This window comes from Rousettus aegyptiacus, unplaced genomic scaffold (assembly GCF_014176215.1).
Source record: "Rousettus aegyptiacus isolate mRouAeg1 unplaced genomic scaffold, mRouAeg1.p scaffold_m13_p_2, whole genome shotgun sequence".
Classification (NCBI taxonomy): domain Eukaryota; kingdom Metazoa; phylum Chordata; class Mammalia; order Chiroptera; family Pteropodidae; genus Rousettus; species Rousettus aegyptiacus.
This window is the reverse complement of record NW_023416295.1, coordinates 154,523,100-154,592,017: the sequence shown is the minus strand read 5'-3', so window position 1 is coordinate 154,592,017 and position 68,918 is coordinate 154,523,100. Positions and strand designations below refer to the sequence as shown.

At 34.2% G+C, this 68,918-nt stretch overlaps 4 protein-coding genes across 10 annotated transcripts; 2 read left to right on the top strand and 2 right to left on the bottom strand.

Moving 5' to 3' along the window:
* The first annotated feature begins 11,539 nt into the window (after nucleotides 1-11,539).
* Nucleotides 11,540-19,443, top strand: CLEC1B (C-type lectin domain family 1 member B). Of its 2 annotated transcripts, XM_016128886.2 has the most exons (7): nucleotides 11,540-11,760; nucleotides 12,369-12,467; nucleotides 13,354-13,473; nucleotides 13,631-13,782; nucleotides 15,913-16,019; nucleotides 17,161-17,318; nucleotides 19,339-19,443. In XM_016128886.2, exons 1-6 carry the CDS (start codon nucleotides 11,697-11,699, stop codon nucleotides 17,303-17,305), a joined length of 687 nt encoding a protein of 228 aa, XP_015984372.2. In that variant the 5' UTR covers nucleotides 11,540-11,696; the 3' UTR covers nucleotides 17,306-17,318; nucleotides 19,339-19,443. The 2 variants fall into 2 exon arrangements, with proteins under 2 accessions (XP_015984372.2, XP_015984371.2); XM_016128885.2 differs by lacking the exon at nucleotides 19,339-19,443 and having other exon boundaries at nucleotides 17,161-17,325.
* A 165-nt stretch (nucleotides 19,444-19,608) lies between these two features.
* CLEC9A (C-type lectin domain containing 9A) lies at nucleotides 19,609-30,878 on the top strand. The gene is made up of 7 exons (XM_016128883.2): nucleotides 19,609-19,707; nucleotides 20,404-20,535; nucleotides 21,965-22,045; nucleotides 26,923-27,066; nucleotides 27,654-27,805; nucleotides 29,058-29,176; nucleotides 29,869-30,878. Exons 1-7 carry the CDS (start codon nucleotides 19,656-19,658, stop codon nucleotides 29,999-30,001), a joined length of 813 nt encoding a protein of 270 aa, XP_015984369.1. The 5' UTR covers nucleotides 19,609-19,655; the 3' UTR covers nucleotides 30,002-30,878.
* Nucleotides 30,879-32,115: 1,237 nt separating this feature from the next.
* Nucleotides 32,116-54,007, bottom strand: CLEC1A (C-type lectin domain family 1 member A). Of its 2 annotated transcripts, XM_016128882.2 has the most exons (6): nucleotides 53,662-54,007; nucleotides 42,806-42,904; nucleotides 41,283-41,459; nucleotides 38,269-38,420; nucleotides 36,882-37,000; nucleotides 32,116-35,682 (listed from the first exon to the last, which is right to left on the bottom strand). In XM_016128882.2, the coding sequence occupies exons 1-6, from the start codon at nucleotides 53,774-53,776 to the stop codon at nucleotides 35,523-35,525; spliced, it is 822 nt and encodes a 273-aa protein (XP_015984368.2). In that variant the 5' UTR covers nucleotides 53,777-54,007; the 3' UTR covers nucleotides 32,116-35,522. The 2 variants fall into 2 exon arrangements, with proteins under 2 accessions (XP_015984368.2, XP_015984367.2); XM_016128881.2 differs by lacking the exon at nucleotides 53,662-54,007 and having other exon boundaries at nucleotides 42,806-46,430.
* Nucleotides 54,008-57,312: 3,305 nt separating this feature from the next.
* On the bottom strand, nucleotides 57,313-68,329 carry LOC107502087 (C-type lectin domain containing 7A). 5 transcript variants are annotated; one of them, XM_016128918.2, is made up of 6 exons: nucleotides 68,071-68,319; nucleotides 66,415-66,513; nucleotides 65,194-65,337; nucleotides 63,965-64,116; nucleotides 62,516-62,634; nucleotides 57,313-58,046 (listed from the first exon to the last, which is right to left on the bottom strand). In XM_016128918.2, exons 1-6 carry the CDS (start codon nucleotides 68,171-68,173, stop codon nucleotides 57,914-57,916), a joined length of 750 nt encoding a protein of 249 aa, XP_015984404.2. In that variant the 5' UTR covers nucleotides 68,174-68,319; the 3' UTR covers nucleotides 57,313-57,913. The 5 variants fall into 5 exon arrangements, with proteins under 5 accessions (XP_015984404.2, XP_015984406.2, XP_015984408.2 ...); XM_016128920.2 differs by having other exon boundaries at nucleotides 65,200-65,337; nucleotides 68,071-68,317; XM_016128922.2 differs by lacking the exon at nucleotides 62,516-62,634 and having other exon boundaries at nucleotides 65,200-65,337; nucleotides 68,071-68,329.
* Between the last annotated feature and the right edge of the window lie 589 nt (nucleotides 68,330-68,918).

Genomic DNA, 68,918 nt, shown 5'->3' with positions numbered 1-68,918 from the left:
CTGGCTGCTATTCTGCTGTTATAAGAAATCCAACTCTGTGTGTGTGTGTGTGTGTGTGTGTGTGTGTGTGTGTGTGTGTGTGTGTGTGTACTGGGGCATGAAGAAGACATTGATAGCTTTTAAAACTATGTATGAATGGGAGTTCCCTCTGGCATGGCTAAATTTATAACAAATAATCCCCTCATAGATCAGGACATGATTTTTAAAATAATTGTTTGAAAGTTTCAAGAGAGCGAAAAAAGCAGGCAGATTCCCAGGAGAATGAGACTGGCACTTGGTAAGGTGTTTTTGTTTTGAATTCATTTGGCTGGTTGGTTTTTAGCCCAAGGGCAGCCCACACCCATTACTAATGGACAGCTAAGACTGCTATAGAAAACATTTAGTCTTTCGGGTCTGAAAAACCAGAGGATGGAGTCTGAGGCAATCATAGGCATCTGGAGTGCTGTTAATTTGTAGAGAACACTGGATATGAGGGAATTTCTTGTCTCTTTACACCTTGACACCTCATTAAGCTACAATTTATATTTCATTAAAAAATAACTTGATAAAATATCTACCTCTATCTTCTCTCTCTTAGGCCAAAAAATACCCTGAAAAGATGTTTCCCATAAAACCAAAGTAAACTCAAGGATTTATATTGCGATACTCTAAATTTCAACATCACGTGAGCCACAAAGAGTTGACAATTTTTATAGAAAGTGTTCTAGGTATTATTCGGAAGAACATAAGAAAATACAGAGTATTGCATGTGTGATTGTTCATTTAGTCACAATAAGCATCAGACCCACAGGGTTCTTGAAAGACTGAATCTACTAATTTCAAGTAATTTCCATAAAGTTTACTAATTTTTATAAGAAAGTAAATTGTCGTTAAGAACCTAGTGTAGGTGGAATAACAGCTCCCCAAAGATGTTCCTGTCATAATTCCAGAACCTCGGAGTAAGTTAGTTTACATGGCAAAAGTGACATTGCAGATGTGATTAAGATTACAGACCTTGAGATGAGGAAATTACCCTGCGTTGTCTGGGTGGGCCCAGTTTAATCACATGAGTCCTTAAAAGTGGAAAGCCTTTCCTACATGTGGTCAGAGAGAGATGTGAGACCAAGAAGAGTCAGAGAGATACAACGTTGCTGGCTGAAAATGGAGGAAGGGAGCTGGGAGCCAAGGAAGACAGAAAGATAAAGGAACTGATTCTCCCACTGAGCCTTCAGAAAGGAACGCAGTCCTCTCATAGCCTTCATTTTCCCCATTGAGACCCAGGTCAAACTCTAACCTACAGAGCTGTGAGGCAAATGTGTGTTGTTTAAGCTACTGATTTGTGTAATTTAGTACAGCAGCAACAGAAAACTAAAAGAGAACCCCCCAAAATACCTGAGGGCTATCCATGAGTAATGAAACTAAGGAATATTTTCTAAGAGTTTCCCTTGGGGCAAGAAGAAGAAAATTAGATAACCATCCTCAGGGGAGGACTTGGTGTGGAATTTCCATGCATATAGCTAGCTAAGTGATCCAGAACCTTCCAAGGTCCACCTCAGCACGAAGATCATTTTAGTGAAAGGTCTCCAGCACCAATTGCATCTACCTCAGGCATAGGAGCAAATATCCAATGGGCTGCAGAAAGAAAATATAATAATCATCATTCTTCAGTTATATTTGTGTATAATCTCTAAATACATAAGTGTACATATATTTCTTGCCCACATTCATTTTTTTTTTTCCCCCTCGAAACTAATGGAATGTTCAATTTAAAAAGGTTTGGAGGCTCTGGGTCATAACAACTAAACTTCATGACCAAAAACATGGAAATAAATAATAAATCTATGTTTATGTTTCCTATTCTAGGTAAATTAAGTAAAGATAGAGACCATTTATACCAGGAAAAGTTACATAAAATAGATGATTTAGAAAGGAGAACTTCAGATGTTTTGCTGTTTCTGCTCTGGTCTTCCACTTTCACCAAAGTTTGCAAAGACCGAGTTTTCATTTTTATTTTCCTGAGTCTTTCACATACCTTAAGGTCCCCTAAGAACAATAACAAAAAATCTCACCGGGTTCGTAATTATTTCTAAAAGGAAGATTGGTCACACTTCCTACACACTTTCTACTATTGTGATCCTGAAAGGCTGTATTACCCTCATTAGTTTGTAATTTTATTAAATTTAGAAATTACTGCCTGTACTTTTCTCCCTTAAAAACCTCTACCATCTCTTTAGCTTATTTTATCGGATTATACAATCAAATAACCCACCTCGTTGTGATCATCTATCACTTTTCTAGAATGTTTCTCATTTCTTTACCATTTTTTCAATTGTCTTAAATCTTTTTGTTCACCTCTACTCCTGTGATGATTATCAGTGATTTTAATATTCATGCAGGGGATAAATCCCATACCTGGGCCCTCAGTTCCTGGATTTAGCTTCCATAACCTTCACCACATCTATAAATCAGCCACCTAGTTATAGTGATCATACTTTAAAACTATGTTGCAAAATATTGTAGTTACTAGCCACATGTGGCGATTTAAACTTAATTAAAATTAATTAAAATTAAAAATTCATTTCCTTAGTCATACTAATCATACTTCAAGTGCTCTGTAGCAACAGGTGGTTCTTGGCTATGGATCTGCACAACACAGATATATACCATGTCCATTATCACAGAAAATTCTACTGGACAACATTGCACTAGAGTCTAAATAATTTTATTACCAATATAAGTACTTCTTCTGCTTTGGTTTCAGATATTCCTCTCTCTAACCTCAACTCTTATCTTTCCAGCCCACTCCTAATAGTGATGCTATGACCTGCAGTACTTTGATATCCACTAAGATATCAAATTTAGTGACCATTCCACCTTTCATTGTCATAAATCTCTCATGTCGCATTTTCTGTTTTACTTGGCTAAAACCATTTACGAGAGTCAATGACAATAATAATTTCCTTACATACAGCCACAACTTCATTGCTTATCCCTTTATCCATCATACACAACTGGAAAATGCAGCCTGGTTAAATTCAACTCTGCCTACTCAACACTTGCATACAAATAGCCAGATGTGATTGTATTAACTGATATTATTTTATATTTTTGAATTAACTCTCTGTCACTATTACTAATCAGTCTATTCTAGTAATCTCTTAGGAGATTATTCTCAGTTTCTCTTCTTTCCTCACATCTCAAATGTCTTTTTTCCTTCCTCAAACTCAATGAGCGTCCTGGTTTCCTATTTTCTTGAGAAAATAAAAAGAATCAGAAGAGAATTCCCTGTTTCACCAAACAAATATACAAAAACACATCTGTTTGTACGGTAATATTATTTTCAACCATTTTCCATGGTTAAATTGTATAAACTCTTACCTATGGCCAATCTCCACTTACACATTGAAACCATTCCATCCACCTACTCAAAGACTTTTACCTTGTAATTTTCTATCTCTTTCTGTCTCTGGAATCATGTTTTTTCCTTCTTCTTTTTTTTCCATCTCTACTGGTTCACTCACCTTAATTTATAAATATAGGATATAATATCTCCCATTTAAAAGTAAAGCAAAAAAAAAACCTTTTGTTCACTCACCCCAAAACACACACATACACACTATCATCCCATTTTTCTAATTCTATTAACAACAACAAGGTTCAAAAGTTATCTGTGCCTGCTGTTTCCTACTTTTCCTGGATCCACTCTAATCAGGCTTTTTACTCTTACTCTTTCTATACAACTGCTTCTGCCCAAGTTACCATTAACCTCCACACTAACACATCCAAAGGCTATTTTCTTGGGATTCATCTTTTTCAGCCTACAAGCAGCATTTGACATAGTGGTTTCCCCCTTTTCTTCTCCAAAATACTTTGTTTTGTTTTCCAGGACACTTCCTCTTATTTTGTTTGTTTGTTATTTGATTTTGTTTTTCTTCACTACTTAATCCTGATTTCTCTTTGTTTGATTTCAAATTGCTGCTGTCCCCCAGAGTTCAGTATTTGATCTTTTATCTTCTGTTTATATTCATCCCTGGATGAGCTTTTCTAGATTCATGTCTCAAAGTAACAGCCATATATCACTGAACTCCAAATGTACATCTCTGTTAATCTCTAGGCTCACATAGCTGACTGGAGACTTGGCATATTTATTTAGATATGTTATTGGATTTTCAAACTTAACACATAAAAAAAATGAACAATACTTTCCCAATGTATTTCACTTCATGCTTTCCCATTTCAGTAAATAAAACTGTCATACTTACAGTTTCTCACAAATGTTAAAAACATCAGAAAATACTGTTTGTTGCAAAATAAAAAAATAGAGGAAGATAAGAATTAAATATAGAAATATCGAATATAGGAATACTGAGTTTGCATGATAAGAAGTTACATTCTCGCTTGGTTTCTCAATGACCATTTCGTTCCTACGGATTATGTGTATTTCGGAGAACAGTTTAAAAGAAGGGCATATATTGGATAGTACCCAGAGAATGCCAGAAGGGGAATTAATTCAAAATGATTTGCAAAAAGGGATGAAGACAAGTGAAGGTTAAATTTGGAGACGTCAAAGACCTAAATAAAATAAAAGCAGAAAGAAAAAAAACTGGCCACAAGGAGGAGCCAGAGGATAAATGTAGCATGAAACCTATTTTGAAATGTATATTCATCCAATCAGGATAATAAAATATCCTGATTGAAATAAAGGGCTATAAAGACAGACTGATTGCTCAAATTTTGCATTTAACGTTTACTTGTCCTGTGACTTTTGACAAGTTTCTCAACCTCTGTGCTTTATTTTTCTTAGTAAAACTGGCATAAGGATAATACCCACCACAAAGGTGATTAATACAAGCATAGAGAAGCATTAATAGTGGTAGGTATCACTGTTAACATATCAGAATTAGGCTTAAATTATTTTGGATGATCTTAAAAATAGAAGAAACTTGTGCAATTCCCTAAGCACTTCTAGTAAAAGTTAAACAAACCAATTCAAATGAGCACAATCAGAGACTACCCTAAGACTGACCACAAGAGATCTAATATAGAATATTTTTTCCTTTAGAAATTACCTTGCTTTTTACTTTTTTTGCTTCTTTGCTATCTGTGTTCACCACCCTTCACTAGAATATAAGCTCAATAAGAGCACAATTCTTGTATATTTTATTTATCACTTGATCTCCAGAGTAGAGAATAGTGCTTGAAACATAAACAGTGACCAATAAAATGTATGTTCGAGTAATTGATTTATTAATTGTGCCTGCCATGTAAGCTTTAGAGTAGTTTTAATTGGACACCTTATATTCAAATATGCTATGACATGACTCTTCAGTTTAAACATGCTTGATCAATTCACTTGTCTTTGATCACATTACACTCAAACTCGCGGAGCTTCGTTCAGATGTTTGCCCTGCCTGATAAACATTCTTTTTTCTGTCTCTCTTCTTATGCAATTTTTGTCTTTCCTTTGAGTCTTATATATTCCCTTTGATTACTATTTAGCTGGTTTACTTACAGATGTTTGGTATGCATGTGCATGATAAATTTCTCAGTGTTGTGATTGAAATCAAACACGTATTTTTCCTTCATTTTTCTCTGCAATGTGAAATAAAATGCTCTGCCACAGTCACTGTCTGATAATTCTTCATTGTTTGGTTCACTAACTTTTAACAAAGCTTATTTTCCTTTTCAGTCCACATGTTTAAGCTTTCTGAAAATAAAAACAATAATTATGTCTTTTTCATAAAAGGCTAGGACAAGAAATCCTAGCTTTTTCCAAAAATAAACAGTATATAATGTGTGTAAGAGGTTAGTAAGTAAAATGTGAACCAACAAATTTCATGCTAAGGACTGAGAGAGAGAACAGGATATCACCGATGAAAAGGTGACATACATTAAAAAGTCTATAAAAAGATATTACAACTGTAAAATGCTCAATTCCCTTCTATATATTTTTTCAGTTTAGAGACATTTTTATAGCATTCAACATTATTTTATTTCTGTCTTACTTTTTTACAGATTCACTAGTCATCATTTATACATTGATCAATCTTATCCACAATGTTATACATTCCACTAATTTCTTTTCTCATTGTATCTACAACTTGTCATTGTGATCCTAATGTCTTTTCCTTATTCTTCAGCTATAAACATAGGAAATGGAGTCTGGACAATGCCCAAATTTAAAATTTACTAGGGTGGAAAGAACTTGGAAACTCGGTAGACGGTATTGCTTTTTACAAGAATAGAAGAATCCCAAGATTCCTTAAACTTCTCTTTTGCATGTGTAACATTAGATTGAAAACGCCCATTATACATGTATTTATTCATTCATTCATTCATTCACCAATATCTATTGGATGGTAACTGTATCTCAGTCGCTATTTTAGAGTCATCGAATATATTCTTGAGAGAATAAATAACAAAAATTTAAATGTTTAAGAAAACTCTATGTGTGTCAGACAGTTATAAATGCTACAGAAAAGAGTAAAGCAAGAAAGAGGTACGAGAATGTGACCTGCTGTGTGGTGGAGTCAGGGAAGGAAGTAAGTTGTCCTAGATATTAAAAATAAAGTTCAAGTAGCAAAAATCTGAAATTCCATTCTCCATAAAGACTAGTATCATAACTTTTTCCTTGAATACTCATCATCAATTTCAGTGTCTAGAACATAATAAACATTAATTAACTATCTGCTTTAAAATAAAAAAGGTAATTTATGTAAAAGTGTCTCTTAATCTCTAAAACAGTAAATAAATAAATAATGGTCTTTTATTCCAAATTTAAACTCATAGGCTCTTTGGAATAAAGAAGTTTTTTTCAGATTTTTTTTTTTTTTTTTTTTAGTTTCCTGAACCAGAAAAAGAGGGAACAATAAAATATGCAAGCTCAATTAAAATTAGTCAATAATATGCCTTGAAAAATTATAAAGAGATATTTAGCAAATCCTCTGTATTTTGGAAAAGAGAAAAGAAAAGCTTGTAATATCTATGTTTTTCCCCTACAGTTCTCTGCTTGTTGCTGAATTTGTATCTATTGGCTATGTAGAAGGAGAAAGCAGAATCAAGACCTGATGCTATCAGAAGTGCCTTTGATCCTGGGAATCTCTGTACTTACCTAGCATGTTTCTAACACCACAAAGCCATTCGTGGGGGAATGCAAATAAAGGGAAATATATATTTATGAAACATAGATCTAGATATCACACCATTAGTCTGTGGTTAGAATTATCAAACACCCCAAAACCAATATGAATTACAATCCAGAGACTAAGATACAGCAAGTTAATATCATCTGAAGCTTAGTGTCAGCCATTTCAGCTTTACCTGGTATAAAATGTACAGTTTTAACTATTTATGGATCAAGAAGTAAATGCAGTATATTCCTGGTGGTTTAGAAGAAAAGTAAATGGAGTATTTTTATAATTAAGCCAATTGCCCAAGACCTGGAGAATGGGAAAACTCTAACAAAGCAAGCAATCGTTACATTTCACACCTTCTTCAGGTTTGTGTTAATGGAACGAAAAAATGTTTATGATAATTATAAAGGCTTCCAAATGTCCATGGATCTTTCATTAATATATTTTATTTAATTTAATTGTAAATTTTCAGAAGTTACCTACTTGGCTATTAAGAGATCAGAGTCAAACTTTATTGAAGAGATGTCATTTGAATCACAGCCTTCACACTCTTCTCTCTGTTGCTTAGTCACAATTATTTTTCAGTGTTTTTGTATATTTTAAGAAAAAGAAAACACCACTAAAGTAAGGCAATGTCAGAAAGAACATAGAAAAAAAGGATTTATGTGAAGGAAAACCTCAGGGTTTGGTACATGATTAGGCATAGGCAATGAAAGAGAGGGAGGATGGAATTGATACTCAGCTGTTCTGGGAGAGCCAGGTAGTAAGTTACACACTGGTAGAGTGAAGAGTTCACTTTGACTGAAACAAGTTACTCGAATGGAAGCAGCGGTGGATGAATAGTAGAATCACAATCTAAAATTACACTACTTATGATTGGGAATCACTAAATATTGTAACTAAGATAAGAAACTCAGTGACAACAATGCGTTTCGGGGTTTAAAAAATTCAATTACTTAACTTTTAGAACATTATCAAATTCAATTTTTATTTAAAGTAAGTGACATTTTTCATTAAGGACTTTTTCGGTGAAACTATCTGAATCATGCTGTTTTTATTTTTTAATCAGGCAATGTTTTTCATGTGTGTTTTGTTTATTCTTTACCTCCTTCTCAAAATAATTCATAAAACGATCCCTTCAATTGCACTCTCCCTCCCCTGACCCTCCGCCTAGCCAACGTATTAATGCTAACTGCATTCCCTATGCCGTGCTCCCCATGCCCGTGACCATCCATCAGTTACTAATTTGTACTTCTTTAGCCCTTCACCTCATTCTCCCAACCCCCCAAACTCTCCTCTCTGTCCAACACCAAATTGTCCACTATATTTGTGAGTCTGTTTTTGATTAGTTTGTTCTTTTTGTTCCTTATATTCCACATATAAGTGAAATCAGATAGTGTTTATCTTTCTCTGTCTGACTTAAATACCTTCTAGGTCCATCAGAGCAATATCTTTTTCCATCCCCTTCTTTTTCGTATGTAAGAGTCTTGTTTTCTTACCCTTTCGGTCACTCTATCTTTTGGTTGGAACACTTAATTCTTTTCCACTTAAGGTAATTATTCCTGTTCTTTATTCCTGTTTTTGATACATATTTTTACTTCTTAATGAAGTTCCTCCAACATTTCCTATAATCATGGCTTGGTGGTGACAAATTCCTTTAGCTTATTTTTGTTGGAAGCTCTGTATCTGTCCTTCTAATCTAAATGATAGCTTTGCTGGATAAATTATTCTTGGTTGTAGATCTTGGGTCTTCATCTTTTTGAATATTTTTTGCCAAGCCCTTCTGTCCTGCATGGTTTCTTTTGAGAAATCAGTTGGCAGTCTTATGGGTGTTCCCTTATAAGTAACTATCTGTTATTCTTTTGCTGCTTTTAATATTCTTTCTTTGTATTTAACCTTTGACATTTTAATTATGTTGTGTCTTGGTATTTTTGAATCCCTGACTTTTGGAATTCTCTGAGCTTCCTCGTTGTTTTTTTTTTTTTTTTTTTGTCGATTTCCTTCACCAGGTTAGAGAAGTTTTCTATCATTATTTCTTCAAATAGCTATTAAACATCTTGATTTTCTTTAGTTACACTGATCGGATGAATATTTGGAGCCTTAATAGTGTCCCATATCTTCCTTAAATTATTTTTATTATCTTGGCATCTTTTTTCTTCCCATTCTAAATGAGTGTCCTGATTGGCTTTCCTGTCCTCTTGATAGAACATTTGATCCTCTTCTTTATGCACTTTGTTTAATCCATTTAATATACTTTCTATCTCAGACTGGTTCCCTTTTATAATTTCCATTTCCATTTATATGTTTTTTATCTCTTTGTTGAAGTTCTCACTGAATTTATCTACTTTTCCCAAAAGTTCATTGAGTATCTTTATGACCAGATTATTTGACTCCATTATATCTGGATCTCTGTTTTCTTCTCTCAAATGGTTTCTGCTTCTTTGTCTTCCCATTTTGGCTGCCTTTCCGTGTCTGTTTCTATGCACTAACCAAAGCTCCTAAGTCTCTTGGTCTTATTAGTGTGGATTTGTGAAGTAGGTGTCCAGTGGCACAGTCCTGAGAGGGGTTCAGCTACAGGCCAAATTTGGCCCAAGTCTCTGCCCCTCCAGGGCTACCTGTTAAGATTCAGCAAGCAATCTACAGATGTTGTGCTTATAGTTGCCTCAAAAGGTCACACCAGAAACCAAGGCCAGCTGCCTCCAGTGTGAGTCTAGGTGCTGCTCATCAGGCTCTACCAGGATGTGGCTCTAGTGGAGCCATGAGTTGATGGAGATAGAGTTTCAGGGAGTCTTCTGGGTAGAGCAACCTCTACTTTCCAGTTTGAAGATGTCATAGCTATGGTGGCACTGTGTCTGCACCCTGGGAGGTAGGAGGGCTCAACAGGGAACAATGGATACTGTCAGCACTTCTGTATAGAGCAGGTCTCATCTCAGCCCTCATTCTGACAATGTCTCCCTGTAATTCCCTGGTGCCCCCTGCACAAAGCTTAATCGGCACTGGTTCTCAGAGCAAGCAGGTCTGTCACCATGAAAATCTGCTCATGGATGCAGCTCCAGCCTCCATCCCACTCAGTTGCTTGAGACTGGCCAGCCTCGCATCCTCTCCCCATCCTACCTTCTGCCATTGCAGGGTGCTTTCTTGGATTTCTCCCTAGATGTATGGCTTGTTCCTCTAGATCCAAGGGATTTTTCCTTGCTGCTGCTCTTTGTTTCCATCACAACTTTGATTTGGTGGCCAGAGGGATGAACAGAGCCTCTATCATGTAGGCCATGTTTTTTCCTGTTTTTTTTTTTTTTTTTAAATAAATAGTTTTAAGTGAATTGACAAAGAATTCAGAGTGAGGGAGATAACAGGGAAAAATATATATATGTCTACAAGATGTGTAGGGAAGGGAAAGTTAGTAAACAAAATATCTGCCATGACATCTTATGTAATTATTATATTGAAAGGGTCTAATATTCTATTACCTAAAGCAAAAAAAAAAAAAAGATTGTTTAGAAGACAAACGACTAATAGTTTTTCACAAGTAAGGATGCTTTTCTGGCCATGAAGGTTTAACAAAAATATCTGCTATAAAACTGTATAAGAGTGACCCTAATGACAAAGTCGATAACACTCAGAGATATTTCTACAATAAATACAGCAGTTAGTTTTCTATGGCTGTTCTTATAAACACTTTTATTGTAAGCTAACATAACAATTTAAAAATCCATTTCATGCAGTAAAGTATATGGAATCCATTTCATATTGTGATGTAAAGGGCAATAAGAAACCATCCCTTTCCCAAATAACTCTTCATCTAAGCACCACTATACTTGAAATTACATGTCATTGAATTAGGATTTTTCCATTTTTGGAAATTCACTTTAAAGTGCAAACATTACTAAAAGACAATACACCAAATCCCAAACCATATTATTTCACTTTATGTGATTGTTCTCTTTGATGCCTAACCCTAAGCAATATGCCTTGTGTGGAGTCCTCAAATTTTTGAAGAATTTGATTTATGAAAAATGCAAGCATTTGGTTGAATTCTAGGTCATAGTTAGGAATGGTGCCTTCTAACATAAGACCATGAAACATCTAGTTTAGCCCATGTTAGATCAAATTATGTTAGAATTTCTCCTCATAATGGGATAGACTATATTTGTTAGTGTTTTACCACTGAATTTTCAACAGAATCAGTTCATTTAAACAATATGATTTAGACTCTACTAGTATTAAGATGAAGCATGAACCTTCGTTCTCTGAAAGGATACACAGGATGAAATAGTCCTTCGTTCAGAGTTGAAGATAAGGAAAAAGGAAACAAATGTCGTATCTAGTTCTTTACCACAAGTTATTATTTTTGTGTTTTTATATTTAAGGTTTGTGTATCTCTGAGCAGCTATAAAAGGGCTTCCTGGAAAAACACACACACACGCACACACATACACACCCTCAAAAAACATATACCCCAACTCATGGCTCCACCTTACCAGAGAGAGGAGTATCACAGACTGACAGAAAATGAAATCATAAAAGTGGACGCTACATTTTGCAAAGTCATTGAACCCTGAGCTCACTTGCAGTGCAAAGAAAGCCATGCAGGATGAAGATGGATATGTCATCTTAAATATTAAAACTCGAAAGCCAGATCTCACCTCAGGTAAGATGGCCAGAGTCTGCAATTTGAAAATTATTAAAGTGGGTCAACATTAGTTTCCTTTTTTTGTTTTGTTTTGTTTTTAGTGATGATACGTATAGTTTTCTTTTATTTTCCGGAATAAACTTTTTCTATAGCATTTGAGTAGTATCTACATAGGGTCAGATAAATTTATTTAGATACAAACAGGGAATATTACTTTAGACTTATAGAATTTAATGCTAAAGGGAATAAAAAGCAAGGCTGTAAGAGGAAAGAATGTTTGAAAACCCCATTTTTTAAATATATTACCAAATGGGTGTGATTCTCCAGGTCCTGCTCATTAAAGCAATTATTTATAGGGGTGGCCACAAAACAAAACAAACACACAAGATCTAAATAACTAGTTATATTTAGACTCAGAGAGAAGTACACTTAAGATAGGGGTGGATGTGTGGAATGGGAATGGGTTGTGATTATTGTTGATAATCACCAAGGGAACACTGGCAAGATCTGCCAATGATACTATTTGTTTCACTTAAAAAATCCTGAGATAGAAGGGCCAAGAATGATGATGCCTCATAACTATGCCATGTTGCCTGCCACCTGACATCTTTATTGTATGCCCACAGACAACTCTGCTTCCTCATCTTTGTGGCGTGTGATGACTTTGGTTCTGCTGATCTTGTGCATCGGGCTGGTTGTTGGGTTGGTGGCTCTGGGGATTACGTGTAAGTACTGACTCATTTCATGTGAGGAAGATTATACCTAAGAGTCTTGGTGCATGCCACTAAGCTTAATTGTCACTATTTTTGTTACTCTTCTAATCATCCTATACACAACTTCCAAGATAATTTTTAATAAAGAACTCTGATATTTTTCTTCTGATTAAAATATTTTATATTTTTTATTAATTAAAAATTATTTTCAAGAATTTAAAACGAGTCTTTAAGTTATTCTTCAGCACACATCCACACTATTTTTTGAAATATCCACACTTTTTTTCCTCCCTATCTCTCATATCTTAAGACCCAGCCAAAATGGAGTTTTCTGTTTTGAAAATTAATCCTATGTCCCTCTGCCTAAGATTTTGCTCATTCTATTCCCTCTTCTTAAGATATCCTTCTTCCTGCTTTTTTAATGAATGTATTTACTTCCGCTAAGAGATAAATCGTATCCCACCTAATTTGTAAATATTTTTTCTTTCTATAAATCTAAAAGCCCCCCAATGTCACCTTTTCATCTGTGTAGTTCATTTTTATAAGATATTTTATAATCTTTCATTCATTACTTTTTATTTACCTGAATATCACAATACTTTCAGCATGAAGAAATCAATATTTAGCTTTCGAAAAATGGATATTTTGGTATTACATGAAAAACAAAATAACAGAAGTCATTGTTTAATGAAATCTACTTAGAAATGTTTTAGGAAACCAAAACAACTGCTTTGGGCAGGCAATTGGAATTTCCTTATTTGTGACTGTCTCCTTCAAATAGTTCATGTATTCTTTTGGATAAACCTCAGTAATTCTAGAGAAATTAAAGTTTATTGAAAGGTCTTTACATTACCCTAATTATCTTGATTATAGATTGTTAACTAATTTTTACATGTAGTTGTCGTACAGCAAAACTACCTACAAGTCAAGAATAAAAATATCTCAGAAACTCTGCAACAATTAGCCTACCAGCTCTGTCAAGATTTAATAAAACATTCAGAACAAAAGGATAACTTTAGTAAGTATGGCTTGGTAAACTTTTCATTTCCCCCACCCTGGATGTATTTCTGCGATATTAGCTGTGGGAAATCTTGAGAACTATAGGAAACACTGAATCTATGGGAAAAAAATAATTCCTAAACAAAAAGAATTCCTATGCTTGATTTCTCCTTAAGACCATAAGTGCAGCCCATGTGATACCAATTGGAGATATTATGGAGATAGTTGCTATGGATTCTTCAGGCACAACTTAACTTGGGAAGAGAGTAAGCAGTACTGTACTAACATAAATGCTACTCTACTGAAGATCACCAGCCAGAACATTCTGGTAAGGAGATTCCTATGTCAAACATTTTGAAATAATGAGAAAAATCTTAAGTGAAATATTTGACTTAAATTTTTTTTTCTCATTCCTCCTCATTTGTGCTAATCTGAAAACCTTATGCAGCTCAGTAAAAATTATAACATTTGAGAGTAGAAAGTGGTTAAATAAGACCACTGAGATTTTGAGTTCTGGTCTTATCTCTAAAACAAGTCATTTAACCTATTTTAGCTTCTTTAACTCTATCTGCTAATTCATAAAGAATCTGAAAGTATAAAGAAACTCAATATGATTGTAAAATATAAATAACAGTGTTATCCCAAAATTATACACTTCTCAGTTTCTGCTAAATTATAGACAAGTGAACAAACCATAATGCAAACTCCATTTTTTCATAGGCTCTCTCAAACAGTTTGGGGAGCAATTTCATTTGCAAAACACACAGGGTTTAAGTTAAATTTTCTGTTAAACATGTCTCCTCTTCCACACTTCCTGCTTTGACAGCCTCTATCAAAGGCTATAATTTCAAACAAAATATATCCACATTCACACTCTATTATTTAATGTAACTTTTCTTTTCATGAATCCTGGGAGCTGGCCAGGAAGCAAGCCTTGAAATTTCCCTTCTACTCAGTAACAGGTTTATCAAAACATATTTTTCTTAAAGGCAAAAATTCTTTATGGTATTTATTCTATAATTTCTAGTATAGTAATCATTGACATTTTTGTACATTATAATAAAACCATACAAATGGGAATAGAAGATCAGAATTGGGGCTGTGTACAGATAGAAATTCAACAGAACTTAAATATTCAAGCCAGTCATATTCTACACAATTGATAGGGTTGATCAGCAAAATTGACTTATAATTTCTTGAGAGCTGAATATATAGTAGTGTATTAGACGTGAGGAGATCAGCCTAGTGGCATTCATGATCATTTTGTGCCCTCTTATTTTAACTTGCTGTACCATCCACTTACTATTTTTGTAGGGTAAGATTCATAGAGAATATATTTAGATAAATAAACTTTTCTTTCTAATCAGACAAAATAAGTATGTGCCCTAAAATCTCAATTCCAATACAAATAGATTAATTGGAGACATATAAATACCTCTTGAATCTTTATTATTTTAAGCTGATGCCAGGCTGGATATTTATAACTAAAAGAGGAAGTAATGTAATTTTTGAGAAATAAAGTTATATTTCAGGCAAAATTTCAGGTAGAATATTACTTCCTATCATGAAGTATGTAATGTGGCTGTATTTTAAAGAAAAGAACAAGAATTCACCGAAAGGTAACTAGTGGCTAAAACTTTAAGAAATAAGCAGTCTTAAGTGACTTTCTCTTTATGAAATGCCATTCTGTGTCTCACATATCTGTCTAGAAGCTCTAGTTATTTCTTATTTGCTAAGAATGTACTCTCATCTATCTGTTTTTCTGGGAGGTATGAGAGTATATGAACATTTGACCTCCATTTAATTTTGTTACCCATAGATTGATTGATTGACTGGTTAATTCATCTATTAATTCAACATATAAGTATTGGAACTATTTCAGGCCTAAATCTATGCAGTTAATAAAACACATGAAAATTCCTAAGTAGAAAATGGTAAATCGTGAAAAGTAGATGTATGTTATTTGTAAATCCCTTTGAAAAAGACATCCTATAATTTTCTTTCATCCAACCAACCATAATAAATTAATACTTATAATGCAAGATTTTGTAGGCAAACTAAATAATGAACCAAAGCTAATAGAGGTTAAATCTAGGAAATAGAAAGTTTCACCAACAATGTATTTCTTTTTATTTTTCTTCTCTAGTCATTTACCATTTATCTCATTTAAGAGCCATATTTGGTACTTTAATCTTCAATTGGTGGAAAATAAACACATATGGAGATTAAAATAGCTATTTTGTGTATAATTTAGTTCCTGTGTTTTATGAATATTTTAAATTCTAAAACAAGTGAACTTGGTATAGTCTAAATAGCAAATATAATTGATTACTGTTAATATAGACACACAATCTAACTTGTTGTTTTGGTCCTGGATCTGATAATGAAGCTTTGTTTTTATGTTTTTAAAGAACTGTGGGAGCATTCTGACCATTATATTTATTTGCATTTGCAATAGGAATATATCAAATCCAGGACTGGATTAATTCGTTGGGTTGGATTGTCCCGCCAGAACTCTAATGAGAGCTGGACATGGGAAGATGGCTCAGTTCCCCCCCGAGACATGTAAGTCACTGGACACTCAGAATACAAGACACAACTAGCAGTTTTTATTCTTGAGATGCTCTATTCTCTTGAATGCAAGTTAGTAAATAGTTGAGAGGCAGCTCTATACCCTACTGTGGGTTATATAAGTGAATGTTCATCCTAATGAGAGAGCACCAGTAATAAGACAATTCTACTTTCCCTACTATCCCATTCTTTTGCTCTTTATCTAAGTCACAACCCACCTCTATTCTCAATACTTTTTCTCATTCATTTCTATCCTCACTTTTGTAACATTTTATATATTTGTTGGGGTTTTTTTTTTTTTTAGCTTAATCTGATTCTCTTCACATATTTTTAGAACAAATTATCATTATTTTATGGTTGAAAGTTGCTACTTTGTAGCTTCTTTCGACTTTTCAGTAGCATTTTGCATACTCTTACCCTTAAGGGTCTCCGAGAATCAGGCACAATATCATTCACAAGGTAGTTCTAATGTTCATGTTATAAAGCTCCATCCTTCTACAGGCAATCCAGGCACATAATAGGTATCCCACAGATATTTGGTGAATGTGTTAGTAAGTATACATTTCTTTTTCCTTTGGTCATAAGAGGTGTAGCAGAGAATATAAACATATTAACAGGCAACTACAATACAGTGTACTACCTTATATCTGCTACCCTATAACATAAATCTTCATTTCAAAAATATTTAATCATCTTACTTTTCCTTGAGCTCATTTCCAGCCTGTGAAGCTACTTTTCCTACAGGGTTCTCCTGTCTCCCCACCCCTGCTATTTAAATACTACCCTTCCTTCAAGGCAGAACAAACATATTATCTTCTATGAAAAGATGAAAAGATAGAGTCTCTCCCATCATTTCAGATCCCTATCCATCTCTTCCTCTGGATTATGACTGTAACCTCCGTTTACTTGCTGCTTACTCTTATGTCACATTGAATTACTACTGAGCTATTCAAACGCACATACTTTATACTCCCTGGCAGACTGGAAGTTCCTTGATGATCTGAATGTTGTTTTTAACTTTTCCCCCCAATAATTTTTGTCTCTACCTTATGCAACAAAATACTATACATGGAGTTTTAACGTTGATTGTTTTTTTAGCTTTCAAAGGAACTCATTCTACCTTTCTCATTCACAGGTTTGCGCTTTCTGGAAATGGAAGAGAAAATATGAATTGTGCTTATTTTCATAATGGGAAAATTTATCCTACCTCCTGTAAGAACAAATATTATTTAATGTGTGAGAGAAAGGCAGGCATGGTGAAGGTAGATGAACTGCTTTAAAGCAAAGAGATGGGTAAGAAGTCACAGATGAGTATTCAGCTATACAATAAAAGATCTGGATAAAGGAATCGCTAGCCATAAAATTGCTTTTTTTTTTCATTTATTCCTCTTGGAGTCATCTTTACATTATCTTTTCTACCAAGACCACTTAATCCCTTTTTGATACATACAGAAGCCAGTCTGTAAATTGATCATTTGTTTCCCAGTTATTCTGTTTCCATTGATTTTCTTCTTGTTTTCCATTCCTAATTATCTCAACATAGTTTGACTCACTGTATCTTCAAACATAAACATATACATTTTAAATTGGAACGAGAAAGGTTAGGGCTTAATTGACTTAAGCTGTGCAAAATATTTAAGTTTGGAAACTATATAAAATATGTAAGTTTGAAAGATAGCATAAGATAGTAGAAAGAATACTAAACTTGAAATCAGTAGAATAATTTAGATGGTGTGCTCACTTAACTAAAGTACAAATATGGACCAGTCAAGTAGCCACTTTAACTTCCACTATCTCATAGTAAAAATAAGATAACACCCATCTTGTATACGTTATAGCTCTACAACCTAAAATAAATCTTCAGAATATTAACTATATCAGAAACTCCATGAAGGCAAAAATCATGAATTTCCTATTTGTTATTCTTTGCCCAACACCAAGCACAGTTTCTAGCTTCCCATTGTGTGAGATAGTTTTAAGGAAAGTGGTACCATCAGTAAAATACTATACAAATATAATTTCAATTTCAAGTCTACCTCTTGTCAGACTCAACAGCAGTAATTTCCCATGGGGGAAAAGAAAAGCCAGTAAAGTTTGCAAAAAACTGATGGGTTTTGAAAATGAGTAAATGTTTCTTAACAAGGCCTAAAGGCTAGTAGACAGAACAGCAAATAAAAATATTTTATCTAGTTCTTTTCCTGACAGCTCTATGCTTGGTTTTTGCTGAGTAACTCATGAAGTATTTATAGATATGTGGAGAGGCACCCTTTAACAGGATAACAGGCAAAAATTGCATATCTTTCCCGCAGCTTCCCTGAAGGTCTCATTTTTCTTAAATTAGTGGTAATAAATTTTATGAACATGATTCTCAAACATCTCAGCTGAAGTGTTTGTTAAAAGACTAGATGTTTAAATACAAATAGTTGTGGTACTCAGTTGAGGGCTAAGGAGACACAGAGTCCTGTGTTTTTAATAAGGATCCTTAGTTGATTTTGATACAAGTCATCTTTAATAATAGGTAGTATGATTAAAAACATCAAATGTAATATAAGTAACATATTAATTTTTACTGGGAATGCCCAATGCTTCCCCAAAGAAATTTATTAGAGAATATACTGTATTTAGGAAAAGTAGATCTTTCTGAGCCTGATGTTTAGTGCTGATAAAATTTGAGAGAGATTCTGGAAATTAATGGCAACACAGTAGACTTCCGTACCTGTGCTCCTGACAATCTAAATGCACATTTGATATGCTTATGGTTTCTTCCTCTTCTTCTCCTCAAGATAGAAATAATTCCATTGAGTAAGTCATGTTATTTTTCAGATCAGAATCTCAGGTCATACGAAAGTCATATAAAATATTTGACACATTTTCTGGATATTCGTCATTCACTTCTTGAAATTCTCTTAGCCCCACTCTGTGCATTGGGAGACAGAACTCAAATGAACAGCATTATCTGGGCAAACACGGCCTCTGGCTTCCAGTGAATTCAACTATTGGGGGGTGCTAGCAGTGATAGAGGATGAAAGGAGAGAACAGTCAAGGTGTTTATTCCTCTGACTCTCTCCCTACCATTTTATGATTTGGCAAAAGCTGCATGTTCTCTTAGGCCAGAGTGCCTGTCAGACAGATTACAAAGTTCTAGTAAACACCCTTCCCTTAATGCTTCAGGCCTACAGGTAATAACAGCTTCCCCTATGCATCTTCCCCCACTCTTTTGCTTCCCTTAAGCTTTCTCCAAACTTTATAAACAGGATCTTTATTAAATGCCCTTATATTACCCTTGAATGCCATTTATTTTCTTCTATTACAGAGATCAGCGATTGATCCAGTGAGACGCTGAAATAAAAAAGAACATTGCAATTTTGCAGATTGTTGGGGTTTGCAGACTGCAAATTACTGAGATATGACCTTTGGCCATAAGGACAAATGGCCAATGATAATTAAAAGATCAGATTTCTCAATACCAGTGCAATTGTCATAGGATGTGGCCAACGTGGCCATCTATCCACTAAATAATTCATGCTTCTGTTCTAGAGTTAAGTTGTTATAGAATGTTTGCTAGTCAAACAAAAATTATGTTTATCAGGCTCAACTCTAGGTCCAAACAAGGGCGTTACATCAGTGGATATGGATGTGATACACGATACATGTGATAGGAGTTATGGCTTTCAAGAAGCAGGTATGGATTTACCGCCTTTTCTTACCCTTTCCAATGGCTTGAAGTAGAGGACTTTAATGCCTCTAAATAGAGATGGAGCCCACAGCCCATTTGGAGGAACTAACTGGGATTACTGAAGACAAAATATTATGTGAGCAAGAAAGAATTTTATTGTGTTAAATGACTAATATTTTGAAGTTTACTTGTCACAGCAACTGCATTAGCCTAATTACTACAGTGTGTAAATTTATTTTAGAGATGCAATCCCTTTTTAGCTCTTTTGTTTAAAGATACACAGTGATCTACAACTCCCTACATCCTGGTTTGCCCAACAGGAGCTATCTTCGTATTTTTGCTACCCAGTGATCCCCATGTTTCATGTCCAATACCAAATATAAGTGCAGTCTTTGCACTTCTTTTCTTTCTATTTTAATAGTAGTCCAGTGCATTCACCTTCTTCAATATTTACTACATTTTAGAAACCAGAGCAATAACATGTTCCATTATTATTGGCCATTTTGAATTTGGTTCCTTTCTCATTTCCTTCTTTAACAAGTTGTGCTTTGGCTTAAAATTCATAAACTTCTACTTTCTAGATGAATGTGTGTTTATTCTATTCCTTAAACTTAACATATTTTCTCACTGGTGTGAAAAGGTAGCCAATTTCGGTTCTTTCACCAACCTGCTCCTCACTACAAAAGGAGTTCTTATTCCCAGCTGTTCGTGTGGACTGTCTGACCTATCAAAGTATCTCAGATATGCAGGAGGAAGAAGTATACACATCCCTTCAATGGGATACTCCGCCACCAAACCTTTACCAGAAACATCTATCTTCCACTAAATATTCAGGTAACCAGTTCTAATTATTTAGTTGAATACTTTGCAGTTTATATTTTCTTTCTGTTATCTAATGAACCCTGGTGATTTTTCTAATGAGGTAATCCACTTACAGGTATGATAATGTACCTGACACACTAACATTAGAAAAATACAAAATGAAGTGTAAAAGGGATAAGTAAAGGTGAAAAAGAAAAGAGCAACAGACTCGAAGAATATATAGTACTTTCTCTCTCTCTCTCTCTCTCTCTGCCCACAAAGAATTCCCAGATTTGCAAAATAAGTAAAAAATACATTTCTTTTATTATTTCAGTTTCTGCATAAAACACTCCTTTGCAAGTTATCTGCTAAATATTAAAAAAAAAAAAAAGGAAAACATAGGTTGGAAAACTGGCAAAATTTTATAAGCCTGAAGCTGTCTGCTATAGTAATAAGTTCTGTCTTTATTATTTAATATTTGCATTAGTTTCCTATTGTTGAGGTAACAAATTACCACAGACTTACAGCCTTAGTATAACACAAATTTATTATCTTATAATTCTAGAGATCAGCGGCCCAAATGGGTCTCACTGGGCTGAGACCAAGGCATTCGCAGGGCTGCATTCCCTCCAGAGACTCCAGGGGAGAATCCATTCCTTTGTTTTTTCCAGTTTCTAGAACTGCATCCTTGTTTTCCATGGCCCCTAGCTCCTTCTTCCACCTTCAAAGCCAGCAGCATAATGTCTGCATGTTCATCATCTTACTGCACTATGTCCCTCTGATCTCCTGTCTCTCCTTTATGAGGGTCCAGATAAAACAGGCTACTATCCCCCTCCCAAGATCATTAACTTAATTACATCTTTAAAGTCTCTCTTGCCACATAATGGTAACATTTACAGGTTCCAGGGATTAGCACATGGGCATCTTGAGCTGGGGTGTTATTCAGGTTATCGTACTGTCCTAAAGTAAATTTTATCTTTTTCTCTGATTAATATTAGGAATAAAATAAGTCAAACATTCTTTATATTTACTTCCAAAATAGTTACAAAATTATATGTTTAAAATGAAATATCTTTGAATCAGTCATGGTCAAGTGATACCGAAAAGACATGAAGAAAATGCAATCAACGTTTTTACTTACAAAAATTAAAATTTGCTATCTGGTTTGCTATAATCTCTAAAATACATTAGAAGAGAATACATATAACTAGTTTAGTAAGGTTGTGGCATCATATGAGGATAAGAGAGGAGTGTTATTAAATCTGTTTATTTTGACATTTTTGCTAATCAAATGTAATCCGTTATAACTTGTATTTCAGAGTTTGAGTTCTCTTCTTCCTGTTATTGTTACAAAACCTCAGTGATTAGTTAGAATGCCTTAAGTTGATTCTTTCTTTTACTCCATCTAGTCTTATCCTGGCCTTTTTCTAACTCAATTTCGTTGTCCCTATTCCTTATTTAGGAACATGGTGTCTTGTGATGGTGATTTTATGTATCTTCTGTGTGGGTTCATTAACGACTTCCATTTTCTTGGGCATCAAGTGTAAGTACAAAAAGATATCTTCAAAATAATTTATCTATGTGTATCATATAGTGCATATAGCTGTATATATAATTTTATGTATATCATAATAAATAAAATATCATAATTTAAAAGTGAGTAAATAAATCAATAGAAACATCTAAATGCACATAAATGATATAAAATATTAGCATCTTAATTTAAGTTATGGGACTTTTATTTAATATAACTCTCTAAATACTTGATGCTATTGATAACTTTTAATGTTCAAATGAATGGTGTTTAACTCAAATCTAATGTCATAGATATCTTTGGGGAAAATAATGCAAATAATTACTTATGATAAGCTTGTGAATCATGTTAGCATGCCAAAGCATGCAATCAGTATATGCTTTACCTTTTCTAATATGTATTTATTATAAACTTGACTTAACTCATTATTTTAATGAGTTTTCACTTTATTTTAGGCAAGGTACAATTTAATGTTTAATGCAAGCCTGAGAACTTATTTGGGTCATATTTAATCACATTTTTTATTCCCTTTAGTCCAAATTTGAGACATGTTTCTCTCTCTAGCAAGTGAATTTTTTATAAGACATAATAATTACAGAACTTCCAGTTCCAGAAAAAAAGACTAAGAACCTTTATTATGACTCATGCTAGTACTAAGAAAAGTGCTTAGATAGAGATGAAGGTCATTGTCTAGATAATTTTTCTTTCTTGTATATTTTGGCAAATCCTGTGTCCATCTAGGAGGCATTAAGAGGTGAGGGAGAATTATGAGTTCTGAAATGAGGAAGAGAAAGGTTCAGATTTGCTTCCATAAAGTATAAGATACTTGATCTTTTTGCTGCTAGTTATGAATTCATTTTCCTGGTAGTTCTGAGAAGAATATTTTAATTATTACTAGGAGCTCAAAAACTATTTAAAACTATTTAAATCAAATGCTAGTCCATTTTTTAAAGAAATACACATTTAAATATCTGTTTACAATACAAATATACTGAAAGGAGATTTGCAGAGTAGAAAGAAAACTAACAGATCAGTCAATTAACAAATAATAATCTAGTTTCTTCTGTAAAAACTGGGAACTTTTAATGGAATATTGCCAAATTCCATTTTAACTACAAGAATCCATATTTAACTGACATTGCAAATATCAAAAGATATGGTTTAAGTACCAAATCTACATAACAAATTTCAATGTTATTTTATAAACTACTTGGGGTAAGAAAATAAAAGAAACTACAAAGAACACTTTCAATTAAAAACAAGATTAACTGAAGATACATTTTGAAGCAATATTTTCAAGTGAGTGGGATGTAGAACTTGTTTTTTTATATAAAAATAAATTTATAGTCTCCAATCACCAATTATTATATAACCAAAAAGCATATAGTACATATTAAGGATGTTCATAAAAGCATACTCTACATTTTCCATGTTCTTAAAAACAACTTGCTGGCCAGTGGATACTTAATTTTGTCTTTTTCCTGGAGTAGTTCATGGAGTCTGTTTAGACAAACCAAGACAATCATGTTCTTAACAAACTGCATTATCTTAAACGGTATTAATTAAATTTGACCTGGAAATCTCGCTTTTGAAAAATTTGCCTGTAAATAAATCTGAGTGTGTAGCAATGGAAGAGGGGTGAGATCTGGCAAAACTCAAATATCTATCATTAAGAGACCATTTAAATCCATAATGATACATAAACACTATGGAAGACCACGAAGCAAGAAAGAGAAGGGTGAAGAAGGTGAGGAGAAAGAGTGGTAAGTGTAAATGAAAGTAGAAGTGATTTCTTTGCTTCCTTGTTATTATTTTGTAGTTTATGCTTTTTTTCTACTATATCACTTATATTAATTGACTTGCTGTTTTAAAAAAAAAACTCTATAGTGCAAAATATTTTCTAAAATATCAGATTTTTTTGTTTTACTATTCTTTTTTTTATTTTCCTAACTTATCAATTAGGTATCACACATAATGTAACAAATACTTTCATTTTCTTTCTTTTTCTTCTTAAAAACATTTTGTCATATTTTCCCAGGTAATTATATTGTTGAATCTTTATTTTTCATTTCTTATAAATTGATTACAACCCAACTAATAAAGATACAGCACGCTGCTTCCCACTTATGGGTAAACTAAAGAGAAGTCTCATTTCCCTTTCTCCAGTTTCTTTACAGTTTTATGTAGTACAAGCTTTTTAGTAGTAATAAACAAAGCAATAGTAACCCCAAAAGTATAGTTAGTGTGAAAAAAATCATTAATAATTCTAAAATCAGAAATTTTAGAATAAGAATTCAAATTCCTAAAAGGAATATTATTATTTTTCATTGTCTAATGGGATAAAGTAAATAACACTACTGTCCTGCATCCCACTCTGCTTAGATCCAGGCTCTTGCTAAGAAAGAAAATAAGCTACTGGCAGCCCAGTTTGCTTGTCCTAGCTACACAGATGGATAGGGTGTAAATATCTGCTGTCTCTAGTCTGTGGCTCTTGATTTTTAGCATTTCCTTGTCAGTAGCAATGTTGATAACTAAAACAGATCAGAATATGCAGATGCAATTAAAATATTTTATTATGAATACTGACTTGACCAGTTAATGGGGAGACAAACAAAGTGCAGAAATCAATTGCTTTTTATACACAAACTTCCCCTTTATGACAATATTCTCTATTAGGAGCACAGCCAAATTGTATCCAAGTCTCCTTTTGAAGCAGAGCTAACTAGCGTTTGTACAATAGTAAATCCAAAAACAGAAGACAGAGAGGGTTGGGTAAAAGTAATAAAATGTATTGGATAAGTATTTTCCAAAATTGATTAAAAATTTAAGCTACAGTTTCCAGAAATTCTATAAAATCAAACAGAATAACATAATTAATATCCATGTTAAGAAAAATATATAAATAGAAATAGGTAGATACTCCATAATATAAATTTTAAAATAAGAACTGTTTTAATAAACTAGCCAGAATTATAAGAACAACCAAAAACTAATATAAAAGTAATGTCAAAATAGAAAAATTTGTCTTTTCAGATATTGAAATAAATTACAGACCTAGAATAACTAATGCTATGTGGTGCTGACATGTGAAAAGATAAGGTGAATTGAATATAATCAAAATACTGTATAACCAAGTATTTCATTGGAAATTTACAGTAAGTTAAAGATGGAAAATAAATAGCATAGAGAAGAGAGATTCAATTAATAATATGAGACAACCATGTAGCCATCTGGGGGAAAATGTTGAAGCCGCACCTTATAATTTACAACAAATTAAATTTCATCTATATCAAAATCTAAGTGTGCAATATACTTATAGAAGTTTTATTTCAGGTGTAAAACTTTTACTAAAAGTTACAAAAACTAATCAATGTGGGGCAAACTATCACAAGCAAAGTCAAAAGACAAATGAGGCAAATGTAGTTGTAGTTCAAATCATACAAAAAGCTTACTTTACCAAAATATAAGGGTACTAACAAAGTCAGTTAAACAAGATTAGTTGCGAAAGAAGACTCAGGACAGTGAGTCCCAAAATGACAATGCTTACAAATTTAGTTTAGTGCTAGAAGAGGATATAATTGAATAACAGTGTTTAGGTACCAATATGTATTACAAAAAGAGTTTTGGAGAGGCCAGATGCAGGCAGGCAGGGAGCTTTTCCTTCCCCTCTAAGTGTCCTTTCAGTTTCTCGGATCAAGAACCACTGATTTGTACACAGAACACCTTGGTACCAGGGAGCCCAAAATAGAGTCCTGCTGGGAATTTTTATATCTTACTGATTATACAGGCATATTCCTGCAAGGTAACCAGCTTCAATAGCAGACTTCTCAGGGACTTTTTATAATCAGGGAAATTATGAATCATATGCCATCAATATATAGTGCTGACAAGTTATAATCTGGCCCAAATATCCTCAGACTGATGATTACAAAGCTACGCTATTAATCAATATGGCAAATTCTTGTCCAGAGGTCAGTGTCCTATAGGAACTTTGAAAACACTGCTCAGGCTGATTCCAAGCTTGCTCAAATTAACTCTTACAACACAGTGAGGATGTCATATAAAACAATAAGGAAAAGACTAGAAACCCATTGAAAAAATGACAAAGGGCATAGTTATACACTTCACAGAAAAGGAAATGCAACTGACTTTTAATTATATGTATATGAAAAGAATTTCAACATCAAATATAAAGAGAAAAATGTAAATTCAAATGTTATCAAGATGACATTTTCAATAGCATATATAGTGGGTAATTTGAAAATATCTAATACAATTTAAATGCATATAATTTTTAACCTAGCAACTTATCTGAAAAGTATACTTACACATGTGTGAATTACATATGATTAAGGTTCTTTATTACAGTATTTATTTCTGTAATATCAAATGATTATAAATAGCCTAAAAGTCAATGGAGGATGACTAAAATAAATCATGATACACCCATACAATAGAATTCTATATGGTAGTAGTGGAAAAACAAGAAAGTGCTATATGTACTGATATAAAATTACATCTAAAATATATTTTAAGCGATAAAATAAAAGTTGCAAAATTATGTAAACAGATTGTTACTGTTCGTGATCATTTGCTTGTAAAATTCAAAATATCTCTGGAAAAGTGAAAAAATAAAATCGGTAAGCCTGACCGCTTTAGGGGCATGGAATTTGGTGAATAAGGACACGGGGGTGGCAAAGAGGATGTCTGCTATGTATTCTTTGTAGTTTTTGATTCTTGAACAATGTAAATTTTAAACTAAAATTTAAAATAATGCAAATTAAAGTCACAACAATAATCCATAATTGGTAGTTGTCTTTAATCTGTTGGAGGGTGACTTTGTTATACATTGTCAGGAATTTATTAGAAATGATTGTTATTTGAAGTGTTTCAGGTGTCTACTATTGCAAAGCAGCAAGAAAACCTATTTCAACAGGACACAGCACTGTCGAACTTCACACAAGGGAAGGGAAACCATGACCTCCAGATGGAATATTGCCAAAACTTGATGCGAAACTCTTTCAGTTTAGGTAACTGATATAAAAACAACTTTCACAGTGTAGATACAAATGTATGCACCAAATCCTCAAAAGAAACAGTGGCACCCATTTTATTCTTTGCAAAATTGTAGTCAGCACTTCATAATCTCAGAATTTAAACATCAATTTGAGTCTTTATTATATTATTTATTACGGTCTTATGACTCAGTTTGCCTAATGATCCAGTACTTTTCCAACTAGATAGGGTCAGTAAGATTAAAAGATATGAAACAATAAGAAAACAAATGAAGGCTATAAAAGGTATAAATTTAAAGAAAGATTTATAAAAACAGAAAAATCAGATCAATTATTATAGAAGACGAATAATTTGGAAAAAGATATTCCCAAATTAAATTTATCTTAAACTAATTCTTAGGTACCTATTGACATTGGAAATGATTATATAAATCTTACTGTAGTCAGCCTCAGAGAAGCTGACACTTGTAAGTACTACAAAATATAAGCCATTCGGTTAGAACATTCCGCTTTACTGGGGATACTACAAGGGCTTCTTTTAAGAACATGCGCTTCTAATACTTTTACAGTAACTTTAATAAAGTAAAATGTTTTATTCAAAGGCCATAACTGCAACCCTTGTCCAGACAACTGGATTGAGAATGGAGAAAGTTGTTACCATGTCTCTGAAACCTGGAAAATTTGGCAAACCAGTAAACAGGATTGTTTAAAGAGAGGCTCTAATCTTCTACAAATAGACAGCAAAGAAGAAATGGTAAATGCTGTTTTACGGTTTCATATCATTCTGAAAATATTTGTGTTACCCACTAAAAGAAAGGACCTTAGTAGATAGAATTCTTTAATATTCTGTAACAGTAGCATATATGTTATAATGAAGATTGAAAAGAGACCAAATAGAAATTAGTATAGTTTGTTTACCTTTAAATTGGAGAAACAAAACACAGAATGATTTTTTCAAAAATCAGGAGAATATATTAATTCTCTGGCCTTTGTTAATCAAAAAGAGGAGAGGATAAGGGAAATGCCGCTTTGTGACATGTTAATCTACTCTAAGATATACACATACTATAATTATATATATGTTTTAAATTTACTATTTCCAATGCTGTAGAGATGTACAATAATCTATAACAATTTGGCAACTATCAAGGAAAAGTAGAAGTATAAACAAGTCAGGAAATGGAGAGGTCTGTGAAAATAAGCATTTGCTAAACATTAAACCTAGTTTACTAACATTTTAACAAGCGAACAATAAGATGTTTTTCTGAAATCATTCTTCTCATAAGTATGCGTGAAGCAGAATGCAGAGTTACACACTTCCAACCTTATTAAAAATGTATGCCTATTATATTCAACAATTAGTTGAAGTTCATTTTCACAAGAATAATGAGAGAACAATTTGTTAAAGATATGCAGTAGACCAAGGAAACTTGAAGTAACTTATTACAATTATGGGTTTACACTATTTTTTCTGTGCAAATTTGGTGACAAAAGTTAATATTTCTCTTAACAAAATATGCTTACAGTTAAGTTGCTTCTGGAATCTTCTAAACTATTTTTTGTATTGATGTCTACTGACAAAAAATGATCTCTATGGTCTGCGATGTCAAGGATATTTTTACTTCTCCTGATAATGAAGCTTTCACACAGTACTCCTTTTTTGACAGACACTATCTGCCAAACTAAATGTCAAAACTATTTTAATACAAGATGCCTATTTTTCCCATAGTCCTTGACATTGCATTGATCATATGGCAATAGCAAAAATAAAAATAAAAAAAGAAAAAAGTCTATAAAATGTATTTCTTCTTTTAAATTCTCTCTCTCTCTCTCTCTCTCTCTCTCTCTCTCTCTCTCTCTCTCTCTCTCTCTCTCTCTCTTCCTCCAGCTGCCAAATTCCTATTAATTTCTGTCTAGGCAAAATGGCACAGTTTATATTTCATGGTAGTTTGTTGTTTCGTTTTGTTTTTTCCCTTAGTTCATTATTCAGGTCTTGTTTTTTACAGGACTTTATCACTGGCAGCCTGAGGATGATCAAAAGCTATGATTACTGGGTAGGGCTGTCTCAGGAAGGACTCAGCCACCCTTGGCTTTGGGAAGATGGCTCCTCCCCTTCTCCCAACCTGTAAGTGTCTCAGGGAAAGATCATACAGTTACAAGAAAAAATAGAAACATGAGAGAATTCGAATGTTCGTTTTATTTTATACCTTAGATTTCCTCCAAGAGACATAGCCAGCATTATAATTTCATGGGCTTCTGAATGGAATCAAAACTGAGATAATTTAAGAAAAGCTTCATGGCTTCTAAACCTTCCTCCTGCTTACACCCACTGCCATTATCCTCTAGAACATCCACATCAAAATCTGAAAGTCTGAATGAACAATATTATTTAATTATCAAGTACATTTTTTTAAATATATAATTTACTGACTGGAGAGTGCTAAAGGAAAGAGGTTATAGTCATTACTAAGCAATTTCCATATTAAACTTTTTAGATAGAACTAGGAAGACTAATGAAAAGAATTAGGTGCCTTAGTATTTTAGGAATTAAAAGTCAAGAAAAAGATTCTAAAAAAAAAGCCTGTCTGTGGTGTGTGTGTGTTCGTATGTGTGTGTGTGCGTGTTTTTAAATATGTGGTTTGTTAAAATTATATTAACGTTTTTAGTGAGAGAAAACAGCTGTTATTGAAGAAGGAGGACAAAACCACTACGGGTTACATGTTAAAACAAAGTAAAACAAACCCTCATTTAGTTACCCAAGAGAATGTCACTGTAAGCCCCATACCTGACCTCAGACATACTGACTTGCCTCTTCAGGTTGTCAACACAGAGACCCCAATCAACTCACAAGCTCTGTGGATACCTCAGAAACAAGTTCCTCTTTTTTGCTAACTGCACCATGTGGAAATATTCTATCTGTGAGAAGCATGTGTTAAAATCCTCTATTTGAAAGAAATCGTGCTCAAAGTGATCTATTGCAATAGTATTTGGAATAGATCATTGGAAAGCCTGCCACAAAACGACAAAGAGCAAATGCGGAAGACCAAAGTGGGGGCAAGAAACCTAGCTACCTGGGACTCAAAACTTATTTTTGGATTTGCACTGGGTAATATTCTTCAATAGTGAATTTGAATTGCTGAGAATACAATACAAGTAATTCAGAATTACAGAGTACAAAACCCTGAAGGGTTGAGAACAGTCTGAAGAAAAAATATTTCCATGAGTCATCTTTTTTTTTTTTTTTTTTTTTGTCTAGAGAGATTATAAACTCCACACAGAAATCTATAAGTCACTGGGCGGGGGCTGGGGGGAAGATGCAGTTCTAGCTGAATGATTTTTTTTTCTTAATAAATAAATTAATGCGGCCTTTGAAACTTGCTGTCTGCCAGCTCTTTCTATGCATTCGCTAGGTTTCCAGACATTATGTTATAACACTGGTAGTGTGGGAGGACAAGGATATGGATTTTCAAACTGGAAGAAAGACAGGCTGCTCTCTGCGCTGCCTGAAAGACAATATCCTTCTTAGGCCTGCAGAATTCTACTGGAGAAATGAACCACTCTTCCTTCACTTAAGTGGAAGGAATAATCAGGCTGCCAATACCAGTGTGTCTCCGGTAAAAGACAGCTGCAAGCTCCCTTCCTCCCTCTCACTGACCATCCCCACCACTCACAAATCAAAAGACTCATGGTCCGGACTCTCAACATTAGCTTTTCATCACTTTTAACTGTATCTCTCTGTGCCTCAATTTTGTCATTGTAAAATGATGAGGACGTATTTCAAAATATATTTTTTTTAATTTTCAACTAGAGATTAATCAATCTATCATTGAGGCTTAAATCATTAAAATATGTAAATTGCTGAAATGATACCATGCATAGAGTTTACTATTGTTATCTGGAGTAAATCACCAATCATTCTAGGCATCAACATTATGTGTATAGTCCGGATAAAAATTACCCCTTTTCCTGCTCATGTTACAAGAATAATGAGAAGACAAAGTTTATATGTAAAATGTCGGCAACTATCTGGATAGAGTATCTGAAAGTGAATGAATCTCCTCAAATAAATCTGTAGATAATCTGTGTCCTTGGTCTGCAGCCTCCTTGAATGTGGATTAGCTTATTTCCAAGAGGCAGTGGATATGAAAATATCCTGTCATCTACAGGAAGCAAAAATTGATTCTTCTACCACTTACCATCCCTGGAACAATTTACTACACAGTAGATTGTCATCAAATATTTTCTAAATTCAATATAATTTTATCTAATCTTTGAATTTTCACAAGGAGTAACTGAGTTACACGAGAGTCTCATCTTTCTCCCTTTATAATAAAGACAGCACTTAAATAAGTAAAGTAAAATAAAATCTAACTCACTGAGGCAGTGGAAATCATTTAAATTAACCTGGAAGTCCATTGTAAAAGATGACCTCTAAAGGATAAGGTCCTTTAAGGAAGGGGAGGGCAAGTTTTGGTGTTTTTTATTTTATTTACTCTTGACATAGAGTTTAAATCATGGGAATTTCAATCAAAAGGATTTTCTCTGGTTTTCCACTAAACCCGGAAAAGGAGAAGAGCAAAGAAAACACAGTAGAAGTTGTCTCCTGTTTTTGGCTTTCACAGCTGGCAGCTGGCAGCTAAATATAATAACCTGGAATAAAGGAGAAACAATAGCAATTTTTAGTAGTAAAGACTATTTGTCTTCAAGATTCTCCAAAGTATCGTCATGGAGCTATGTTTAGAGAAAAGATAGGAAACATTTAATAACTCTTTTTATAAAAAGTACAATGAAGCAAAAGGCAAACATCCTTCAACTGATGTCATCCCACCAGTAAGCCATACGATGTTTACAAGTTAAAATTTTATCTACGGTGCAGCTGCCAGAAGCTTCTACAAATTTCCTCAGTGACAATATTGCGTTCTACACAGATATTATGAGTAAAAGATTTATTTCCTGCTGTTTGCTTTTGGCCCAGAATATCAAGACCTTTTTTAAGGCAATGGTAAGAGATTGGGCTTTAGCACAGAGATGACCTGTTTTATGCTTTAGTCCCACCAATAATGAATTGGGTACCTTGATTCATCTTACTGAGTTCCAAATAGCTTTAAAAAAAAGAAAAAGGAAAGAAAAAATGACATAAAACTGTCTTACAAATGTAAAGAACCTTTGTAATGGAGTATGATTAAAGTACATTGTGTGCAATAAGGAAAAAAACAGTCAAATAGTAAAATTGATAGAATAATAATATTATTAAATTCTAAAAATTGTTTATACAATGAAACTTGTAAAAAAGTTATTTTAAAAGTACAATTTAAATCATATTGTGCTGCTGTTTTTATTCTTCAAAAATGACAAGAATCCCTTTACAAAATAGTTCACTGCCAAATATTAAGGTGAATCCTGAGGCAATCTACTAAACTTTTCTACTTATTTCATGATCTGTTTATATCTCCAAAGTAAAAGCTCCTATTACACTTCTCATACTTCCTGCTGTTACAGGGCTCATGACCTGTTTCCTGTTGATAAGTTTTAAGAGCTAGTTCAATATCTACAAGAAAAGAAATAGCTCATTGTGTACCCTTGGGAACTCAAGTCTACCAGGAAAAGTCATGTTCCTCATTTGACTTTTCCTGCAATTTCTTTGGAATTACCTAAGTACACACAGAGCCTAAAGAATAAAAGTCTTTTCATGCTAAAAAACCAATTTATGGAGTGCTGCCCTCTTGGATTCCCAATGGACATTTGTTCTCATCAAATCACATTTTCAAATTCACGTTATTATTTTTCAGTCTTAAACATTTTAAAAATGTTGTAGAGAGAATGTTGTGTCATACTCCTGTTTTTTGAAATATTTGCTCATATTGTGATCAATGTTGTGTGTCTTGTTACACAGGTGAGGGGATTATCAAGCGTAAAAGTGAGGAAAAATAAGCTCAAGTACAGCCAAAAATGTCAAATAAGTGCTATTTTTTTTTCCTTCCTCACTCCTTAAAATGACACTTTCCCTAAGGTTGCAGATTGAAATGAGAATACTACTCAACGCTCACTTTCCAGACCAGCTAGACCCTAACTAAAACAATGTCATTTAAGAGATACTTGTCATCCAACCCTGAACTAGACTTTAGTTATGTAGGGTGCCAAGGATCAAAACTTGTGTGCCATATCTCTATTTTACAAGTTAGACCACGAAGTCTTTTGACTTTTCTCATACTAACCATATTTTCTTTCTTCAGTAGCAAGACTTAAGTAACACTTACTTGCTTAACTAAAGGCCTAATCTACATTTCTTGTTATGTGCTTATTATATTATTTGTGTGCATTAAATATCAGACCTCAACATAGAAAATATAAGGTAATATCCACTGCTCCCCAATGTAGGTACTCTCTACAACTTGTTCATGAATACAGGTCTTTAAAAAAGGTTGTTTATGTTTGTTTGTGCTCCTCTATTTAAAAAACAAAAACAAAAACAAACACTAAATTCCTACTCCTTTTTTTGCATGTTTTTAACACCTCTTAAATTTTATATTACGGTTTAGATTAGGAAACTAATTTTGCATTTACCTAATTTCAGCTACGTGTAACACCATGAGGAAATTAGAAATATTTTTATTTTATACTTAATAAACTTCTTAAAGTGATTTTTTCAAAAATAAATCAAAATAAGGGATCTCATACTTTCATTTTATGATCACAAATGCAATTCTCTTTGTACAACACAATAAATTAACACAAAATTTGTTCAATACTAAAGAAAGTACCTAGCTAATCCATAGAAAATTGAAAGAAAAATTCAGGAAGAAGAAATCTGAAACTAGTAATTGAAAAGTGACATAGTAATGAAAATGAATACAAAAGTTTTCTCTTTATAATATGTTTGGTAACTTAATGTTATTTTACCATAAGATAGATGTTTACTGAAAATAAAACTAAACCATCCGTTTCCACTGTTGAAACTAAAGATTTATGACAAATTATTTTTTCCTAGGGTTAAATCCCTAAAATGGATTTATCTATAAACAAAGTCAGTGTTTGTGACAGCGTTATTTGCCATGACCCCTGTTATAGTTGTGCATATGGTCATTCTGAGAAAGGGACACCCACAGAGGAAGCCGGCTATGTATGCAAATGTCATAGCCTCCCACTGTCCGTGACCTGATTGGATAACTTGCCCCACTACAGTGCAGTTGACTCACCTTTAGCCATGTGCTGATGACGTAACCTTACCTCAAAGGATTTCATTTTTTGAAAGAGTTAGGACCATCTGCTTGAAGACAGTGTGCATCTCAAAGATTTCTTATTTTCTTCAAATAATCATATAATTAGTACTCTTGTAGAGTCCCCACAAACTCTCAGTAAGGCACAAACAACCAAAACACTGACTGCTATCATATTTTGAAGAGCATCTCCATGCAGAATTTCCCCCCAAATCACAAATCCATTTTAAAATCATACTCAGTTCACATTATTTACATTTATTATTATTAAATATTCAGTACCTGCAGGTATAAATATGGATCAAATGGAAGAAAATAGGAACTGAAACCAAAATAGTCCAGACGCACATAAATAGACCGACTTTTGTCCTGGTTTTCAATCTCTCTGAAGGAAGCATCAGGGATAGTAATTCTGATATGGAACTGAGTTGAGAATATTTCTTTCCTTGAAGAAATTCCTAGGGGAGGGTGACAATCATTGGAGTCTTAAATGGATACGGGAGGTATATTTGTAAAAAGTTTATAATAAAGAGATTATAAGAGAATGAATAAGATTATAATAAAGAGAATTATTCCATTGGGAAGTAGGCCAAAGATGTAGCAGATGGAGGCTTTATTGAAAGATTGGGAAAGGTTTGAATTAAAGTAAACCAAAAGAATTAGTTGTGTATTTGGTAGCACAGTATAAGGAATGATTGCTAATTTCTCCTGGACTACTTGACTGTTAGAACAAAGGTTGTTACATACACTTATTTCCTCTACTTATTTTCCCTTCTCTAAATATTAAGGAAGACATGGGAACAAGGAGACAATAGTAGATCTTGAGAGGAAAGAATACTAGAAAGTAATTTCTAAGTCAAGAAAGTGGATTTCAACTTTATGGGTTTCCGAGACTGGTGGATGGTGTAATCAGGACTTCTTTGTGACTGGTAAGCATGTGCATGAACCCATCCTCGGAACTGCTGATGAACCTAAGCAGGAAACATGAAAATCCTTCTTGTGCCAGTCAAATGATTGCCTTTCTGATTTTTTTTTTCCTTATATTTCCCAATGTCTCAATATCCCTTGCATCGACCTTGCTCGGCGCAATCTTTTTGTTGAATTGTTGTAGAAACATGGATCAAATGGGGGGAGAGAGGAGGACAGGAACTGAAACCAAAGTATTACAAGTGCAACTTTTGTTCTGATCTTCAGTTTCTCTGAAGAAAGCCCAAAGTCGTAGTCATAGCTAGTCAATCGCTTCCGTGTAATTGTTCAAAGAAGCTCAGGCAGTTTCTCTAGCTTGACTGTGGCCGCCATTTTTTCACATGCACATCGCCTCAGCTCTTTGCAGTCCTTTGAGAAGGCCTTTCCATTGAGGATGGTCACACAGTCTCTGCTTCTTAGGATTGTAAAATCTATAATTATCTCAAATCTTAAAAAAAAAATAAAATGTTAATATTAGTCTATTTCTAAAATGAAATATTCAGTACCCAGAAAGTACGCAGGAAGTATTCCTAGCTTGATAAAAATTAAAAAATAAATGCCCAGGATAAGTTTGCTGGAAAGATGGAGCCACCAAGTTCTTTCTTTTCAGCCCCTCAGTTTCTTAGAAGCGTCAAGTTAGCCAAAACAACAAAAACTTTTTTTAACTAATACTATGGTACGTGCTATAATCCAAAATTAACAAGTAATTTTATTGTCATCTGAAAATTATATACCTTTAGCTTACTTAAAAATTATCTACTCAGTTTACCTAACTGTAAAATAATAACAATTACATTGAATATGTCCTATTTCCTGGGAGAATAAATCCTATATGGTGTATAGAGAAGAAAGGTGTCTGTTCAAACACGGCCTTAAATGATAATATATTTTGATACAGACATTGCATTTGCCTGTTTCAAAGGATACCATGCACAATTCCATCTAAATACTCATATAAGTAAAACTAATTTTTGATAATAGCACCCTTTATGTCATCAATAAATCTACTCTCAGAGATTTTAAAAAGATTTTAAAGACTATGTTTTTAAAGATGTGCTCTCCATTTCAGTGCACAGAAAGCCAAGAACTCTGAGGTCTTATGCTCTCTCTGGGTATTGACAAGTTGTGGAGTTTTGTGACTTTAGGCAGGTCACCATTAGGACCTGGGCTTCAGTTTATTCATTCATAAAAGATCTCTCCCTCTCCTCTCCTCTCCTCTCCTCTCCTCTCCTCTCCTCTCCTCTCCTCTCCTCTCCTCTCCTCTCCTCTCCTCTCCTCTCCTCTCCTCTCCTCTCCTCTCCTCTCCTCTCCTCTCCTCTGCTCTTCTTTCTCTTTCTCTCCTTGAGTGAATTGCAGACACTTTTAATGCTCCAAGAAACTTCAGGCCCTGAAATAAAAATTTCTAAAAGCAACCAGACAAAGAACTTTTTCTATTATTTTACTGATACTTTGTATCTGCCTCCCTCGCTGCTTTATAAGCCATTTCAGAGCAATGTTTTATACATCGTTAAGCATTCTCCCGCAAACTTAGTTTCCAATACAAAGCAGATGTTTCATTAATACTTGTTGAACCAAATTGTTGAACTCTGTCACCCAAGCAATATGTCTCTATTAAAGCCTTTCCCACAAAATATTCTGAAGGCTTACAGTTCAGAGTTGTAAGGGGCTCCATCTATCCACAGCCAGCCCTTGCTACTACCACTGCGGGATAGCCCTGTCCAATAGGAGTAGAAAAACTCACTGTAGCTCTGAGACATGGCAAACTCCTGTGAAAGACACACAAGAAAACCTTTAGCTTTAGAGATATTATAATATATGTATACAAAGATGTGTTGGGCCAACCAACACTTTTAATATGAGAACAACACTAGTCCTGCCTTACCTAGATGAAAGCACGCTTAAGAGAAAAGTGTTTGTGCCAAGATCAGTGAATTTGTCCAAGTTAAAGAATTTATTTTGTTTTACTAAACTTGGAATATATACTGATATTCTAAAGCCAAGAATCACATCAACCAAGATTGATAAATAGCCCATTATTTTCAAGTCACTAAGATTGTTACAAAAAATACAGAAGGCAGATTTACAAAAAGATGTGGAGTGATTCTGGGAAATGGAAGACTATGAAAGGAAAAATGAGGGAATGCAGAAGTAACCTTTATAAATACATGTGGAAGGGACTGACCAGGAAGGGGAAAAGAATAATGAATATATTTTAATGCAAAAAATATATATATAGGTTAAAAAATAAACAAATAAATAAAAGAATTTGGAAAAATGATATATGTCTCAGACTAGGAAGAAGAGAAAAATTTTGTTTCATATATATTACATCTGTGTGTCTGTACGTGTGTTCCTGATTGCAATAAGTAGGAGAGTCTGAACCTCAACTCCTGAGACTCTTCTTGTATAGCTTTTTATGTTTTTTCTTTCTTTTTCCCCTCTTTAATTGTTCCCCCCCATTTCCACCCCCGACTTATGGATGTTGCCGTTTTCCCTTTAAGAACTGGATTTCTGAAGGCAAGGCATCTACTCTCATGCGCTTGCAGCGTGCACCCAGGGTCTGCCCCCCCACCATGGGCCTGTCACACCTGGGGCCTGGCACCCCTAGTGTATACTCCGGGGGGCCTGGCACACCTGGGGCATGGTCCATGGCTCCACCTGCGACGTGAACCCAGGGCCTTCTGCGTGTAAAGCAGGCTTGTTAAACACTACACTATGGTGCCACCCCTAGAGTTTTGTTGTTGTTGTTGTTGTTGTTGTTTTATGTTGTACTCTACATTCCGTGACTGTTTAGTAACTACTAATTTGTACTTCTTCATTCCTTCATGTTTTTCCTCCAGTCCTTCAACCCCTCTCCCCTCTGGCAAACACCATTTTTTCCCCCATATCTATGAGTCTGTTTTCATTTAGTTTGTTTGTTTCTTTTGTTCTTTAGGCTCCACATATAAGTGAAATCATATGGTATTTAACTTTCTCTGGTTAAAGTCCCATTTTTGAGAACACTTCAAACACTGACAAAAACTCAGGACCTTACCAGCACTTCTTGTGTGTTAATCTTCAGCATGGTCGAGTTCTCGGCAATGCAGAAATAGTCACAGCCTTGCCAATTCTTGCTCTCTTTATAGAACTGGTAGCATTTGTCCCCTTGCCACTTCCATTTTTCTGGGCAAGGGCTACATCTGTGCTCTTGGAAAGAAACCAATTTTAATGTTATTTTCTACCCAGATTTGCAGTTTTTCCATGCTTGAAATTACGTAGTATTTGATGATCCAATAAAGAATGGGTTCACTTTCTCTTAGATATTTAATTGCCCAGGCTATGATAGCCACAAATGTTTACAAAGCACCCACTCTATGCCTTGAATTATAATTGATACTGAGCATACAAGGGGAATTGAAACAGATACTACCTGCTTTCATGGATATGAACTCTAGCAAAGAATGATCAGAATTTCTTGCCCTTTGCCTTATGCAATTCAGCATACAGAGAGAATACTGTTTCATAAAGAACTTTTCGTATGTTCGGAAACTCAATATGCATTGTACTTAATAAACATTTGAAGTTCTATCATTTTCTTCCTCAAAATCCTTTAATATGATTTTTAAATGCAATGTATACCAATAGGATATAGACTCTTTTCTTATTCTAAACACAAGTAAATACAATTTTAGAAAAAATTACACAAATACAAAGCCAAGCATGAATTAGAATGATAAATCCCCATGTATTAGAAATCAAGATGGACATCAACGTTAGAGAAGTAAGTGCATAGGTCAAGAGTGAGATGAACTGCATGAGTAGTGGTTATAAATATAGGAACTAGATCCTGAGAGCCATAGTTTTAATACTTATATGAGAATATGGCCTTGGCCCTTTGAGAGCTGTGGACCTATAACCAGGTCCCTTGTGGGTAAATGGTGGGATGGGAACTCAATAATTCCATTAAAATGTCTTTATTTCACCAATAATCTAGTGTCAAAAGATTAACATGTTAAACTCTGAGTGGTCTGTACACAAGTGGGTATTATATCATCATTTGTAGTTTTCTGTATAGTTGAAATAATTCGTAAGGTAAAACAAAATTTTAAATAAATAAATAATTTAGGAGACTTCTTTGTAAGTCAGTTTATATCTCTGGCCCAGATCTTTCTTATATACGAAACTGACTATTCATATCTCCACTACGATATCTAAATTATATTTCAAATTAAGCATGCCCCAAACAGCATTCCTGGTTTCTAACCTTCCCCTGTATAACCTCAGAATTCCTGCCCATTTCACTTGATTACATCTTTATACTTCTAGCTGCTTTGCTCCAAAACTCTGAAGATGTCTTTGCCCCTTTTTTCTTTCATAGTCCATTTTATTTCATCGTGTATTCATCTCCATTGATGGTTTGAGGAACCATCCTCTCTCTCCTGGATTCCTGCTGCAGGCGTATCTTATGTGATTTCTGTTTCTATCTTTCACTTTTCCAGTCCATTTTCAACAGATTTGCAGACTTAGCCTTTAAAAATTTTTGTCAGATCTGTGTTTCTTCTATTTAAGATCTTGTCATGAAACATCATTTTGCTGAAAATAAAAGCCAAACCCCTTACAATGTTCCCTAATGCCATAAATACTCCCTCGCTCTGCTCCAGGCACACAGGCTCATTATACCTTGGATACCCAGATAAATTCATGTCTTAAGGTTTTTGTACTTCTTGTTTCCCCTACAAGGCTTATTGTATTTCCACAAATGTAATTCCCTCAACTCTCCAAATCTTTGTTCCTATACTATCATTTTAGGATTTTATGGCATTCCTATTTAAATTTGCAACCCACCATCTGTGAAGTCTTAATCCCCTTTATTTACTTTATTTCTATAGAATTAATTACCCTCTCATAGTTTATATTTAGGTTGACCAACCACTCTTGTATGTCTAAAATCTAGTGTTTCTCAGAATTCAGGACTTTTTAGTGCTAAAACTGAAAAAGTTTCAAGCGAGCTGGGACAATCAGAAACATGAGAAAAAAAGAAGGGGAAAAAACTTTGCGAATTGGTAATGTATTGATTATCTTGATCTTGACATTTGCTTAATGTATGTGTATATCAAATCATCTCACCATTAAATATATACCATTATATTTGTCAATTATTTCTCAATAAAATTGAGATCACTAGTCATGTGGGAAAAAATACTTAGGAAAGTGGAAGTGAACCTATTGATATTATTCACTGGGTAACCATGCAATCGGGGTGTCTGGTTAGTGTGGGAAGTGGTACATGTCTGGAAGATGAAGAGATGTAATCCTAATTTCGATTCCCTAAACGAAAAAGAAAAATGGAAGACCTAGAAATAAATGTTGCTCCAGTGCATGCATGAGGAAGAGAACAGAAGGGAAGGCTGACTTGAATAGAGATGGGCACTATCGAACACAAAAAGGATAGGAGAAAAGAAGACACAGGAATGACATGATTCTTCTAGCCTTGTGCAGCAGTGTTTATCAAAAAAACATTAGCATTGTCGTGATAGGCAGTTCTCATTAAAAGGCAAATTTTTGGTATCTAGACAAGTCATACTGAATTAAAAGAACTGCAATTTAATTCAGTTTATTGGCATTTAAAACCTGATCCCTATATGATTTTTAAAATCCGAGAACTATAATTATAAATTCGTTTACTTCTTAATGGGAAATAATTTGTAAATGCATTATCAAATGCAGACTACTGTTTGTCTCTATGTGCCAAGGTAAATTGAGGAATAGCCCTGTATTTTATTTACTTGTACTGTTGTTTTGGTTATTTAAATTTAATTGTTTTTATTTAAAATGTCAGAATTTGAATTCCTTCATGTATTATAACACAGATGTATCTGAACTAAATAATCTCAATAACTGAAGATGATCTGGATGTCCAAACTCTTTATTCAGTTTGCCAAGCAACTAGTTAAATAATACAACTAGTTAATTAATTCAGTGGTTCCCAGGGACACTAATGAGAAAGTCAGCCTATATTGACAGACATCTCGAGCTCAGTGGGGGGCTTAGCGATGAGGACTCACTCACCTCCAGTTTTGTTATAGAGCTCACGACAGAGTTTCTCAGCCACATGCTGCAGAGTTTCTACAAGTTTCTTATTCTGGGTTTGGAGAGATTGCAGGTTTCGGGAGAGATTCCCCAATCTTTCTTCCTTTTCAGAAATACTATCTTGCTGACTATTGGAGAGCTGGTAGTACTGAAAAACTAACCCAAGTTACCAAGTCAGACTGGACAGCTTATTTCTTCATTTCTATTTTCTACATATAGGGAAGACAAAACAGTGTATTGTTTATGATCTCAGACTTGGACAACTCATATTGCCTATATTCGAGTTTGGACTATAGTACATAACAAATTAATTTCTCTATTTCCCTGTCTGAAAATGTGAAGTCATAACAACAATCTCTAATGTCAGGAATAAATTCCTTAACAATATATACTGCTCCATGAATATTTTTGTATATATTCTCAAACCAGTACTCAACCTGAAGCCACATTTCAGTTTATTACATTGAGTATTTATAATGCCTCATACATTATCTTATGCAGTCACTAAATTAGTCATATTATCATTTCTATATGTTTATAGATTTGTAATTGGGTTCAGTGAGAATAAGTAACTTCTTTAACATTATTTGGCTAGAAAATTTCAACACTTAGGTTTAAATTCCAGGTTTCTAAATCTAAGTAGATAAATGTTTATGAATTATGAAAGTTACTTTCTATTCCTAAAAAGAATGGTGGCTAAAACAATAGTTACATGAAAATGAAGTCAAATTTTTGAGGTCAGGATAGAACACTAATAAATATAATTTTTAAAATTTTAACCTTTTAAATTGCAAACAAAAGTTCCAGAATTTCCAATAATAACCAAAATGTTAATATTAAAACCTGTTTTTCTATGTAACCTTTCACCTGAACCGTCTTCTTCGACTGTTTCAGAAGCATTGCTGTGGGTCTCGATCTGGTGAAACAAGTAAGTTCACACACTTCCTTTTTTACATTTCTGAGCTTGTCCTTACTAGTCTGAAATTTAAAGACTTGTACATATGTGTTGTTTCCTTGTTTGATTTTCACAAGTTTTTCCAAAATAATTCTATAACTTTCTGGATTTTTGGAAAAATATTATAGTGATTAAGGACCTGATCTGTCCTAGTATTGAGTAGGGTATAAATGAAATCTCTCCACATTAGCCTACTCAACTAGTCATGCTAAGAGCAAAAACCACTCCCTCTACTCTTTTGTGAAGTGGAAGAGGGCCAAAGCATACATTCATTTAAAATCGTTGATTTTAAATATTAGCATATAAATAAGCCAACAAAAACCTTCTTATCTCAAACGATATAAAAGTCTAGCTGGCAAGTGAGTACTGCATTTTAATGCCTCTTCCACTACTCATCATTTAAATAGGTACTTTAAGGCACATTGAATTATACACAGGCTCTAGAATTAAAGTTAAAATATATATATATATATCCATAACAAGTATTTCTCTTCCTGGACAAACCTTGGAACCCAAGGTCTTCCCCCAAGTCAGAGCACAGACTTACACACAAGCCCCAGGGCTGCCAGGCCGATCAACAGCACCAGGCACAAGGTCAGCAGGGTCAGGGCCACTGGACGCCAAGCTGAAGAGGGAAGCTGGTGCTCTACAGAGAACAAAAGAAAAGGCAGAGTTTTGCTTTTTTTCCCTATTGGATCTATGTCAGCAGCAAGCAAGTGAAAGGACTTTATGCTGGGAAAGAACATATTCTGCAGGATAACAGTCATCAGGGGCTAGATAACTTTCCTTCTGTCCTCAGAAACATTGTCTGCCATAAGGCTCCATGCCAAATCTCTTTACTAGATTCTTTCGCCAGCCCCACCCATTTCTATCCTCCATACCCACCCAGTCCTACTTGCACTGAATCAAGTTATGCATTACCATTATCTTTATATGGCTGTTTATATAACATTTTTTTTTTTTGGTCAAAATTCATTATACTCATGAAATGTCTTAAGAAGCAATAACTTTTCACATCATTAGAGAAGAGATGAAATTAATTTCTTGTTACTTTTGCAAAACATCCTCCCCACCCCAAGTTCTATATATACTTCATCTAAAAAGCAAATTGCAAATCGATGAGATATGATCGTTTTACTGCTTCTTCTGGGATTTCTTCATTGAAAATCCCTCTTTTATATTTTTTGTTCATTCATTTGAATTATATCTCTACCAAAAAAAAGGATTATAATGAAACACAATCATCAATTTCTCAAGGATGGATCCATGCTATTTCAATTTTGAGCCAATTAAGTAGTTAAAAAAAAAAAGCTGTACAAAATATCCCTTGGGCCCGCCTCCCCCGCCCCCGAGTTTGCCTTGTGGTAATTTTAGGGGCTCCACTTAGTGGAAAGTAAACCCTTCACCTAGTGAGGTCAGCTATAAATCTAAATGACCTGAGCTATCTGACAAGGATGAACCCTAATCAGGTGCATGTAGCATCTAGAATTGTGATTAAAATGAAACAAAGGGAGAGAGAAACCTTCAAACAAACTGATCTCTTTATGACCTGTGAGTTTTACTTCATTGGGAATTCAAATCAGGCTCAAAAACAGAAAGATTAAAGAAAATTAAATTCATGTCCTCATTAGAAAAGTCCCTTACATAATACATTCTAGGTACAGAGATTTGTGCTAAATATTATTTCCAAATAGGGAATGATAAGTGGCAAGTTAGTATAGAAATAGAAAATCTTATTACTATCCTATAGAACTTATAATCTAGTAGGGAAAATAAGTAAAAATCATGGAGCAGATAGCAATATATTTTAAAATGCAAATCTTATTTTGTGTTAATAATCACCTCCTTTATAAAAACGTTCAATGGCCCATATTAAATTAGAATAAAATCCAAATCATTTTTCACAAAAACTCAGATTTTTCTTTTAAAAACTAGAAATTTACAACTTAAATACTTCCAATAGCTTTATTGGAATAAAATTCTACAAAAGTATTCTTCATCTGTACTCTACCTAATTCTTTCATCGCTTGCTACTCACACTCAAATGCTTTACTCACAGTGGCCCCTATTTACCCTTGGAACAAACAAGCTTGTCCCTGTCTTAGTACCTTTGTGTTAGCTCCTCCTCTATCCCTACATTAATTAAGCCTCAGATGGGTTATTAGTAGGCTACTTCCCATCACTTTGCTTTTGGTTTAAATGGCACATCCTTGGGAGAGATCCATGCTTCCATCTCTTGCACATCACCGCATCATGTATGTTTTTTAAAAATAAGATTAAGTTTTATGTTCCTGTTTTTTCTTTGTTTTTGTCTATCTTCTCCTCCTTGAATATATTTTCCATTAAAACAGTGATCTTGATTTCCAGTTAAGATGGCGAAATAGGTAAATGCTGTGTGTGCTTGCCTCCTATCACGACCACACCAAAATTATAAGTAAACTACAGAACAACCATCATTGAAAATTGCCTGACGTCTAGCTGAACAGAAATCCTACACCTAAGGACATACAGGAGAAGCTACCTGGGGATAGATAGGAGGGGCGGAGACGTGAAACTGTCTGCTCCCACAGCCTCGTGAGCTGGTTAAAACTCGGGCAGGCTATTTCAGCTATGGAGGGAGGTTTCCCTGGAGGAGTGAGGGTCCTAGGCCCACACTAAGCTTCCCAGCTCAGGATTCCAGTGCTGGGAAGAGAAGTTCTCACAACATCTGGCTATGAAAAACAGCGGAGATTGTGGCTGAGTGAGATAAAAGGTGCCTGGAATTTCTCTTAAAGGGCCCACACACAGACTTACTCACTAAGGGATTCGCTCTGAACTCTAGCGCTGGGGCTGCTGCTTGAAAAGCACCAGGGACACACAGTTCAATGGCTTCAGGGTGAGGGCTGAAGGGGCAGCTATCTCCCAGACAGAAGTGCTGGTAGAACCCACTATTCCTTTGTTGAGCCCTCCCTCCTCCTAGCGTGGAGACACAGGTAGCCGCCATATCTGAGTCTCCACCAACCTGGCCAACATGGGTCACCCTGACCAGGTGATTTCCTGGCACCCTGCCCCTCCCAACTTGCAGTCCCGCCCAAGCGCTTCCGGAGGCTTTTCCATACAAACAGCCTGTCTTGGCTTATGTTGCAGACTTTGCTGAAATCTCTCAAAGGTTCACAAAAACTAAGCAAGCAGCATCTGGCCTTTGTGTGCCCGTACTTCTTCCTGAGCAGCCCCAAGCCCAGCGCTAGCGGCAGCCAGCTTCGATTCCTGGCTTGGTCTCTCAGGGCACATCCAAGCCTAGCACAGGAGTCAGCCTTCTGTGGATTGCTTGGTGCCTCATGCCAGGTGGCCTCGGGTAGGGCATAGGCTGCAGCTGAATTTGGTCTGCTCACAGGAGGCCCCAAGGCTGACACACCCAGTGTCTGGCTTTGTACTGAGCTGAAACATCACTTGGGGCTTCATCCAAGGACAAAACACCCAAAAGACGGACTGGGCAGGCACCAGAATTCTACTAAAGTGAATCCTGCTCTATAAGATCAGCCCCTCACTGTACAGTCCTCATAGCTAATCAGCCCTATTGATGTGTAATCCCTCCTATTGATGTGTAAATAGCAACCAAAGAGGGCACACAAAACCCATAAAAGTGATACACCTGGAGCACCCAGCTCAGGTGACCAGGGAAGACTGTACCCCTGAGCCCCACAGCATACCTACTATATAAGGCCATGCTGCTAAGGCTGGGAAACAGAAGCTCTTCCTAACACATAGGAACAAACACAGGGAGGCAGCCGAAATGGGGAGACAAAGAAACGTGTCCCAGATGAAAAATAGAACAAAACTACAGAAAAGGAACTAAACAAAATGGAGACAAACATCTACCAGATGCGGAGTTCAAGCACTGGTTATAAGAACTCTCAATGAAAGTAAGGGAAGAGTCGATAAACTCAGTGAGAATTTTAACAATGAGCTAGAAACATTAAAAAAGAATCAATCAGAAATGGAGAATACAATAACTGAAATGAAGAATATATTAGAAGGAATCAATAGTAGATGCGATAAAGTAGAAAACTGAGTTGACATTTAGAATATAAAGTAGCAGCAAACACCCAATCAGAACAGCGACAACAACAAGAAAAATCAAAAAAATGAAGATGCAATGGATTATTACTCAGCCATAAAAACGAATGAAATCTCGCCATCTGCAACGACATGGATGGACCTAGAGGGCATTGTGCTGAGTGGAGTAAGTCAGACAGGGGAAGACAAATGCCATATTACTTCATTCACATGTGAAATCTAAAGGACAAAATAAACAAACAAACAAAACAGAAACAGATTCATAGATACAGGGAACAAACTGCTGGTTGCCAGATGGGAGAAGGTTTGGGGCATTGGTGAAAAAAAAGGGAAGGGATTAAGAATATAAGTCGATAGTTACAGTTACAAAATAGTCATTGGGATGTAAAGTATAGCATAAAGAATATAGTATATAACATAATATCTACATATGGAATCAAGCGGGTACTAGGCTTATTGGAGCAATCGCTTTGTAAGTTATATAAATGTCTAATTGCCATGTTGTACACCTGAAACTGATATAATATTGTATGCCAACTGGATTAGAAATATAGATTTTCTTTTTAAAAAAGCAGTTATTTTGTCTATCTTGTTCACTATTATATTTTCGGTAGTGAAAATAGTGCCTGGCACAAAGGGCTGAATGCATATTTGAATAATTAAATACATAAGGAATAAAATTATGAAAAATTAATATTACCTAAACTATATAATTTTTACAAAAGCACAGAAGATTATCTAAAGTTAAAACTTATAGATTGACTTTTAAAAATCTATAGACTTCTGAGCAATATTTCTGTCAGCAGAGGGCAGACTCAGCTAAATTCCTCTCCTAGCCATACTGGTTTCTATACAGTGAGTGACATGTGAGATTCTAAATCATAAACAGATCTGGGAGAAATCCTATTTCTTTTGATTAGCTGGCTTACATTGTTTGGTGTAAATTTTCCTGGAAATTACTGATTTCTTAAGGCATTGATTTAAAGAGTATCTCAGATCAAAAGAGCATAAAAGAATGAGTCTAACTGTCCTCTTCACAACTCTGTCTTGTAAAAGTTCTAGATAGCCAAGAATATTAATAAGGTGGATGTTTCCAGATTTCAGAGACACAAGTGCATATGTGGACCAACTACCTTGGTGGCTTTAGTTTTTTTCCATATTTCTTATTACCATCAGATACATTTCTTTTTTCTGTTGGTTTATGTCTGTCTTACAGATATAAGGTGATGAGAACACCAGCTGAGATAAGCCCAATTAATGTCAAATGAATGAATGAATGAGTGAATGTGTCTAGTATATATAAATATCTCTGTTATATGTTCATCTACCCCCGCTCAGACCTATTTATTTTAACACACATGTAAAAGACATAATTTTTTTAAATGCTGTGTCTTTTTATGATTAACATTTTTTTTTTTTTTTGGCTAAAATTAGAAGTAATAAAAAGGTAAAGGAGAAGAAAAGCTATGAAATCAACCAAAATTACTTATTTCTTAAGAAATCTATTTTCCTTTTTATAATATTAGGGGTAAAGAAATGTGATTTTCTATCCAAAGGATAAAAAATAGAGTGAACTTAAATCCTTACTGCAAAGTGAGGGCATAAACTTTAGGGATTAGGACATTGTTTAATAATAATTACTTCCATGTAAAGAATGAATACATGATCCTTCCTAAGGTTGCCTCTGGGACAGAATATAAGAAAGAAGTGTAGCATATCCTATGCTAAGAAAAGATAATTTGAAAAATTAACTTTTAAGAAATGATCATTTGGAATTTCTCTCTCTCTCCTCCCTTCCTCCCTCCTTTATTCTGTCTCTCTCTTTCTCCTTCAGTATTCACAATCTTCCCTGTTCTATCTAAAGATCCAGAGAAGCACCCTCCTAGGGAGGAGTTTCTATACCAGATATAGTCATTCCTTAGGAAACCGGGCTTCCGTGATGAAAAGACTGGAGTTGCTAGTTTCACTTTTTCTTTCTCTTTGATGCTGTTTTCCCCCTCTAGTATTTTTTTCTAACTGTGGGTTCAGTGTTCCCAAATTCTGTGTTCAGGTGGCCCTGATTATAATGAGGTCTCTCTAGGGACCACCCCACCCTAAAATAAGAAAAATAAGCTGCTTGGGAGGTGCTTCAGTTTGGCTCGGTTTTACTGTGTCTTTATTTCTTGGACGAGAACTCCCACGCTATCTCCTGAGGCATGTTTAGAAAAAGGTGTGGACAGGCCAAGGACTGATGCAAACATCCCTAGAAATAATAAGATATATATAGGGGGAAAAAATCAGCCCTTTCCTGTATCCTCTTACTACAACTATATTGTAAAAAGGTACAGTGCTAAGATCAAGTTTTGAATACAAATTCCTTTGTAGTTATAAGAAACTTTGTGGATGAAGAGAGTTGTCACGCTAAACTAGTTACTCTTCACCAAGCATCGGAAAGGGAAAATTTTATATACCTCCATTTCCTGAGCCTATAAGAAATGAGACATTATCAAACATAGTCTATTAATATGCCTCCAAGATGGAAAAGGTCCTAAAAGCTGGAAAAGACAAATAGAATATAAATACTTTGCATGAGGCCATTTTGCTTTTATCTTTGCACATGAGGCCCTCACAATGGAAATGTCCCCCAGTGCCCTGTCTTGCTCTGCCTGGATAAGTTGAACTCAGCCTTACAGACCACATCAAATGTCAACTTGTCCAAAAATATGCACATGAGTAAACACAGTAACTTATTCATTCCTATTTGATTCTGTGGCATCTTACATATATTCTATAGCACTACATCATATTGTCTCATAATTCTTGACTCAGATTATTCCTTCCAGCTTCTCCAAATACCCCAAAATAGTCTCCCTAGTGCCTACCCTAATGCTTGCTATTTAGTAAGTATGCATTAACGATTCACTGAATCAATTGATGTAATTTATGTCATGACTCGTCGATGAAGGGTTATGTCGTAGTCGAGAAAATAAAGCTAAAAATCTAGAGAAAATTAAAAAATATTATAATTAATATGAATAAAGAAAGCATGGAACTTAAAGTTATCATTAAGGTTTTTTTCTTAAATCCAAATAGGTTTTCATATTCTTTTGCTAGGAATACATTTAATATTCAGCAGAAATTTTGGTCTATGAGTTATTCATTTTCCTTCCTCCTGGTATATCATTACTGTGAAGTGTTCTAGCTGTATTCTTATCTATCTATCTCTGTATCTCTGTATCTATGTATCTATTATTTATCTATCTATCATCTATCTATCATCTATCTGACTATTCTTTATCTATCTATCTATTGAATAGCTATATTTTTTGCAGGCTCAATTATGTTAAAATCTGCCAGACCTTAAAAAAAATTTATGCAGCCCATCATACCCTAGTTCTAACACTTTACCTTTTGTCTCTACAGCTAGCCTCCTCCTCTCAAAAAAAAAAAAAAAAAAAAGAAAAAAGAAAGAAAGAAAGGAAATTTCTTAATTTATTTATTTTCTTACTTAACAATGAGTACCTTCTAAACCCTCACTATTAAAAGTTATCAATAATCTATTTTCCTTCTTATCGCAAAAACAATAAATTGTTTTTAGCCTTCTTCTTCTTTGAACTCTCTATAACATTTATTATTGTTTATAAAATTCATTATTCACTACTATTGGCTTCCATTTCTTTTGAAGTTATTGTCTCTTGGCTTCCTAGATGCCTCTCTCTTGGTCACTTCTACACTGTCCACCATTCATTCTTAGTAGCTCTCATTGGAATCTCTTGCTCATTCTGCCCTTCAATTTTGCATTCTCTTAAATTCTCTCCTTGGCACTCTTTTTTTTTTTTTTTTGGTCTTTTTATTTTATGTTCTCTTCCTTAGCAATATCACTCATTCTCAAAAAGTTTTATTCCTACCTAAATGCTAACAATTCTCATGCAAATATGTAGCTCAGAATCCTCACTTCCGGTCCACATGCTGTATACACAAGTGTTTTGGGGCAACTCCGACTGTGTGCCCCTTCTCCTATAAGCATTTCAAACTCCACCTGAATTCATCACCCTATTTCCTATTCTTCCTGCAGTTCCTATTTCAGTCAATGGCAGCACCATCTTCGTATTATCAGATGGAACGTAGTTAACCTACGCTCTCTCTTTCCTTGTCTTCCTATTTGTCACCAGTCACCAATTCTTTAAATTCTGCCTCCTTGACATGCTTTATATCTGATTTCTCCTCCTCATTCCCATACTGTTTTGATTCAGGTTCTCCTAATCTCACGCTTACACTGGTGCAACATCTGAGTGTTAGCTCATTCAGTTTCATACTCCTTCAATTCATCTTCCTCATTGTAGTCTAGATGGTTTTCTCAAAGCACAAAACTGATTACATTACTTCCTGTTTAGATGCTTCAGTGACTTCATTTCACCCACTGACTAGACTCAGAATATTCAGTATGACATAATAGGTCCTCTCTAACTTTCCACACTTACCATTTGTCAAGTTTCCCCTCTCCAAGTCTACACCTCAGCCATAGCATATTGCTTATAGTTCTTTGAAACACAAAGTTTCTTAAGACCCCCAATGATTCTCTGATGTGTCTGTCTGCCTGTAGTGCTCCCAGCCCCTTAAATCCTCCCATTTCTGCTTCCATATCATGATGAACATCTTAAAGTCAACCTAACTCAATGGTTACTCCTCTCAAATATTTCCTGCTCTTTTTTACCCCTACCAAAAAGAAAGTGACCAAGCTCTCCATTGTACCATGCTCATGCTTTCATCACGGCACCTTAACACACTGATTACTGCATCGGGAACTGTATTAGACTTTACGTTTTCTTATAAACAGGGATCATATCATATTTTCAATTATATCCTCAGTACTTTGTGATAGGCCCATCATAACATGACCCCAAGTATAAGTTTGTGGAAGGGCATGAGGGTATCACCTTTCATTTTTACTATCTTTCAAATCATTTCGCATTTTTAAAATACATTCACAACTTTTACATGTAAAAAATAAAATATAAAAAATTAATGTGTATCATTTATTTTTATTAATTCTAAATTTTTCTGGTCACAATTATGCCACAATATTATGTTGAACCTAAATCTTCTGCATTGCCAAAAAACTCCCAGAGTGATTTTTGTTCTGTTATTTTTATCAGCAAAATTAAATCAGATCTATTTTCCTAAGAGATAATTAGAGTTCAATAGTGATATTCCTCTAACTACTACTTTATCGTAAGATGAAAACAAGATATTTTACATGTAGGATAAAATAACTATTTGCAGATGTTTGCCTCAAAGACACTGCTGTGTAACCTCTACTTCTGCTGTTTCAATTTCCACTTCTAAACAACAAAGGTTGCCAGATGCTTTAGTTAGTGTTTTATCCCACTCCACCTCCCTCTCCACCCTCCAACTTCAACAGAACTTATTTGTACACCCTGTTCCAGATCATGCTGATCACTAATCCTGGTGAGAGTTTCTGGCTGTAGTCAATGGTAAAAAAATGAAGTTTGGAAGCCACTTAAAGCCACAGCCCCAAGCACTGACTCTTCACAGGATTTATTAGAGAAAAATATATCTAATCCTATTACACATATGTAGTGGCTACAGAAACCAATATCCCAAAGTTGTCACTTTGTTTCACATCAAGGAGGCTGAAAATCCCCAGTATTCTCTCACAGTTTATTAGATAATTTAGGGGGGGGGGGGAAAGCCACTTCAATGAGTTTCAGCCTTGTTTAATAAATAGAAAGTGAATGGAAATGTTTAATAGGGGAAAGGAAGAAAGCCTAAAAGTTATTTGATAAAGAGAAATGAAAGAGAACAGGGGGAAAGATATGTGTCCAGATTCACAGAAGTAAAGAGAACCTGGATTTGGTCAAAGAGAAAGAACACATTGAGATCCAGGCACTGAGTACATCTCTGATGCACACAAAAATGTTGAACAGAACACTTTAGGGATCCTCGAGGAATGGAATCCTGAAAGAAACAGGTTTTTTGGTATATCTAAATGTACCAAGGATTATACATAGCTGATCAAGCTAGGTACTCATAGTCCCTTATTTATGAGAGGTTTTGTTACTTCGATTTAATATTAGTTTAAGTTAATATAAATCACTATGTATAAAGTGCTTTTAAAAATACCAGGCACTGGTTTATGGTCATGTCGCCCTGAACACACCCGATCCCGTCTGATCTCAAAAGCTAAGTAGGTTCAGGCCTGGTTTGTACTTGAGTAGGAGACCACCTTGGAAGACCAGATGCTGTAGGTGTTTAAAAAAATAAAAAAAAAAAATGCCAGGTACATAATAATCACTATTCACATGTTTATTTTCGTTAGCATTTTATAAATGAAGAAACGGAGGCCCCAGGATATTTAAGTAATTTATCCAACATCATACAGTTAGTAAGCGGCATATCTGGTCCTGTCTGTATTACAGTGTAAGACCATTTCACTAGAACTCAAGTCACATTTTTGCCTTAGATTGGCTGAGTTGCCCAGGTAATAGGATTCTTTTTTATGTATGTAAATTCTCTCTTCTATTGACTAAAAAATATATATATATTTTATTACTATGTCACAGGGTACATTATTGGAAATAAAGCATAAGATGGAAGCTAAATGTAACTGAAATTAAATGTTTTCATAATTTAATTCAATCGTCTCGATAATATTCTAGGAGTCAATTGAACAAAGGGGAAGGAGATGGGATGTAATTGTACCAGAGACTACCAATTAGATAATCAAATCACAGAATTTCAGGGTTCAGGGAACCTTAGAAAGCATTTGCTTTAATGCCCCCTTGTTTCACAGATGATAAAACCAAACTGCTAATGTTGACATGACTCGCCCAAGGTCTCACAACTTCAAGCTGCAGAATATTATAACAGAATGCGAGTTAATGTGTCTGCTTGGAATCCTCTTTCTAAAACCATGAGTTCAAAACTAACAAAAAGGCAGGCTTTACAAATCTAAATTTCCAGATCAGGTCACAGATGGTAAATAAAACGTCATTAGTTCTGGCTTTCATGGGATGGCGGGAACGGAAAGGGATGTATTTTTAATTGCACATACAATCTCACCTTTATATGCTATACTATTCAGTAAAAGCCCTACATCTTCAAATGCAAAGCATTCTGCCAGTAATAGAATCTTATAAAAACAAACATCTGTGTACATACTGAGTTTAATTTTTTAGAAGTTCATATATGTGGCATGTAAGTGGTAGAAAGTAAACAATTACACATTATAGTAAATCATGAAAACATTTTTCTGTCCTTCCTCTATTTTGTACATTCATAGAAGAGAGTAGGCCATCTCATGCATTTATCAAGGATCTGCTAATTGGACTCTGGGAGACAGGGTACCTGTGTGCCCAAGCTCTGGCTGCTGGGTTGTAGTAGAGGCTCGAGAATGCAGGCTCATGGTGGTGTCCCCATCAGCATCCAGCATGCTCCTCGTGCTGCTGTACTTGGCCTGCATCGGGATTCCTGAAGGGGTGAGGATGTGCTGTGGTTGGATTGCCCCAAGCTGCCTGGCTACTGTGAGACGGTTCAGGATCCCACACACTGAAAGGCATTCCTAATGATCTTCTCTCCCAGCAAGTAACAGGCAAACCTCTGACTCCAGTTCCTGCCTGGAAAGGCCCAGCCCTTCTCCTGTAAACTTGTACTCTGAATGCCAAATTGGTCAGGCAAAGGGGAAACAGCATGTGTTTTCTATTTGGGCGGTCTCGGTCTGAACAATTACTGAAGGGATTGTGATTCTCAGATCTCTTTTGTTCATCTGTTTGTATTTCCTGTTTAAGTGGGGGAAAGAAGGCAAAACTTTACAGTTGCATTGAGGTTTCTTCAGCCTCTGCAAAACAATAATCAGTCAGAGGGATGTGTGTGTGTGTGTGTGTGTGTGTGTGTGTGTGTACACATATATGTACTATATATATATACACACACACACATGTATAAAATCTAGTTTCTTACCCATTATACACTCACTCAGTCACTTAGATTAAAGTTAACCTCTCTCTGCCTTTGTGGAAACAGAAGAATCTATAGGACTAGCCTCTTCCTTTCTCCAAGGGCATAGTATAAAGCATCATAAGCATGGAATTTGAAGCACAAAAGAGACTTTTTGAGACTATCTAATTGATTCTACTTGTTTCATTTTATGAAAAAGTATATTGAAGTCCAACTAGGTGAAGAAATTACTCTAAAGTCACAGAATTAGCTTTAAAACTGCTTTCTGGTTATCAGTTCAATGACCTTTCTTTTTATAGTATATAGACTTGATTTAACATTTTATAGCACATTTGGTACATCGTGATCATAAACAATTTCACATTTTACTGGATGTAAAGACAGAATTATTACTACCTGTGACTTTAGGAAGCCAGGTAACAATTTGTGTCTAAATTTCTTAAGCTGAGAAGCAAGTGAGAAGATTGCTTTTAAATAATGTTTAAAAATTATTCTCAAATCAATACAATAGGATTATGTTATTCTACCAATACTTTTCTATATTTTGAGCTTGGCTCAAATCAAGCACACTAAATATAAAGGAGTATAGAAGATGTTTGGGTTAGGGCATCCAGGCCCTATGACAAATGGGTTAAGAAGTATATATTGTGGATTCATTATGAATCTCGAGCTGCGTATTGCTCATCAGTTTATTCTAAATAAGACAAACCTAAAGAGACCTTTTTCTTGCATAATGCCTTATTAAAAGTAGATAATCAAAAGTTTTTGATCATTTGCATTGAATTCATATATTTGAAAATGTTATGAAAAAAAGGCCAGGGCCTGAAAAGATACATTTTTTGCTGAGAGTTATGATTCTATTGAAACAGCAAGGAGAACTATTTTCCAAATTTCAGTGATTCATGTAGATCCTTGATAATTTGCCAAACAACCTACATTAATGTTTTTACTACTTACTTGTCCTTAAATACTTATTATTTTTTAACGATAAAAAAAATTTTTTTGAACACCTACTTTATTGCAGGTACCATTCAGGGATACAGCAGTATAAAACAAAACCCTCTGTCCATTTAGAGTCTACATTCTCTGGAGGAAAGCAAATGATATAAAAAAAAAAAAAAAAAAAAAAAAGGAAATAGTAGAGTTTATTAGACTATGATAAAAGTAATGAAAATATATGGAGGGTAAGGGACATTAAGAATATATGGGAAGAAGGGCTGCTGATTTTAAGATAGAGTCAGCCTCATTAAGAAAGTGATGTTTCTACAGAAACTTGAAAGAGGTGAAGGGCAGGCCTCACAGACTTCTGGGATAAGAATTGTTCAGGTAAAAAGAACAGGAAGCTCAAAAGCCCTAATGGGGAAGCCTACCAGGTATAGCTGAGAAGCCACAGAGAAACCAGTGTCCTAAATGGAATGAGTGAAGAAGAGAAAAGTAGATTAGCTCAAAGGAGTAAAGTGGCCCACAGTTAATTAATCATCTTATAGACAATTATAAAAGTCTTTTCCTTTTTGTTTTGATTTTTTTTTAACTCTGAGATATACAAGAAGTTGAGAAGTGTTTCAGTAGAAGGCTGACATGATTGATTTTAATTTTTTTAAATTTTATTTTATTAATTCCAAATATACAGTATTGGTTAGACGTTTATTTAGTTTATAAAACGATCCTCCAATTGTTTTTTCTCTCCTCTGCTCTATAGAATCACTCACTATGTTGGAAAATGAACTATAGAAGAACAAAGGTGGATGCTGGGAGACTACTTTAAAAATTATTGCAAGAGCTCGGGCAAGAGAAGATGGTAGCTCTTGAATAAGAAATTGTTTCCTCATTACTCATCTTGAATTTACCCCTTGGGTGTAAATTCAGCTAGCGGCTATTTTCTCTTTTCTGTCTCTTGGAAAAGTGTGGACATTTTCTGTTCATTGTCATGTTTATTTCCGTGTAAGCTGTGGTATAAATAGGTATTAACAAACAAGTCAGGTATAGTGTGCCTTAGACAACCTACAGCAATCTTCGTTTACACCATCACTTTTGTCATATTCATGCTTTTATCTTTAAGTCATAGGTTGTTGTTGCTTAGCCTCTCTGTTCCAGGTAAGTACAGCTGGACGGACATTCAGCATTCAGAATTATTTTCCTTCAGTAGCATGCTTCTTCCAACTCATCCAATTCATTTTGGGGACCCAGGAGGAACCAATCAAACCCCAAACAAAATTAAAGTACATGGCATCTCTTCAAAATTCCATCTTATATCTTAATTTAATTCTCAATCTGAATTATCTTTCCTCTTTGCTCATTTCTTTTCAGATAGTGACAATAGAGGTTTGTATATTAAAAAAAAAATAGTAGTAGATTCATTAAAAATCTCTGTCTTCTTCTTTTAGACTTTTATATTTTTAAGATCCCAAATTTACTATTCAACACAAAATTATCTACTACATTAGCTCTCCTCCAGTGCCAAACTCATCATTTTTGGAGAGAGGGAAAATTGTGATAGTGTTTATATTACACACTGCACAAAATTGGGAGGCCAAAGTTTGTTTGATTAACTTTTTTTTATTAAAGTGAAATCTGCATAACATAAAATTAAACATTTTAAAGTTAAAAACATCCGGTAAACCTGACAAAGTTTCTCATCACATTCATAAATGTGGGAAGACAGTAAATGCCTCTACAATAACATGGAAATCCCCAATGGAAATAAAAATAGCACTAGTGGGAAAATTTAAAAGAAAATAAGAAAGAGACAAATCATTATATGAGGAAACAGTTATGTTCCAATAATACCTTTTACAGCAATAACTGAAGAATTGCTGAAAAATGCAAAACAGTAATCATAAAAAGATAATAAAACGTTTTATATTTCAAAATGCTAATAGTTCTGTCAATAGAATTGGTTACATTTTAATATTTATTATCAGATCCTTTTTTGATTGATAGTATTTAAACAGAAGAAATTTTCTTATAATAGCAGTTTCCCCACAATTTCACATTATACAAGATCCTATTAGTCAGAGGTGTGACAGACATATTCTCTGGGCTATTTCATTGTAAAAAAAAAAAAAAAAGGATGCAGTTGCTGTTTTTCTCATGATGCTTTTGATAATAATCATGACCATACTGATGAAAAAAATAATAAAATGGCTCTGATTATAATGAAGATACATATTTTTAATCTCATCCTTTAGCTCTTCAGAAATATATCGTGCCTTCCACCTGTGTTTGATGCACTGATACAAGTAAAGTAACAAATCATGGAAACACACCATGTGTCCTCCAGTGGCACTTTTTAAGGTCAAGAAAATGACTCTGATAAAGCCAGAAATTAAAATCTCCTTGAAACATCAAGGATTTGTAGCTAAGTCTAAGTTAATACCAATTCAATGGTAGAATAAAAATTCAAGTCCAACTGCCCTGGTTCCATTTCTAGGTCTGTTAATTAGAATATAATACTAGCTTAACAATAGAGTTACATACAGAAATCAGTCTTTTCATTCTGTTCCTCAGCTTAGATTAATGTTGGCTAGGCTCTCTTACAATTTCAGCATTTAATGTGAACTCAAATATCTCTCTTTTCTGTTTTGTTTTCTGCCCTCTTTAATATTTTGTATACTTCTCTCTGTTTCTTCATGCCAATACATGGTTATATCGATAGCTGCTTCTCACAAATACTGTATGAGGGCACACTACAAAGTTGGTCATAAATTATTGACATGTGAATCCAAACACAATCGTGAGATAAGTTTTCCAGGAAAACTGTGCTTCTGATTTGAAACCTGTTAAAATAAAATAAAATACAGTAGTTGGAATAAACATAATGAATACCATCTACTAGTTACACAATGTTAAGTAAATTGGTGAGGGTATCAGTGAAATGAGTTTCTGAACTGTCTGTATTATCAAAAACAGAAACTTGAATTTAGATTGTATTAGTTCTCAAATGTTAACAGAATAGTCTTTATTATTAAGGCATAAAAATGACTCAGTTTTTTTTTTTTAAAGAAATACTATAGTTGCATAATAAAGCTTCTGGCAAAAGAAAACAATTAATATTCTATAGACAGTTCTTTACTTATTTCTCAACCTCTTACCTAGAAATATATTTATCAAATAAAAGAACAGTTTAGTGAAACTATTATTGGGTATGTTTAGCGTGTAGAGCAAGTAGAAGAGTTATCCCTAAAAGGGATCTAGAACTAAGAGAAGAATCTTAGCTATCAAGGCCATTTAAAGGCACGGCATACAATCCTATATATTTTGATGCATTCTGAAGGCAGAATTATATTAGAATACAATGATAAACAATTATAATAATTACCATGGTTAAATAGAAACATAGCTTTGTTTTACTTGCTCTTCAGTCTCCTGAAGGAACAATGGTAATTAGTCAAGTCCACAGGACGTCACTGAGCCTCAGTGTAAAAGCTATGTTCTGATACTTCTCATCTTGCCTATTTTCTCTTATTTGGCCCTACACTTGAGGACTGAGAGATTCTTCTGTAGAAATAACTAGGCTAAGGGCATGAAACAACGGTGGCCCAGGCCTCAGGAATAAAATCAAAATGTGATCAAACTCAGCAGTTTGTCCTGGTCACACCCAATGGTGCCTGCCAGAAGCAAATGAAAAGCCACTCTGTAAACTTCAAATTAATTCTATGAACATTTAATATATAATGTTAAGCAAACTATCAAAAATAATCAGACATATAAAAAAACAAATAAACATGAATGAAAGATAGAAAACTATAGTAGAAACAAATGCACAGCAGTATAAGACATTGGAATTATCAGAGATAAATGTTAAAACAGTTATATTCAGTATATTCTAGGAATAAAAAGGCAATATTGAGAAAGTTGGAAGTAAGCTAGGAATTACAAATAGTAACACGGTAGATTTAGAAAAACTAAGTTGAAATTATAGAACTGAAAAATTTACTGCACATTTAAAACTTGATGGATGCTTTTAACATCAGAATAGCAACAACAATGAGAAAAAAATTTAATGAACTGAAAAATATGTGAAAAGTGAATAGACTGAAGAAAAAAGGATGAAAAATACAGGAAAAAGCAAACAAGACATATAAAATATTGTGACTAGGTCTATGATGCATGTAACTGAGATTCCGGAAGAAGGGAAGACAAGGAAGAAGCAACATTAGAAGCAAGTATGGCTGAGACTTTTCGAAAGCTGAAAAGAGACATAGATTTAAAATATTTATTATCTTCAAACGGCTGACTCTTTAAAAACAATGATAAAATTACAACACATTATAATAATATATTTGAATAGCTGAGAGAGAAAAAACTAAAAATGTTTCATTTTATATTCAAAGAACTATTTTTTAGAAAAGTTGGAATAAAACAATTTTAGACAAACAGAAAATTCAACTTGAAAATTTTAACTCTAAAGGAAATACTAAAGAATATTCTTCAAGTTTAAGGAAAATTACTCAAAATGAAATGTAGGAGGGGTAGAAAGGACTAAGAAGAAATGAAAACCATAAATATGTGAGCAAATCTGGATGAACTGACTGCATAAATCTATACACCTACTGTTTTCTATGGTAATATGTTTACTGAATCCAAGATACCAACAATAGTTGATGTACCATTTATTTAATCTAATACTGTGAAATAAAATCATCCAAGATAAGAACTTAGTAGAAAACCCTGCAGAAATTAGAAAACCAAGGCTTATTTTGATGGAGTCAATGAAAAATAAAACTGCAAAACAGAAAAGAGTAACAATGAAAAGTGCATGTCTCAATCTTGCCACCAGATGGAAGGTGGGAGGAAAAAAATATATCGTCTGAGAAATTGAATCACAGGCTGATACTCATAGAGTTCTCCTTTCTGAAACCATAATACCAGTGTGTTTGAAAAGAAGGAAGGAAAGAATGAGGGAAGGAAGGAAAGGGGGAAGGGAGGGAGGAAGGGAGGGAGAGAAAGAGAGGAGTGTTTAATTTAAGTAGTCTTAAGTTTAAGATGCCTCTTTTTGACTGGCAGAAACAAATGCTAATCAATCTTGACATAATTCAACTTCACTCCAGGTTTATGTGATTATAAAATGCCAGCAGTTGTAAGACACATGCCAATTTGAGAGATATTAAAATGTAGAAAAATATGTGTCAGCATGCAAATGGGGGAAAGAGTACACAGAGTAAAGGAATAGTCTAATTTTTATATTTCCCAGAAAAAAAAAAAACATAGAAAGGCCAACTAATATTAGATTTTGATAAGTGAAGATTACTTGTTGTAATCTCTAAAATATTAGTAAAAGAGTAAATTCTAAATTAATATAAGAAAAGGTGGGATAATATAAAGTATTAAATCAGTTAAAAAAGAAAAAGTATATTAAATAGACCATATACTTGTAAGATATAACAATTCTAAGCCTATCTGCATCTAATAATGTGGCTTCAACACATCAGCTAAAATGTCTGCTGAATTCTAAGTAGAACCACAGTGAAAGATTTTAATATAATTCTCTTAGTATGGGAAGAAGAAGTAGATAAAAATAAGAGAACTTCAATACCACTGAGTACATTTTCTGGAATTCAGCTGAAACTTAAAACAAAAGGTTAACTATAAATACAAAGATATTTATAAATTAAGAAATACATTTTGAAGTAATTCATAAGTCAAAGAACAACTAATGATGGAAAATAAAAAGTATTTTGAGTTTAATGACAATGGAAATACATTAAAATTATAGCCTTAAATATACATATTTGAGAAAAAGAAAGAGTGAATTGCAAAAGTCAAGCATCCATAAAAAAATGTTAGAGAAAAAATAGCAAATTCAACCCCAAAAAATTGGACGAAAGGAATAAAGATGAGAACTAAAATTAATGAAATAAAAATATAAAAGACACAAAAAGAGAAAATCAACAAATCCAAAACATCTTTCTTTAAAAGATTAATAAAATTGGAAAACACACCACTGAGATTGATGAGAAAAAGAAAAATAAACAGTCACACACAGCCCAATAATAGAAAATTAAAAGGAGAATGTAATTTCACATTCTGTAGATATAAAAAAGAAAATGAATGGCAATTGCGATGAGGAAGATCTCAACGCTTTGTGATGGTTAATTTTATATATCAACTTGACTGACCACACTCACATTAAACATTGCTTCTGAGAGTGTATGTGAGGGTATTTCTGGGATAATATTAGTATTGGAATCAGTGAACTCAGTAGATTGTCTTCCCCAATGTGGGTGGGCGTCATCCTGTCTATTATGTGCCTAAACAGAACAAAAAGGGGGAGGAAGGAAGAAGCCTTCTCATTTTTTCTGCTTTGCTATGCGAGCTGAGACATCTCAGCTCATGTCCTCTTATACTGCCCTGTAACTGGGGTTTACCCCACCAACTCCTCTGGTTCTCAGCCCTGCACACTTGAACTGAATTACACTACAGGTTTTCCTGGTCCTCTGCTTACAAAAGGCAGATCATGGGACTTCTCAGTCTCCATAATCATGTGAGCTAATTCCTCATAATAAATATCCATATAAAACTACTTCCTCATTGTATATATATTAGTCAGAGTTCTTCAGAGAAACAGAACCAAAAAGAGATTTACATAGATCTTCTCTTGATATCCCTAATTAATACATACACAACAAGGAAGAATTTGTAACCATGCAAAGGTGAAAGATGTTTAAAAGAACTTTATAAAATGTGAAATGTAGTTGCTTTTAAAATCAATGATAATACCTTATATTACACATTTACTATATGTAAGACACTAGCTAAGTGATTTTACTAGTATTTCCTTTATCTCAAAATCCTGAAAGGTAGCTACTATTTTTATTCTTATTTACAGAAGAGGAAAGAGGGGCTCGAAAAGGTTAAGCAATTTATCTAATTTTACACGCAAGTGGGCCATTCATGGACTCAAGCTGAGATTTGACTCCAAAGCCCATGCTTGTAACCATAGTTTTGCATTGACAAACAGTGACTACTCCTTACTGGCAACTTTAAACAGGTACCAAATGCCCTGATGAGAAAGCTGAGGGAACACTTGTGTTGATAGCACTAGATGGCCATGCGGTTCTTTTTACTATAAAGTCCCCTGCTACTCTCTTCTTTTTTCCTGGCTCATTTTTTTCTTTCTCCCCATCGCTATTCATCGTTCTCTATGTCTTTCTTATATATGGTCAACAAATCACATTCTCAACTGCTTGACGTGCTCTGAACTTTCTGAGAAAGGGTATGAGTATTTGCCTCTCCAGATACTTACAAATTAGAAGAGAACATTGAGCCATCTTCCCAGAACCATGGTCCCTCAGTCTGATGGCGAGAGAGCCCTATCCAAAATGAATTATCAGGTTGGGAAGACACTTGCTTTCTTATAAATTCCTGTAGGGAAACATAAATACAAATACACATCAAGAAGAGAGGAAGGGAGTGATAAAGAAAATAGAGCTAGAGAGTCAAAGACAGAGACAAGACAGAGAGACTCTTACAGATATTGAGAAAGAGACAACAGACCGAATCACCTTGGTGAAGAATACATGCATTCACTAGCACCAACCTAGAGAGCAGTGACGATTCTTGAATGCCACTGTCTCAAAAGGCATACTTCACTTCTTCAGTGTCATTATTATTTAATTTTCTCTACAGAATACATCATAGTTCTAAATTATACTACCTCCATTCAACCTACCTCACAAAATCCAAAGACAACAGGTCCCTTAGGTGATTTTCATGGATGGTTGGTCACTATCTTTTCCTCATATTGAAAATATAATTTTATAGGACCATTGTCAAGAAATGTTTTTCAGAGTTAGAAATAATTTTGTCTGACTGCATGTTTTATGAAGAACTAACCTGGGGTTTAATAATGATATTGGAATTGTCAACAAATATATCACAATATAGAGGTAGTTATAGGTCTAAAAGCCAGACTGACTTTCAGCCTCCCTGCCCCTTTTTTGCCATACATCTTTAATTTTCATGTGAGCTACTACTGTTGGGTAAGATAAGACAGAAATAAAAAAATGGAATAGTGAAAGTAAGTGTAGAAGTTTAGATTTATCATGTTACTGTTTCCTATTATTCCCTTCTCATGGGCCATCTGAGTTCTAGCCATTATTTGTGATGCATTGTAAGTTTCACTTTTTCTGTAAAACTTTTTATGTTTACAGGGATCTCTCTCTTAATTCCTATCACATTTATTGCCAATATCAAATATTTAACTTTTAACAACCGTTGAGGTGTTTCTTTTTTTTTTTTAAACAAATTATATGAACATAGCAATAGCAAATTTACTTTTTAAATCTCATTGCCTGTCTCAGTATCTTGCAAGGAGTAAATGATTTATAAATGTATATATCATTGCTGCTATTTTTTTTGACAACTATGATAACGGGGAGAATATTTTGTTCAACTCCACCAAGTTTAAAAATCAAAATCTAAACCCACAAAAATGAGTAGTGGCCTGATTAGTAGTCATGCAAACTTGCAGCGTGTTTGAAAGGATTTGTTTTAAAAGAAAATGTTCTGATTTTTTAAATTAATTAATTAAAAAAGATATATCATATAGTTTACCTGTTTAATGAATGCTATTATTATAATTCTGGAGGATAATAAAAATAACTTTCTCTTAGGAAAAATTATCATTACCTGGACTCTATATTTTTCTGCTCAGTATAGACCACAGATAATTATAGCTGCAATCTATACTTACCAATTCTTTTGAACTATCTATCTTCAGAAGATTAGAGCCCAGTTGAGAGCATTGCCTTTTACTGCTTTCCCAGGAATCTATTGATGTGCTAAATAGGTAACAGCTATTCTCATGCATAATCCAGTTAGAGGGGCAAGAACTGGAAAGAACTCCTGCAAATAAAAGAAAATACAATAAGGTTCATATCATATTATTTTATTCTTTCAGTGCAAGCATCATTCATCCTGAGGACACAATAAATAATCAATGAATTATTATTAATATATTTCTTTTTCAATTCAAACTATAGGGACATGGTTTTACAAAAGAGGCCACATTAAAATGCCCCATTCGTTTACAATTTTAAAATGAAGTAACTATAAGAGTGTTTTAAACAGATGATCTTTCTTTCCTTCTTCACTTGTCTTCTATTCTTTCAAAATCATCTCTGAACTCTTTTCATGACAACTCAAAATTAAGTCAACTCAAAGTGAATCATTGAGGTATACAGTAATTTCACGTTAACTTATTTTACAGGTGTGAGATCTATTTCAGAATACAGTTTTTCGAATGTTAAAAGTATAAGAGCAATTACATTACGGAGTATTGGTATTTTGAACTAGCTACTTGATAAAAATAGTGGAATGTATGGGTCCAGAGATAGGAAACTGAAGTCAAAATATTGTCACAGTCAACTGTGACATTTTAGAAGCAAAGACCAATTGTATATAAAATTGTAATGAAAACAATGAAATTGTATAATTAAAGAAAAACAAATTTAACCAGAGTTTTCAGGAACACACGTATTAGGTCTACCTCTTTTGTGTGTGTTTAATTTAGCCTTTTAATTTTTATCAATAATTTTCCTTCTTTCTTTTTTCTTTCCCTTTCTTCCTTTCTGACGTGCTGTTTCTTATTCTTATCATATCACTTTAAAATGTCAGTTCTCTAAGGGCAGAGAACACATTTCAAATTCAACAGTCTACTGAAGGCCTAAACACATAACCAGAGAGAGTAACTAATTTGAAAAAAGAAAATTAACTTAGAACTGCTCAGCCAAGTGCATAGGGTATTCATGATATTGCTTTATTGTATATATGACAGGGGCATATTAGATCGAGATAATACTGATGCCTGCTTCCCTTGAATACACAATCATGTAAAAGCACTCTCTTCACCCCCCTGCTCCAGGCCATAACGCTAATAATCAACCCTCCTGAATCCAGAATTGATTAATCATTTAACTCTACCCTTGCCTGTGGTTGTAAGAGCCTTAGTAGGAGCCACACTCGCTTCTAAAGATGATTGTGTGGGTCGACTGTGGTTCTCTTTATTTCTTGATGGAAAATTGTTGTTCTTCAATGGATTGCTTCCTGAATTAAATCTCCAAATACCTTTGTATACAACAACAACAATAGTGACCAAAAAAGTCATTCTACTACGTTTAAAATTAAAATCTCAAAACCCATATTTCTGTAGTGATATAAAGAGTTACATTCTTGGTTAATGATAAGTAGATAATACATTATTGATGGAGAAGTAAAGATAAATATAGAATAGATAGACTAGAATAGATAAATAGAATAACATAGACGAGAATAGAATAGACTAGAATAGAACAGAATAGATGATAGATTAAATAGATAGAAAGGATTAACTTCCATGAGGATGCATAGTAAAAAAGAGTAAAATGAAGCAGGTAAAGAAGAAGAAAGAGTATTAAGGAGAAAGCAAGTGGCAAATTGAATAGCGTTGATTGGAGCCATGGTAGATTTGAAATAATAACAAATTTGCTATCTTTCTTCTGTATTTAAAAAAATGAGAGTTCCTCAATAAACATTTGAATAATTAAGAAATATAATAAAGACTCTCTGAAGGCACAATTATACTTTATTAGCAATAGATTGCTTGAGATATACAATCTAAGGACATTTATTCACCCTTTACAAAATATCTACTTAGGATTTAGCAATGCTTTAAGTAATTCCTGGTATTGTCCAAAGGAGTTTAGATTAAACAGGAGGTAGAAAATAATTTTCTTAAATCATGAGACTCATAAGAACAGCATATAGTCTCTTTAGGGAATTTATTTTATTAGGGAGATAGCACCATACTACTTCCTCCTTTACCTCCTCTGATTTCCTTCCATTAATTTATCCTGGGAATTCCACAGCTCCGAAACCAGTCATTCAAGGAAGGTAGTAGAGCAATGTATAAGAGTATGAGTTTTTTAAACAGATTTCCTAAATTTCTAATTGTAGTCCTACCACTAACTATGACCCTAGAAAAATCAAAAAACTTCCAGTCTCTCATTTTCCTTATCAATAAAATGAGAATTAATAGCACCAATTCAAAAGTGTTAATACAGAGATTAATATGATTATGAACGTCAAGCTGTTAAAAGGGTGTCTGGCATGTTATAAATGCTTGTTAAATGTCCGATGTTAAAAATCCTCCTATGCAATACTCACCTGTGGTACCCAGGACCACAGCTATCACCAGTATTACCAGGCATAAGATCCCCAGAGTCACAGCAATGCAACGCCAGTGAGGAGATGCTCTGTAAGTTCCTGAAGAGCCAGAGGGAGCAGTAATTGAATGAAGAAATAGGATGATGGACCGTGGATCACTCCAGTTATACAATTCATCAAAATTTGGCAAATTCTAAATTGAACCATGAATTACCGTTTCCCAGATAATCTGGTTATCTAGTCTTAGTCTGACTTTTCCCCCACCTTCAGCATACTTGAGGTTCTGGAACTGTAATTTGAGTGTAGTGCCTTGGTAACCATGAACTCCTGATTTCAGTTCCACATTGATGGCTATAAGTCTTACACTAACAGGATTCCTGAAATCCCACTCATTCTTAGAAGAGACAGCTTAATAGAGGGAAAATAATACCGATTACTAAAGATGGCCTCCCCTTTTTACTGATTTATTTCATAATCTTGAGAAAATTACTTCTGGCATTTCATTTCTCTTTGTGAAAAATTGGGGTGATAATACTTCAAAGGATTGTTGTGGGGATTAAATGATCTAACACATGTAAAAGCACCCAGTTTAGAGATACTAGCATATAGGTAACTTGGTATTTGTCTACACATATCATAAACAGACATACGCCTTCTTACCTCTTGCATCATCTAGTTTTTCCACTCTTCCTCAACAAGTTGCTCAAGAAAAGTATTGCATAAGTGGCGAGAGGAAAATAATTGTGCAATGTAGATTACAGAAAGCAGAAGAGCGCAAATTCTGGTGTCAAAACCTGTGAATACTCTCTTTCTTGATAACAGAGAATTCACTTTGTGTTAATGTCACCACACCAAGAACATAGTTTTGTCTTTGACTGAGAATAAGCAGTGAGAGCATTTCAAAGAGTTGGCAAATAAGAGACATAGAGGAAACTAATTCTAGAAAGAGAGATCTTTTAGTGCCTTTCTCTATATTTCACTCTTTTTACATTTTGTTTAATACTTATGTCCTACTAATAGGATCTTTTTATCTAACACATATGTTTTTCTTCACTGGTATCTGAAGAACTCCCTTTCGTTAAAAAAAAAAAAAAAAATCCAAATCAAGCTTTTATCCTTCTGCCCCCTGTTCCGCCACACACACACACACACACACACAAGTCAGATACAGGATTTTAAATCCTGTGACTTTCAACTTTTCTTTGTCCTTTACCACAAAATCACAAATTTGCCTTTTTTCCCCCCTCACATATTTCCATCTTTTTATTCTCTTCTTTCTTGTCTCCAATATTCTGATATTGTTAATATACACTTTTTAAAATTTCTTTAACCTCCACTCTACAATTTACTCCTTTCTATCAAATAAGCAACAAGTCACTTCTACTGAAATTCTTTCACCTCTATGGTCCATCATACTTATTACCAGCTCCTCTCTGATAAAGTGTCTATTTCTATAGAACAGGGACATTATGAGTATTTACTGTCATCATCATAACATTTAAGTACTGTTAGTGCACATTCAAATCTTTTGAAGACTTCTGAAAATCTTTAAATATATTAATAAAATCCCTAAAAATCTCAAGTTTCTCAAATTTTCTTCACTTGAGTATTTTAGATGCTAAGAATAAAAATGTCGAAAACAGAAAGAAGAAATACCTTTTTTTGAGAACACAGGTCTTCTGGCAATATTTTGAGATCTGAAGTTCAACTGCATATATCCATCTTCATCCAAATTTTCTGGCTCAGAAATATATTCCATTGTTCTATGGAGTTCCTGAATTGGCAGAGCATTTGAGAGCTCTTTCCTCTCTTCTAAGACATCTGCCTATGGACAAAAGAGGATCTATGACTCAAGTTACCAGGGAAATGCATTTACTGAGCTTTAATGAGTTGAGAGTAAGTAGTTTGACCAGTTATCCAAAAGCAGGAAATGAATACTCTGCTGTGTAGAGTGCCCATTTGTACCTTTAGATCCTGTTTCTGAGACTGATGACTCTTAAGAAAATTATAAGGCAGCACAATAGATAGTTTGTTCAGACCAAATATAAGAAACATGAAAAGATTAATGTCTTATGCTGCTTTCATTATTTTGCAACTGAGTTTGACATCATTAATTGACTTGACCTATGTAAACTATTAACAATTTTGGTATCTTAAGTTTACCATTACTTTCTTATAACTATAACATTCATTATTCATTTATTAACGTTCATTCATTCATTCATTCATAACATTCATTCAATTTTGGTATCTTAAGTTTACCATTACTTTGTTATAACTAAATAACATTCATTTATTCATTTATTAACATTCATTCATTTATTCATGCTCTCGCTCATTCATTAAACATTTGTTGAATGTCCATCTTTTCAATTGGCAGGAGCTGGGACACATGGGTGGTAAATGATACCTGTGAAGAAACATTGTCTAATAGAGGAAACCTACAGATATATGAAGGATACCATAAAGAGGTACATTGTTGTAACAACACAGAAAGGAAACAA

Coding starts and splice junctions, on each gene's coding strand:
- CLEC1B (XM_016128886.2), top strand. CDS start 11,697: ATGCAGGATGAAGATGGATATGTCATCTTAAATATTAAAACTCGAAAG. Junction 11,761..12,368: donor AAAGCCAGATCTCACCTCAG/GTAAGATGGCCA, acceptor GTATGCCCACAG/ACAACTCTGCTTCCTCATCT. Junction 12,468..13,353: donor GGTGGCTCTGGGGATTACGT/GTAAGTACTGAC, acceptor TTTTACATGTAG/TTGTCGTACAGCAAAACTAC.
- CLEC9A (XM_016128883.2), top strand. CDS start 19,656: ATGGATGTGATACACGATACATGTGATAGGAGTTATGGCTTTCAAGAA. Junction 19,708..20,403: donor TTATGGCTTTCAAGAAGCAG/GTATGGATTTAC, acceptor TCTTATTCCCAG/CTGTTCGTGTGGACTGTCTG. Junction 20,536..21,964: donor ATCTTCCACTAAATATTCAG/GTAACCAGTTCT, acceptor TTCCTTATTTAG/GAACATGGTGTCTTGTGATG.
- CLEC1A (XM_016128881.2), bottom strand. CDS start 43,025: ATGACTGTTATCCTGCAGAATATGTTCTTTCCCAGCATAAAGTCCTTT. Junction 37,001..38,268: donor TTAACACACAAGAAGTGCTG/GTAAGGTCCTGA, acceptor TGTCTTTCACAG/GAGTTTGCCATGTCTCAGAG. Junction 35,683..36,881: donor GCCCCTTACAACTCTGAACT/GTAAGCCTTCAG, acceptor TTTTTTTTTAAG/ATTTGAGATAATTATAGATT.
- LOC107502087 (XM_016128918.2), bottom strand. CDS start 68,173: ATGGAATATATTTCTGAGCCAGAAAATTTGGATGAAGATGGATATATG. Junction 64,117..65,193: donor TCTTACAACCACAGGCAAGG/GTAGAGTTAAAT, acceptor TTTTATTTGCAG/GAGTTCTTTCCAGTTCTTGC. Junction 58,047..62,515: donor TCAATGTTCTCTTCTAATTT/GTAAGTATCTGG, acceptor TTATTTTAACAG/GTTTCAAATCAGAAGCACAG.